This window comes from Nicotiana tabacum, chromosome 3 (assembly GCF_000715075.1).
Source record: "Nicotiana tabacum cultivar K326 chromosome 3, ASM71507v2, whole genome shotgun sequence".
In the NCBI taxonomy this organism is placed as follows: domain Eukaryota; kingdom Viridiplantae; phylum Streptophyta; class Magnoliopsida; order Solanales; family Solanaceae; genus Nicotiana; species Nicotiana tabacum.
In genome coordinates this window covers 150,128,950-150,201,038 of record NC_134082.1, presented here as the reverse complement: position 1 = coordinate 150,201,038, position 72,089 = coordinate 150,128,950, and the positions used below count along the sequence as shown (strand labels likewise).

At 37.4% G+C, this 72,089-nt stretch overlaps 4 protein-coding genes across 4 annotated transcripts in view; 1 reads left to right on the top strand and 3 right to left on the bottom strand.

The window, feature by feature from the left end:
- Window positions 1–2,930, top strand: part of LOC107760631 (choline-phosphate cytidylyltransferase 2-like) — a 7,200-nt gene extending 4,270 nt beyond the window's left edge. The window contains exons 5-8 of the mRNA XM_075250054.1: window positions 1–59; window positions 218–298; window positions 2,194–2,292; window positions 2,510–2,930. The exon at window positions 1–59 is cut by the window's left edge and continues 97 nt beyond it. Of these exons, the coding sequence (XP_075106155.1) occupies window positions 1–59; window positions 218–298; window positions 2,194–2,292; window positions 2,510–2,665 (395 nt within the window). The 3' untranslated portion in view covers window positions 2,666–2,930. The remainder of the gene's footprint in view (window positions 60–217; window positions 299–2,193; window positions 2,293–2,509) is intronic.
- Window positions 2,931–7,164: 4,234 nt separating this feature from the next.
- Window positions 7,165–7,668, bottom strand: LOC107785242 (putative E3 ubiquitin-protein ligase ATL44). Its single transcript, XM_016606496.2, has one exon. It carries the CDS (start codon window positions 7,666–7,668, stop codon window positions 7,165–7,167), a length of 504 nt encoding a protein of 167 aa, XP_016461982.2.
- Window positions 7,669–23,138: 15,470 nt separating this feature from the next.
- Window positions 23,139–28,990, bottom strand: LOC107820425 (polygalacturonase QRT3). The gene is made up of 3 exons (XM_016646712.2): window positions 28,724–28,990; window positions 28,184–28,411; window positions 23,139–24,254 (listed from the first exon to the last, which is right to left on the bottom strand). Exons 1-3 carry the CDS (start codon window positions 28,928–28,930, stop codon window positions 23,178–23,180), a joined length of 1,512 nt encoding a protein of 503 aa, XP_016502198.1. The 5' UTR covers window positions 28,931–28,990; the 3' UTR covers window positions 23,139–23,177.
- Window positions 28,991–41,620: 12,630 nt separating this feature from the next.
- LOC142177538 (uncharacterized) lies at window positions 41,621–68,046 on the bottom strand. The gene is made up of 7 exons (XM_075246616.1): window positions 67,803–68,046; window positions 67,141–67,644; window positions 66,676–66,756; window positions 66,415–66,483; window positions 66,052–66,321; window positions 65,218–65,445; window positions 41,621–42,225 (listed from the first exon to the last, which is right to left on the bottom strand). The coding sequence occupies exons 1-7, from the start codon at window positions 68,044–68,046 to the stop codon at window positions 41,621–41,623; spliced, it is 2,001 nt and encodes a 666-aa protein (XP_075102717.1).
- Between the last annotated feature and the right edge of the window lie 4,043 nt (window positions 68,047–72,089).

The following is a 72,089-nucleotide window of genomic DNA, read 5'->3' as shown; positions in this document are numbered from 1 at the left end:
TGATGCGCAATTTGGACCGAGGATATTCAAGGAAGGATCTTGGTCTAAGCTACGTGAAGGTATGCTCTTTACTGTTTTAATTGGGTGATTTAATACCTTGCCTTTCCCAGGAAAAAAGTGTTTTAATTGGATGATGTAGACTTTCTGCTAGCATTAGCTTTACATTTCGCTTTTTATTTGCTTTGCCACGTATTAACCTCATTATTGCTTCTTTTAGGAAAAAAGGCTGAGAGTGAACAGGGGGTTGAAAAAGTTGCATGAGAGAGTAAAGAAACAACAAGAAAAAGTGGAAGAGAAGGTATACTCTTCTTTATATGACTTACAAACTCTAATGATGCATTTCATTTCTTTAATTTCAAATGCGAGTTTGTGTTTGGGAATATAGTTGGCAATTACCTGGAAAAAACTGGGGAAAGGATATTAAGATCCCTGCCTGTCCTCCAGCCGCTAGATCTTGAGTGTCTATTTTTCAAATGGCACTTTGAGCAATGAAAGGGTAGTATTGGAAACAGTATGAGCACGCGTAAGGTAAAGTTGAGTTGGAGGATACAATTAATAAGATGTGAATAATATGAAGTGTTACATGGGTCGGTTTGGCACATCCTAACGGTATGAGCACGCGTAAGGTAAAGTTGAGTTGGAGGATACAATTAATAAGATGTGAATAATATGAAGTGTTACATGGGTCGGTTTGGCACATCCTAGACAAAGGCAGATCTAAGACTTCTAGAACATGGATGCACCATTAAAGAAAGGAGCACAAAGAAAGTATTAAGTGGGAATTGAACCCTATTCCTTTGGGTAAATAACTCAACATTTAATCAAGTCCACCATTCAACCTTATTGGAGCATGACTACCAGCAGATAATTTTAAATCAATTCTTGGAAATATGTACATAAAATGCCTAGTTTGGCGGAAAGACCATGGGTTCATGTGCACTGTATCATGGGGGTAAATTTGCCCCTGATCCTAGAATGGAATTCCAACATTATACCATCACTGAAAGTGAGGGAAAAGAAACATTGCTTTGTGTGTTAGGTGTTCAATTTTTTATCATCTCTGTACAACTCTCATTTCTCGCGTTATTAGATCCTTCATATTTTAAGCTGACAGCATTTCATTAGGTCAAGTTGTCACCCTAGGAGATGAAGCATTCACATTATGTCATGCATAGGTACTTGGATAAATAGAGTAGCGATCCGTATTTTCATAATAGCTATATTAGCATGGATCCATGCTTGTGCATGTGGTTGTATTTCCTTATGGGTGATATGTCCAACCACTTTTAGATGCAGCAGTATATTCCTTGGTGAAAATGGTTTGACTTTGTTGGGTCCGCATCGGTATGCTTTCCTTTGTTGTGAGAGTGCTGGAGTTTTAAAATTAGTGCTAGTAGTTCGCTCAACCTGTAATGAAGTGTTCATGAGCTTTTGGGTTTGCTTGCCTTATGATGTGGCTTGGTTGATAATACTCCCTCCGGTTCAAAATACTTATCCATTTGCACACCCCTTAAGAAAATAAAAATAGGTAATTTGACTAAACTATCCCTAATTAAAATTTCCTATTTAATGATATCATAGAAAATTAGAGTAATTTAAAAGACTTTCAAGGAATATGTAAATAAGGGCAATTATGGAAAAATAAGGTTAATTCTTTCTTGATTTGGTAAGTGGACACTTATTTTGAACCAACAAACAAAGGTTAAGGGGACACTCTTTTTGAACCGGAGGGAATATATATTTATTTTGTAAATGAGCTTGCATCCGATTATGGTTAATGTTGTGCTGCTCTGTGTATTACTACCTTCTCCGTAAATTTTCCTCTTACTATTCTACTGATTAGTCATAATAGTTTATCACCTAGTAGAATTTGGGTGGAGGCAGTGGGAGTTGCGATTTTCTGATGAATGAGCTATGATAGCAGATGCTACTTCTCATCTGAGATGCTAGGTTTCCGTGTGAAAAAAAAGCTCTCTGAATTGTTTGTATAAAAACGTAAAAAAAAATTCTTCTCCGTGATTCTTTTTACATCTTCTGTAACATGTTATCATAAATGAAGCAATACATAGTCGTTCTGATAGCTCTTATGTATGTTAATGAAATGAACATAAGAAGATTGCCTGTCATCATACTCTTTCAGTCTAAGCTATTTATAGTCTTCTAGCACAAAACATGAAAGACTATTTATTGCAGATACAAACAGTAGCAAAGCATCGGAATATTTGGGTGGAAAATGCTGATAGATTGGTTGCTGGTTTCCTTGAGATGTTTGAAGAGGGTTGCCACAAGATGGTGAGATCACTCTCCTGCTTTTCCCATCCCCCCATCCTTCCCACGCTCCTCTTCTCTTGTCTCTATCTTGTACTCAATCCCCTATAGTTGCTAGGCAAAAGAAAAATTTAGCACTAAGCACACACAAGTGATTTCACATTGGCAACCCAAAGTGCTGAATGTCCCTGTATGAGTGGTTTAACTTCGCTCGTCTGATCATGTCTTGGGATTTCAACAGGGCACTGTCATAAGAGACCGGATTCAAGAACAGATAAGGACCAAGAGTATAAAAGGGCTTCTATATGACAAAGAAGACGACGATGATGATTATGACTACTATTATGGGAGCACTGACGATGATGAAGAATACTACGATGGTGAAGATGAAGACTAGGGTTCCTCGCTTTTTCGAGTTATGAACAGTAAGGTACTTTCGTGGCGAGCTTCACTGTGTAAAGTGTAGCTAATGAATCAAGTTGGTTGAAGATGTATTACGTGTAACAGTTGGGTGCGCCTGCGATGTGCATGTTTTCTTTGGTTAGGATGTAGTTGCAATTAGTTTTGTTGTAAAACCATGATCAAGCATAGTCTTGTACTGTAGCGCTGTCAAACAGAGTGATTTGTCTAATATGAGATCAATAATTATATGTTTTCGAAAATGCAACTTTCTTGTGGCAAGTGCATATTAAGGACTCAGTTTCTTGACTTCATATTCAGGAGCGACCACTCTATACAGCTTCTGCAGAGCAATTTTAAGTCTGCATGCGGAGTATATATGCGCTTCATTTTTATTGATCAGGATTAAAAATCTCTTCGCAAATTGACTCAACTTTCTTTGTCAATCAAAACGTTGCATGATTAAGAAACATTAGAAAAAGATTAGAAAGAACAGAACCACAAGGATTAGCATAAAAATTTAGATCTTTCGAGCTATAGGATAGACAGCTGTTTCATTACCATGTTTAGCTAGTAGACAAGTTGAACAATCATACTTATCTCTATGTACTGGATACCTAATTAATAATCCAGATAAGCTAGAGAAATGGTTAGATTCAGCAATTAGTTTTGGTCCATTTGGAATCCATTATATCATTCGGCACGCCTAATTTCTACTTACAGCTATCTCTTACTCTTGGATGTATGAAATTTACGGCCATTTCATTTATGGCATTCCACGTTAGAAAGGTACGTACATGGTGGAAAGTGGAAACCTCATAATGGCCAATTAGAAAGAATTTAAGACTCTTTTAATTGATCCGTACGTTCTAGTATATTTGTCCAACTTGCCTGATTGTTTACTCAGTTTTTAAAGAAAAAACAAACATCAAGGATTAACCTAGCCGTCCACTTATTCGCTTAAATTTAAAATAACTGATTGATGTATAATATATAAATAATTCAGGTATAATATGTATATAGTTGTGTATAATCAGTATGTAATTCTTATACAACAACAATAACAACCGAGTAAAATCCCATAAATGAGATCTGAGGAAGGTAGTGTGTACGTAGACCTTAGCCCTACCCCGAGGAAGTAGAAAGACTATTTCTGATAGATTTCGGCTGAATAGGACGAAAAGAGATAATATATCAGTACCATCAACAGAAACCATAAAAATAGTAACAACATCATAAGAACCAGAAACTAGATAAAAAAACACTAACAATACCCGGTAAATAAGGCCTAACGCTATGCAAAACGAAGAATAGTGTGAACATAACATTAACCACTAGCAGTCTAAGACAAAACCCTATCAGACTAGCCTCACACCGGTATGAAGTAGAAAAATGCTCAACTACCTCCTAACCTACAACTCTAATACTCGACCTCCACACTTTCTTATCAAGGGCCATGTCCTCGAAAATCTGAAGCCACGCCATGTCCTACCTAATCACCACCCCAATACTTCTTAGGCCGCCCTCTACCTCTTTTCGTACCCGCTAAAACCAATCGCTCACACCTCCCTACTAAGGCATTTGGGCTTCTTCTCAGTACGTGCACGAACCATCTGAGCCTCGCTTCCCGCGTGTTCTCATCCACAGTAAAAGTAAATAATCAATATCCCTTTAAAAATTGAAAACTTCCCCATGATCTAATGTTGTCATCTTATTCAATGACTACAAATTGGACCAAAAACTTCACGTGTGATGATTGCAGATTGAAACTCCCCACCAAAATTTTCAGAGATTAAATTCAGTTCTTTTTGAAAGTATAGTTAATCATAAACATTTCCTCCATAGTGCGAATTTGTATCTTAATATTTTTTTTTAACTATTTTTTTTTAACTAACAACGGAAATTTTTTTAGGAGGTAAATTTTGGTTATTAATCTGGACAATGGGAAATTTGTTCGAACTTCAAATGCAACCAATTTGTATTTCCAGAAGAAGATAAAAAGGTTACAGCTAGAAAGCAAGAAAAAAAGTGTTTCCAATTAGTTCACATAATTTCAATTTTGATAGTATATATATCAGTGAGAAGAGACCCTATTATAAGATGTGCATGTTTAACTTCCGACTACATTTACCAGTATCTAAAAACGAAAAACTAAAGAAAAGAGAGAGAGAGTTTCCATTTGGTACTTGCATTTAGGGGCGGCAATCGGGCGGGTCGGATTGGACGGGTAAAAAACAAGTAATGCAAAAATGAATAAATTATTCGATCCGACCCATATTTAATACAGATAAAAAATAGGTTAACTGGCGGATAATATGCATATCCATATTATCCATGACTTCTTGAGTATGATCACTTTTAGAAAAATTTCTAGTCTCCCAAACTTGAGAAACCCCAATTTGAGGCTTTTCAAATGTAAAAGCTAAACCCATTGATTATCCATTTTCTAAGTGGATAATATGGTTCTTATCCATATTTGACCCGTTTTAAAAAAATTCATTATCCAACCTATTTTTTTAATAGATAATATGAGTGAATAATTATTTTTTTAAAAAATCATTTTGCCACCAATACTTGCATTATATAGTCCAAGATATCATGTTATATATGTCAGTAGTGGCGGAGCTACTCTTATGGATGGCGCGAAACTAGAAAATTCAATAAGGGTGTTAAAAATTTGAACATCCTTTGTTGGTGGGCTATGCATAGGTGTTCAAAATATATTTTCCAATTAATAACAAGTGATTAATATTTTACCCTATACACAATATAATTTTTTCGGCGAAAGATATTCAGTTGACCACCCTTGGCCACACATAACTTCCCCACAGATGGAAGGGACAATTGACACTCTTTTGCCAAAAAATTATATTGTGTAAATACGTTAATCTTTTAATTATACATATATATTATATAATGAATCTCCTAATTTTTATATGTATATTTACTTTCTTAGAGTTTAACACCCTTTGGGGAAGATTTTGGCTCCGCTACTGCATGTCAGTGTATCAACTTCTATTCTCACCTTTTAACTAGACAATGTGTGTGTGAGTTGACAACATAAACAAAGCGACGACAAATAGGGAAAAAAGAAAAGGGGAAGAAAACGATATACCAAAAGGCGATTTAACTACTTTATGTGAAATAAAAAAGACAAACAAAGTGAGAATACACTAAGAATGGGCTTCACTTTTGGAGAAAAATAAAATTTCCAAGCCAAATTTTGAGTTGCTAGTTTTGTCTACATATTAGGTTTTGTAGATATCATTTCCCTCTTGGTATGAAGTTGTTTAATCGCGAATTGTTGTTTTACTCGTATTTCTAAGGTTGCTTGGCCAAAATGCAACAAACACTTGCAAAAGCTATGGCCTATGTTGATGGTGAGAAGTGGTCATCTTTATACTAGTATTTCTTGGTTCACTTTGGCTTCTTTGGATTAACTAATGAAATAGACACATAACATTAAATTTAATAAATTAAAAATTAAGTCGTCAAAGGAATTCAAGATTTCCTAAAAGAATATTCTAAGTTCGTTTACACTTAGTTGGAGATTGTCTAATAAAAAAGTTAATCATGTGGTAGTCTTTCTTTCTATAGCTAGTATAGTAATTTAGTACTTTGATTTTTGTTGCGTCATTTGTAATAACTTTTCTTCTAACTAAAGTTACAATTTTCCTGGTATTTAATTGTTTCTACCTAACAATTCATATTGCTTTGCTCCAAATTCGGAAGAAGCTAAACTTTGATTCAAGACTTGAGTAGGAGTAATGATAGATTTGCTATCTTATATTCCAGCATTAAGAGATGCTAGCTAGCCCGATCCTCGATTGACGCAAAGGTGAAATTAAGATTTGAAGTTTATGCGTTCGGTGATGTAGAAAGGTTTTAATTGGCGGTTTTAATAATTTGTATATATTTAATAAAAAATTTAAGACAAATATAGAGTTTAAATTAGAAGCTACTAATTTCGTCGAACTAGCGAGCGCGGATAGTTTAGAATTATTTTAATTTATATGACACATAATAGATGTCCATAAATTGGTAGACAGATAACTAATTTTGGTGAAAAGACATTTCTCCCTCACACAATCACAACAACAACAACAATCCAGTATAATCCCACAAGTGGGGTCTGGGGAGGGTAATATGTACGCAGACCTTACCCTTACCCCGAAGGGTAGAGAGGCTGTTTCCAGGAGATCCTCGGCTCAAAAAAGCAACAAGAGCCAATATATTAGTACCATAAAAATGCATAATAAAATAACATCAATATAAGAGATATGAAATACAGAATACGAAATACGAAATAGATGGTTGGTATAGTAAAACTAGCAGGTAAAGCCCTGCATCAATAGACGACCAATGACATTCTTAGTCTTACTAGCACACAATCACAAAAGTGAAAAATTTAAATTACACTTGAGACGAAAACAATTACAAACAACAACTCTCATCATATATATAAGACATTTCAATTAAGAGATTTGACAATATATTCTACAAAAACGGCAAACAATTACCAGAATTGAGATGAAACCTACAAGTAGGGCAAGAAGAATGCGAGAGCAGCCATTTATCAATACAAGCAACATGGAAAGAATGATTACATTGAGGAAGAACCCTAATTCTCTCTCCATCCATGAAATCCAACAAGCAAATAGCACAGCTTGAAACTGATGATGATGAAGAAGAAGCACTAGAATTTGCATTATTATAAGTAGATGTTGGCAAAGCAACCATATCTTTTTTCTTAAGCCCTGTGTTCATTCTCTTTGAAGCTACCCATTCAACTGGCTCAGAAATAGTCCTATGAGTGCATTGAAGCACACATTGTAACATAGAGTTTAGGCCAAGAGCACAAAGCAAAGCACATATTAGGGCTGCAATTATCACTGCTAAGTTGAAGTTTAGTGCATTTTCAGTGTTATGGGGTTGATCAAGAAAAGGGGTTTTAGGTTCAAGAATGGTTGGGCTTTGTGTTGGAGGGAGGGGTTTAGCCATGATTGTCGCTTAGAAGATATGAAGAAGATATGAGGGAGTGAAAAATGAGACTTAATTCAATGGTATAAAAGAGATGGAAAAGAAAAGAAAAGAAGTGGTGGCATAGGATATTATAGGATGTGGCGAGTTGGTTATCCATTGTCTAGCCTTTTTAGTTTATGCTATCAAAAAGAAAGAAAAAGATCGATGTTTGGAACACCCTCTCTCCTCCCCTCTCCACTTCCCACAAAGAAGATAAAAGAAAAGAAATAATCAATTAAGAACATTTGTTCACATCCAAGAGATGATAATATATTTGATTTGATGGTATTGTTGGTGAAATATAGCCAAGTATATCAACAATATAAAAATATTAAAATTTTGGAAGCATATTCATTGATGTCCCACTAGAGATCTAATTAAAGGTAGTTCTTCTATACTTTTTTGGTTTAAGATGAAGATAGTATGCTTTGGTGGTACATAGTTGATTGGTGCAAGTAAATCCATGTGATGGATTGGTTATACTGAGCGGCAAAGTTAGAAACTTTTCATTAAGGATCAAATTATAAATAAGTAAATCAATGAAGAAGTCAAGAAATGTTAATAATTAGTAGTAATATACATTAAAAAAATTATCTAGCTATACAATAAAACTTTCCGACGAAGGAATATCACGTGACACTTCTTAAATACATGTGGCTACGTTTTGCTCTCAAACGCACATACAAGTATACGTGGTCGTACAAATAATAAAATGATAAGTCGAGTGTCGAACCCACAGAGACTTATATCAACTACTCACTAACACACCAATATTGTTATTCCGTCAAGCTAAGTTCGAGTTCAAGAGTTTAATTATACTAACTACAATTCTAAGTAATAACTAAATTATCAAGCAGAAGAATGATTGTTATGCATTCAATAGAGACAACTATTCCAGGGTTGTGATCGATTCACCAATCCTATTGTGTTCTAATTAACTCTCCCTTTCATATAATTCACTCATGGTTGCTAATTAATCGATAAATGCTCTCATAGCCTTCTCCCGAAGTACTACTCACCTATTCTCAATAGATTAACGCCTATATTCCTATGAAATCAATCTATTAAGAACGCATTAAGATCACGGATATTTAATTAAGCACGGTGACTAGGTATATTCCTATCCTAACCACAAATCCGCTCCCCCTAAGGGTTAAGATCATGCTCTCTTCAATTCTTCTCTAATCTAAACACGGCTTTCCCAAGCATAGCATAGATAGTAAATAGAACCTAACTACTGGCCAGACAATTAAGTAATTAAACACAGAATTGAAGAAACAACCATATATTGGTGAATTATAATCAAGGTCAAGTCAACGTTAAACAACAATATTCATGGCTAAATCACAACCCTAGAACAATGGGTGTTTAGCCACTCATGATGTAATCAAACAATTGCATAAGTTTAGAATAATTGAAAATACTAGAAAAGATGAAGAAATCTGAGATGTTCTTGTGTGTATTTTTTCTCCAAAGTGCGCCTCTCCAGGCTAAGCTCCGTCAAAAGTCCTCAAAATAACGTTTTTATATGTATTTATACCAAGTAGGGTTGGGCCCAGACGAAAACACCTTCTCCCACGCGAAATAGGACTCTGGCTCTATAAATTTTGTACTGCCGCGCCATGCGGCGCGCTAATGGAGTTTATCAGCAGCCTCAATTTTTCGCATCAGGCAGCATTTTACACTGTTGCGCCGCGCCTTGCGGTGTCCCATGCGGTGCGACAGTGTACTTTTCTCAGAGTGAACTTATTTCGTCCTCTTTTAACATCCAGACTTGGTACACGACCTTCGAACACGATTCCGACTTAATGTTTTGGGCTTTTACTCAGACTTCAAAGCTCCAAATCACTTGAATTCATTCCATAATGCCTACATCGATCGGAATCACTCCTACAAGGCATAAAACACATATTTAGTGCAAAACACTAGCGATTAAAGCTCAAACTCAATTAAAGTACAGTAACTTAAAGTGTAATAAGCGACTAAAATACACAATTATAGCCGATCATCAACACCCCACACTTAAACCATTGCTCGTCCTCGAGAATCAAACTACATTTTCTATAGACACAACTTTTTTAAGCAATTCTCCAAATTCATCACACCAAGAATATTTAAAATAGACTAAGCACAAGAGTGTAACATCTTAACCTCAAGATTTGACTCACAAGTACCACGCATTATTCACAACTCACTCACTTACTCTAACATCGAGGTCAATGACATTACCTTTCCTTCATGAATCAAGTGCCCCCACACAACAAAAGAGAGTAGTTCCACACAATAAAATTTAAGAACACTTAGGAACTCAAGATAGAAAGAATTCACTCACTCTCAAAATTAACATTCATATGCCACAAAAGATGCACCATAGGCTTGCCCATAGTGTACTACTCTACTAATCGAGCTCATTCAGTCTAAGATCAAGTAGGACTTTATTTGGCTATAATGTAGGCTGCGGGACGGGTAAGTTACATTTAGATATAAGAGTGACTACACCTCCCTAAGCACTTTAATACATATACTTTAACATCCAAAACCCCACACTTCTGTCAAACCATGACTCCATCTTCACATCAATATACATTAACTCCCCACTTCTTTAAGCACAATTATATCAAGAGTCACCATTGTCAAAGAATTCTTTTCACAGCAATACAACTATTTTTTTCTTTTCAATTCATGTGACTCTTACTTTTTCAAAACAGTGCACCTTTCTCCTTATTTCATTAGTTCCACTGAAAAGCCAAATCAACCACCCCACACTTTAACTTTTACAAAGTTCATAACAATTCAAGTGCTCATGAGAGGTGAAAAGGTTCAAATAGATGGTTAATTCAAATGAATGGGTAAGGCTTGTAATGTGGTTGCCAAAGAAACAGGATTACAGGCTCAAAGGGGTTAACTATGATACATAACAATTAGGTGGGTAAAATATTTATATGGCTCAACAAAGAAACGTCTATCTCACTTCCAAGACTGAACAAAACTACTATTTTGCTTTGCAAACACACGGGACAAGTTCTAGACATCAAAAGTAATGCACAGAATAACACAAAACCTTACACACACATGACACATAACTCACTCAGGATTGGACTCATCAAGACACTCTAGTCAAAGAAGTTAAGCAACGTCACGATCATAAAATTTAAGGTACTTATATTAGAGTCAAAAACTGAGCCTAAGCATCACAACTAAAGTACTCACTATTCTCAAGGCATGACAAGGTTAAAAAAGATTGCTTCAATTCAAAACAAAGCACAAGACTTCCTATTTCTAAAAAATAAAAACTAACTATACCCGGTTCAAACAAAAGCATTGGAAAAGAACCGCGGCATAACGAAAAATCAAGGGGAAATTGCTACACTACCTACAAAGAAAATCTTTTTTTTTTCTTTTTCCTCAGACTTAAATCCCTCAAGAAAACTGCCTAGGAGATCCATCGCCGGGAAAAGCCCAATTTTCTATTTTTTTATATTTTTTTTCTAGCTACTAAAATGCTACACAATCTACATCCTACTAATCATATAAAGAATTCTACCACCCCACACTTAAAAGAGTGCAGTGTCCTCAATGCACAAATAAAGTAAAACAATAATAAGGGTGGACAAGAAACTCCCTGAAAGGCCAAAGACCGAAGCAATAACGGCTCACAAGTACTCATACTTCCCCCAGGCATAGTCCTTCGTGTGGGCACCCCACACTTAGTCCTGAACCTCTAACTCGCTTTTGCACTCTTCCAATGATTTTGCCTCATATGTTTATAATCCTACAAAATAAAAACAAATCTAATAAGAACAAAAAAATAAAAAAAAATAAAAGGAATCAGTAAATATGGGTTGTCTCCCAACAAGTGCCTAATTTAACGTCGCGACACGACGCAGAGTCTCGCCTACTCATCAGCGAGTACAACCTTGGTCTTCTCACGATTAATCATTCCTCCCTAATAATGCTTGACTCTATGACCATTCACCAAGAATTTCCTCTCACCATTTAAAGCTCGTAGCTCGATTGCACCATAAAGCGTGACTCTCGCCACCTCAAAAGGACCTAACCATCTCGATTTTAGCTTTCCAGGGTATAGCCGTAGCCTAGAATTGAATAATAATACCTGTTGGCCTGGCTCGAAGTGACGTGGCTTGATATGCTTGTCATGCCATATTTTTGTCTTTTCTTTATATAGCTTAGCATTTTCATAAGAGTGCAGCCTGAATTCATCTAACTCATTTAACTGCATGAGTCTTTTCTCGCCTGCATCCTCAAGGTCCATGTTCAGCTTCTTAATGACCCAGTATTCTTTGTGTTCCAGTTCAACGGGAAAGTGACATGCCTTCCCGTAAACCATCTTGTAAGGGGACGCTCCAATTGCGTTTTATATGCAGTCCTATACGCCCATAAGGCATCATCCAACTTTGCAGCCCAATCCTTCCTATTCACACTCACCATAGTTTCTAATATTTGCTTTATTTCTCTATTTGACACCTCATCTTGCCCACTGGTTTGAGGATGATATGCTGTAGCAACTCTGTGGCGAACTCCATATTTAGCTAGAAGGTTATTCAGCAACCGATTGCAAAAATGAGTCCCCTCATCACTAATTAAGGCACGTGGAGTCCCAAATCTTAAGAATATATTCTTTTTCACAAACGCAGCTACCACCATGGCATCATTTGTTGGTAAGGCAATCGCCTCCACCCATTTTGACACATAGTCAACTGCTAGCAAAATGTATTTGTTTCCTCTGGACGGTGGAAATGGCCCCATAAAATCTATCCCCCATACATCAAAAAGCTCAACTTCTAGGATGTTATTCAAAGGCATCTCATGCCTCCTTGTGATTGTTCCCGTTCTCTAACATTGGTCACACTTCTTAAAGAATGCATGTGCATCCTTGAATAAAGTCAGCCAAAAGAGACCGGATTGTAGCACCTTTACATCTGTTCTATCTCCTCCATGATGCCCCCATAAGGTGATGCGTGACAATCATACAACACTAATTCCACCTCCTTTTCAGGAATGCATCTCCTCATCAACTGATCAACACATTGCTTGTACAAATAGGGCTCATCCTAGTAGTAAAAGTTCATATCATGTAAAAACCTCTTTCTAGCTTCAGATTCAATTTCAAGAGGAAGTACCACACTCACAAGATAATTCACATAGTCTGCGTACCATGGAGGAGGGTCTTGGGTTATAGCAAAAGGTTGCTCATCAGGAAGTACTTCTTTAATTTGGCCACCCTCCTCCACGTGATCGTGATTTTCCAACCTTGATAAATGGTCAGCTATTTGGTTCTTTGTCCCCTTTTAATCTCGTATTTCTACATCAAATTCCTACAGCAATAAAACCCAGCGCATCAATCTAGCCTTAGATTTTTTTTTTGTAAACAAATACCTGATGCTGCATGATCGGTATGGACTATGAATTTCGTTCCCACCAAGTATGCCTGAAATTTCTCAACGGCCCACACAACAGCTAACAACTCCTTCTCAGTGGTGGTGTAATTTAGCTGTGCATCATCAAGAGCCTTACTCGCATAGTAGATGGAATAAAACACCTTGTCTTTCCTCTAGCCTAGCACTGCCCCAATAGCAAGGTCCCTCGCATCACACATAAGTTCAAATGGTAAGGACCAATCAGGTGCCACAATAATGGGAGCAGTCACCAACTTCTTTTTAAGTTCTTCAAATGCCTTGAGGCAAGCATCATAAAAGTTGAAAGTTATATTTTTTTCAAGCAACCTGCACAAAGGAGTAGCAATTTTTGAAAAATCTTTAATAAAGCGCCGATAGAAACCCGTGTGTCCCAAAAAACTCTAGACACCCTTCACTGAAATAGGTGGAGGTAATTTTTCAACCGCCTCCACCTTCGTTTTATCAACATCAATATTGCTCCTAGATACTCTATGACCTAACAAGATTCCTTCTTGTACCATAAAATGGCACTTTTTCCAATTCAGTACCAGATTTGTTTCTTCACAACAGGCTATCACCTTGCTCAAATTCCTCAAGCAATCATCATAAAAAGACCCAAAAACTGAAAAATCATCCATAAACACTTCCACGAATTTTTCCACCATGTCGGTGAAAATAGCCATCATACACCTCTGGAAAGTGGCGGGTGCATTACAAAGACCAAACGACATTAGGTTGAAGGCAAAAGTGCCATAAGGACAAGTAAAAGTGGTCTTCTCCTGATCCTCTGGGCATATGACAATCTGATTGTATCCCGAATAGCCATCAAGAAAGCAATAATATTCATGCCCGGCTAACCTGTCTAGCATTTGGTCGATGAATGGAAGTGTGAAGTGGTCCTTACGAGTTGCTTTGATGAGCCTTCTATAATCAATGTAGACTTTCCATCCCATAACAGTGCAAGTAGGGATTAGCTCATTCTTCTCGTTCTCAACTACAGTCATTCCTCCCTTTTTGGGCACATATTGAACTGGGCTTACCCAGTTGCTATTAGAAATAGGAAAAATGATACCTGCATCGAGCAACTTGATTACTTCCTTTTTCACCACCTCTTTCATAATGGGGTTTAATATTTTTTGCTGCTCTATACTAGGGCGGTGTCCGTCCTCTAAAAAGATTTTATGCATGCAAAACGATGGACTAATACCCTTGATGTCAGCTATAGTCCACCTAATGGCCTTTTTATGCTCGCGGAGTACTCTGTGCAATTTTTCTTCTTGAGTGCTGGTCAAACTAGACGAAATAATCACGGGCAATGTCTTAGAGTTCCCCAAATAAGCATAGCGCAGATGCGCTGGAAGTGGCTTAAGTTCTAGCTTCGGAGCTTTTTCAATAGATGGCCTGGGAACGGTCAGAGTGACAGGCCTGTCCAACTCTTTGAATTTTTTTAAATCCCTGGACATTACTGCAGGACATATCCAATACTTGCTCAATTTCTCCCATCATTTCATCTTCACTATTTTCTACATCCCCAATCAATACGCGTTCAACAGGATGTACAGGGCTCATATAGGGCACTAACAATGTGGCATCACTCTCCACCACAGAGATCATGGATAACTCTTTATAGTGAGCTGGTAACTTGAGTGCTCTATAAACATTGAAGACCTCCACTCGATCACCCACTCTCATTGTCATCTTTCCTTCGCAAACACCAATAATAGCTCGGCCCGTGGCTAAGAATGGACGCCTCAAAATAAATGGGACTTCCTGATCGGGCTCATAGTCCAGGATAATGAAATTAGATGGGAATATGAAAGAACCCACTTGAACTAGCACATCTTCAATCACTCCCTCAGGATGAGCAAGGGAGCGATCAACTAATTGTAAGATAACTCTTGTTGGGCGTGGCTCACCCAACCCCAACTGTCTGAACACAGATAGCGGCATCAAGTTGATGCTTGCTCCAAGATCACATAAAGCTCGCCTAACATCATGTTTACCAATCGAGATTTGGATAGTGAAACTACCTGGATCCTTCAATTTTGAGGTAACTTGCCCTGAATTCTTGAACTGCACTCCTCAGTGAGTGCCACAGTCTCAAACTCGGTTAGCCTCCTTTTATTTGCCACAATGTCCTTGATGTACTTTGTATATTTGGGTACTTCTTGTAAGATGTCAACTAATGGAATATTAATGTGCACCTGGTTCAAGATATCAAGAAACTTTTTATATGCGACATTATCTCTTAATTTCTGCAATCTTTGAGGGAATGGAGGTGGTGGCCTTGCAACCAATTGTGGGGGTTGCTCAGCCACCACCTCTCCAGCTGGCTTCTCTGGATCCTTAGCTTTTTCTGATGTTGATTCAATAGTGGCTGGCCTCTCATCAAAAGTCACTTGTTTGCTATTTTTTGACTGAACATATTCTAATTGTCTCCCATTCCTCAACGACACGACATTAAGGGATGCCTTAGGATTAGCTTCAGTCTCACTTGGAAGAGCTCCAACTGGTCTAGTATTTTGAGCATTGGTAAGCTGTCCCATTTGGCACTCCAAATTTCTGAAATATGTCCTGAGCTGTTGATTGTCAAGCAACAACTGCTTCAACAAATCATTCCCTTTCTCTTCTACCTGTTAAGGTGGCTTCTGAGGTTGATTGACATTTCCTTGGGGTCTATAATGATTCTGATTCGGCTGATTTCCACCCCATGAGAAGTTGGGATGATTCTTCCAATTTGGGTTATAAGTGTTCCCATATTGTGCATTCTGATTCATTGGACCCCTGCTCTGTTGTCCCATATAGTATATAGATTCTGGATTCGTGGGGCATGTGTCACTCATATGGTTGTCACCACATAGTTCGCAGCAAAGAGACATCTGTTGTACATGTTGCATCTGTTGTGTCTGTTGCATTGTCATTCTATTCATCTGGTTTGCCAATTTTGCTATCTCAGCTCTCATGACCGAGAAGTCATCAAGCTCAATCAACCTGACTGCCTTCTGTTTACTTGCCTTGCGTGAATCCCCATCTCCTTGCCAGTTATGATCATTAGTAGTGAAGTTATTTAGCAAGAGTTGAATTTCACTATATGGTTTTGCCATGCAACTACCCCACAAGCTGAATCAAGATTCATCTTTGAGGCCTCATCTAGCCCATCAACAAAAGTGTGTCCCAATACCTCATCAGTCTGACAATGGTACGGGCAATCTCTGAGTAGCTTCTTGTATCTTTCCCAGGCTTGACGAAGTGTCTCTCCATCCCGTTGTTCGAACCCAAGAATTTGACTCCTCAATGACTTTGTCTTCTTGGTGGGGAAAAACCTGATTAAGAATTTCCTTGCTAGATTATCCCAAGTGTGGATTGAGTTCGCGGGCTCTTTCTGTAACCATTCCTTAGCTTCCCCCAGTAGTGAAAAGGGAAAAAGTGTCAGCCTGACATAGTCCTTGGAAACGTTCGGATAATTATAGGTGTCTGCAATTTTCAAGAAATTCTGAATGTGCTTCTGCGGATCTTCATGAGATAGACCCACATATTGCCCTATGGACTGAATCAGCTATACCATGTACTGTTTGAGTTCAAAATGTCTTATGATCTCAGGCTTCATAATAGCCTGAGTCATATTAGTAAGATTGGGCCTTGCGGCTTCTATCACCGCACGCTCTGCATTACCTGCCATCTCTATTGGTTGTGGTTGAACTATGATGTCCAACTCTCTTTCTATTTTAGTTCTAGCTTCGACCTCCCTCCTCACTCTGTGAAGTGTCCGTTCAATTTCAGGATCAAGAGGAAGGAGATTGTTTGCGCTTCTACTCCTCCGCATTCAAGAGAAGAGCATGTGTTAACACAAACAAGGTAAACTGAAAATTAAAACTTGAACAGATAACTATTAAAAGATTAAGTCAACAAAGTAGTTAATTTTTAAGTCCCCGGCAACGGCTCCAAAAACTTGTTGCTCCCAAACGCACACGCAAGTATACGTGGTCGTACAAGTAATAAAATGATAAGTCGAGTGTCGAACCCACAAAGACTTATATCAACTACTCACTAACACACCAATATTGTTATTCCGTCAAGCTAAGTTCGAGTTCAAGAGTTTAATTATGCTAACTACAATTCTAAGTAATAACTAAAGTATCAAGCAGTAGAATGATTGTTATGCATTCAATAGAGACAACTATTCCAAGGTTGTGATCGATTCACCAATCCTATTATGTTCTAATTAATTTTCTCAGAGTGAACTTATTTCGTCCTCCTTTAACATCCGGACTTGGTACACGACCTCCGAACACGATCCCGGCTTAATGTCTTGGGCTTTTACTCAGACTTCAAAGTTCCAAATCACTTGAATTCATTCCATAACGCCTACATAGATCGGAATCACTCCTACAAAGCATAAAACACATATTTAGTGCAAAATACTAGCGATTAAAGCTTAAACTCAATTAAAGTACAGTAACTTAGAGTGTAATAAGCGACTAAAATACACAATTATAGCCTATTATCACTCCGCCAATAGTTATAGCAAGAAAAGAATATGAAGCCAAAAAAAAGAAAGAAAAAACCGTCGAAAACGACCATGGTCAAGCGTATAAAGGATTAAGGATGTTTTTAAAAAGAATTTCATCAAGTAACGGCAGTGGCAATATTCACAAGCATGTCACTAACCATATTACTCTACGTTGACCCAAATTTTAATGACTTTAGGAAACCTGAAGGGTCAAAATTAATAAATGCCTGATGACACTTTTGGAATATGGGATCAAATTAAGCTCAAACCACATTATGTGGCTCTAGGAATGTCCTAGTTTTAAAATATTCGCAAGAATATTCTAACTTTTCCTAAACATTTTATCTACCAAAATTTTGAAAAAGAAGAAGAAAGAAAAGATAGTATCATCCCCACATGAATATTCAATACTTGGAAGAAAATTAACTTGATTTCTATTTTTTTTACGTTTAAAAACTTTTTGGGTGGGAGCGGACGTGAATAGTAGGAAGGAAAGGGTAAAAACTTATCCGCACCGGATGTTTATACCAAACCAATAGATATATGATATGTGTCTTGCATATTGACTTCAATCATTTAACCATAGTAAATTACATGCATTTTTATCTAATTAAATTAATTAACCATAATAAATTAATATAGTTTGGTGTAAACATCCGGTGTAGGTAAGTATTTACCGAAGGGAAGCGTGAAACAGGGGCGGACTCTGATGGAATTATAACCTTACGTATAACAACAAAGACGGTTCCAACATTTTAATTTAATAGGTTCAATCTTTATATTTTTACCACTAAATCAATTACACATTAAAAATTATGGAGTCAAAATGTAATACATATAATGATTTTGATGATCTTTTACATATATATATCTAAATTGCATATTAAAGTCATGGGTTTAGTTAAACTCGTAGCTCGTGAGCTACATTTGCCTATGTATAACAACATTACATATAAGTAGTATCGGAAAACAAGGATGGATCTACAATGTCACATGTCAATCCACGTGAACCTAAGTAATAATTTTATCCACATCTTATATATGTATCCAAAAAATCACTAAATATTAAAATATTTGACCGTGAACTCAGTTATTATTATATATTAACTTAAAATTCTTGTAGGATTTCACAAACTTCAAATCTTAGGCTCGTCTCTGCAGCAGAATGGAGTTGCAATTACTCCTGCTAAGTTGTAAGTTCAATCACTATATCATCAATGTTGTTTGACCATGTAACGACCCAATTGGTCGTTTTGAGCAATTGCATCTGGTTCAACAGTTTGAGGTCATGAGCAGCTTCATAATATGTGTATTGACTTGCGTGCATGATTGAATTCAGTCAACGAATGATTCAGAGTCAAATTGGAATAAGGAAACTAGTTTTGGAAGTTTAAACAATGAGAATTTGACCGGAATTGGACTTTTGAGTAAACGGTCCCAAAATGGGTCGTGGGTAATATCAACAGCTTCGTATGGTGATTTTGGACTTAGGCGCGCGTCTGGATTCGGATTTGGAGGTTCGTAGGGTAATTTGAGGTGTTTTGGGGAAAGTTGGAAAACTTGAAGTTTGGAAAATGGAGAGGTTTGACTCATAGTTGACTTTTATGATATCGGGGTCGGAATATGATTCTGAGAGTTAGAACATCTCCGTTATGTCATTTTGGACTTGTCTGCAAAATTTTGCATCATTTCGGGTTGATTTGATAGGTTTAGGCACGGGTTTTGGAAGTTGGAAGGTTTGAAAGTTCCTAAATTCGACTCTTGGTGTGATTCATTGTTTCGACATTGTTTGATGTGATTTGAGACCTCGAGCGAGTCCGTATTAGGTTATGTGACTTGTTTGTGTGTTTGGACGGGGTCCTGGGGGCCTCGGGTGTGTTCCGGGTGGGCTACGAGCCTTTTTCCTCCTATTTTGAACTGCCGATATCTGTCAGCTGGTTTCCTTCTTTGCGTTCGCGTATGCTCCTCCGTGTTCGCGAAGAGTAATCTTGGAGGAGGATTTTATTATTCTTCACGTTCGCGAAGGTTTGCCTTTCTCTTTCTTAGCGTTTGCATTCACTCCCTCGCGGTCGCATAGTAGAATTAGGAACTGGGGGGCTGGTGGCTATTTCTTCTTCGCGTTCGCGTCACCTCCTCCGTGTTCGCGTAAGCCTCTGTTCTTTACTCTCCACGTTCGCGTCCCTTAGCTCGCGTTCGCGATGGCTTTTCTTGGAAGCTCCAGTTTTCCTTCTTCGCGAACGCGATGCACAAAATCTGGGCGGACATAATATAATTTCCAAATCGAGAGTTACACCATTTTCACCATAACTTGACTTGTGGAGCTCGATTTTGAGCTATTCTTTGAAGGCTTTTCATACAAATCGATTGGGTAAGTGTTCTTCACCTAGAATCAAACATATTCCATGATTTTATCTTCTTTTTCATCATTTAATTTGTGTTTTGTGTTGGGAGAAATGTTGGTTTTTGAAGGAAATTCCTAAAATGAAAAATCACGATTTGAGGGGCCAATGGTATCGGAATTTAATAAATTTTATATGGTTGAACTCATATTGGAATGAGTGTTTGGGTTTTATAAAATTTGTCGGGCTCTGAGGTGCGGGCCCGGGGGTCAACTTTTGGACCCATTTTTGGTTTTTATTAAAGATTGAGACTTTATGATCCGGAATAGTTTCTTATGTGTTTTATTTGTGCTTGGAAGTTAATTTGGTTAGATTTGAGCCATTCAGAGGTCTTTTCACTCGAGGAATGCATTTTAGAGTATCGGTTTGTCGTTTTTGAGGTAAGTATCTTGCCTAACCTTGTGTGGGGGACTTCCTCTTAGGATTTGAGTCTTCTATGCTAATTGTAGTCCGTGCATGCGAGGTGACGAGTGTGTGCTCGAACTTATTTGTGGGAAATTTGCCTCTAGGGTTCTTAGGTCCTTATGTTCATTATGTGCAAAGTATTCTGTTACGATTGAGTTTCCTAATTGCTTAAATTACCTCTATATGCTCCATATGATGTTGCTAGCTTTCCTCTAATTCCTACATGTTACTTGACCCCTAATTGCCTTAATTGAAGTGATTGTCTTCCTTATTGTCTTGATACTTCTTAATTGTGAGTTCCTCTATGACATCGTGCAAATGTGTTACATGTTCAATTATTGTGGTTACCGGTGTAGTTATCACGTGCTTATTATGTCTTGTTGTTTTGTTAAGGTTAGTATGCTTCTTGGTTTTTCCGTGATCCTTGTTATTTACTATTCATGCTTGATTTGATGAGTATTCATGTTGGACCGGGCTTATGGTATTTCCTTGGTATTTGACCGTTGTTGAGTATTGACTCAAGTTGGGATTTATCTTGTGAAGTTAATTGTTAGAACGAGATTGGTTAATGTTGATTCCCTTGCCGAGATGTATTTGTTTCTATTGTTGATTTCCTTGCCGGGATGTTGTTGTTTCTACTATTTGGGTGAGGAAAGACTGATAAAGCACGAAGGGTGATGCCTTGCACATTTACATTTATATATTGCATATGGTGAGGAAGAGAGATAAAGCACGAAGGGTGATGCCGTGCACATTTATACTATTCATATGGTGAGGAAGAGTGATAAAGTACGAAGGGTGATGCCGTGCACATTTCTATTATTGATTGCATGGTGAGGATTGAGAGTTAAAGCACGAAGGGTGATGCCGTGCACTTTCTGTTTGCTGTGTTTATTTGTTGTTGTCAATTCAAGTGTTTTAACTGTTTAAATTCCTTACTGCTGTGATTCTTTGTGTTGGAACCTACAATGTTTTCAATACCTCGCCGTATTTATATATATATATATACCTACAGTGTTTTCCATACCTCTCCGTATTTATATATATACATTTCAATACTTCAAACTTCAATAATTGTTACATCTTTAATTCAATTAGTTTCTCAATTATATTCTCTTAAACCGTCTGATGTTGTATTTTACTTAAAAAGGGATTTCTACTAAGTTTAAAGTTATTAACTCCCATGTTAAAAGTAATAATTCATTCGATGTTGTATTTTAATTGAAAGGAGTACTTTCTTTACTCAAATGAATTCTTAAAACAACTTCATCTTTTCTCGCCGATTTTCCTAATTAGTTTAAAAATTATAATTTACTTTATATTATGTAAATGTGACTTCTTGAACATCTTGAGTGCTTTTGTGCGGACATTATGTATTGTATAACATGTGGATTTTGTTGTTAAAAGTAAGATGAAAAATATGTGGGCACAAGGTGCCATGTGTGTTGAAGGTTCGGAAGTTGAGATTATGATATGAGAAACTGAGGATTGAGATGGTCGGGATTGTGTATTAGACATGATGTGATTGATTGAGTTGGCATCGCCTTCTTTATTTGAATACATTCTTACTTGTCTATGCCCCTGTTATGTTAGTGTTGATTTACTTAGTTATCTGATTTACTTGATTATCTGATTTACTTCATTACCGTTCGTTACTACCTGTGTTCTCCCTTTATTGTCCCTACTGTTTGTTTTTCGATTTCTCTTCGCTGTTGATATTACCTCGTTATCTTTATCTTGATATTTTATTATCATATCCTGTTCATTTCATTTGACCAGTAGGTGTCTTGACTGTTCCTCGTCACTACTCCACCGAGGTTAGTCTTGATACTTATCGGGCACCGCCGTGGTGTACTCATACTACACTTTTGTACATTTTTGTGTACAGATCCAGGTATTGATCGATAGTAGTTGTGCGGGTCATCGCGGTGGAGATTCACGGTAACCTACTGCTGCGTTCGCAGGCCTCAAAGTCACCTTTGTTTGTATTTACGTTCCATTGATTCCTTCTCGTTCCGGAATAACATTGTATTTATTTTGTATAACTACTCTTAGAAAGGCTTATGACTTGTATCACCGGTTTTGGGAATTGTAATTTATTCAGAGTTATTTAATTTTAAGTTAGTAAATATCAATATTAATTCAGTTAATGTTAGACTTACATAGTTTAGAGACTATGTGCCATCACGACTCCTTTGGACGGATTTTGGCCGTGGCGCATAATAAGAAGGTGTACATTTGGAAGTGCTAAGTTGCAACTTCTTCTATTACCAAACCAAAAAAGAATTGCAACTTCTTCCAATCCACGGATTGTAAATTGCAGTACAATTAATGCCTTATCCAAAACTTTTTTCTTTTCTTTTGGATTCTTAGTGAGTTTTCTTTGGCTTAAACAGAAAAAAGTGAAGAGGAGGATGAGGAGGACTAGGAAAAGATGCATCACTAACTCCTTTTGCTTTAACAAAAGTCCCATTATTTCCACCAGTGTTTCGATGTCTTTAAAATTAGTTCCTAAACATATGAGCATAATTGCACTTAGCCTAATTAATTTATACATGACACAGCTTAATTATGTGTGACGGTTGTTTTAATGATAAAGTTCTTTCACTTCTATTCTTTAGGTTGAGAGTTTCAATCACCAAAAAGAGAAAAATAGTGGATAATCACTGTTTCAATTATAGGTCAACTAGCATTTCGTATAGAGAAGAAGGCATATAATAACAGCAACAAACAATATTTCCAATATAATTTATTTTTTTACATTAGAAAGTTCTTTTCACCCACAATATTATGTTGGTCGACAAAAACTGACACCACTCCATCAACTGGTTTTTCACTCTCAATAACCACAACATTACTTGATACATTTGTTACAGCATGTGCAGGAAATCCAGCAACCCCTCCTCTACAATAAAATGAGTATTGTACATGATTTATCTTGTTAGGAAAAACAAGAATTGAAGAAAAATCAGCTACCCAACTTGTCCCATTTCCAGCAACAGTCAATTTTCCAGCAGTTGACTTCAAGCTCATACCATTCACATTATTTTGGTCAATCACAACTTGATCAATATCAGTAAACTCTCCATCCAAATTCAACATTGGTGTCATTTTTGAAGGGTTTCCACTAAACATGTTGTTAATGACATTTAGTCCGAAAATTCGACCGTTAATCGCTTTCAAGACAACGTTACCCTCTCCAAGAAAATACCCATTTGAGATGTGAACTAAGAAAGGGTCCTCAATGACTATAGAGTTATAGTCAAGGTAACAATTATCTATCCTATTTTGGGATGCTTTAACTAAAATCCCAACCCCACCAAAATATGTTGCCTTATTGTAACAATGTACCCCTGTAACAATATTAGCCTCACCCCTAAGTACAATCCCAATTGCTGATGAAAAGATAGTAACATCAGTAATGGCATTGTCATTGCTAGCAAGATCAATAGCTATGCCTGAGAAATCCCTCTCACCTCTATCGCCGCCAATTGTAGGATGTTGCCCTAGGAAAGTGTCCGATATAAAAGTCTCGTGGCCTCTCTGAACGAGAACTCCTTCCGTACTAAAGTGAACGAAAAAGCAACTTGTTATACGAATTCTAGCTGAGTCAATGACATATAAACCTCCTCCTCGATAGCCCGAGTCGAAGAGGATGTCCCGGAACGTAATGCCCTCGTAGCGAATCGCGAAGTTTTGGTCCCACCTATCGAAAATGTTACCATGGTGAGAAATGTAGTCTTTTTCAAGCTTAGGAGAATCTTGTGACCATAGCTCAATTAGATGCCTATCGCCTGGAAATGTATCGGATGCTCTTATTGTTCCTCCTTTGACCTGAAATATTAAGGCAATTCACCAATAACTATGTGAACTTTTTGGTATTAAGAAACACAACCATGAAAATATAAATATATGGGGCAAGAAAGGGGGAAAAAGACAACATCATATGGTTTTTTAGGTTATTACAAGAGTAAAACAGGGGAAACAAAAGAAGAAGAAGAAGACTCTTATTGTTCCTCCTTTGACCTGAAATATTAAGGCAATTCACCAATGATTATGTCAACTTTTTGGTATTAAGAAACACAACTATGAAAATATAAATATATAGGGCAAGAAAGGGGGAAAAAGACAACATCGTATGGTTTTTCAGGTTATTGCAAGAGAAAACAGGGGAAACAAAAAAAAGAAAGAATTAACCATAGTTGTTTACCCAACCGTTTAAACTAAAAATAGCCAGAGATAATATATGTATAATTTATATATGATCGTGTATAATCTATGCATATCGGCTAAACAAGCAAACAATGAATCCATCCCGGTTATTTATGTAAAGAGCCCATGTAGGATTGTTACACAAATAGCCGTCCAGATTAAATATTTATGTTTTCTAGCCGGTATATATTGATTATACACAGTTATACATATATATATATATATATATATATATATATTCGTTGGCTACTTTTAATTTAAGAGAATAAGTGACGGCTATTTGGATTAATTCTTCTAAAATGTACGGGGAATACTAGCCCAATGGGCTTGGCAGCTAAGGTATTCGTTTGCGGGGAAACTACCAGCTATGTCCATTTATAAGTAGCTTATTACAAAAATTGGTCAATTCATTAAATATAACTAATATTGGCCAATTAGATATTTGTAGCCAAAAAAGGTTAAATTTTTGCTTCTTTTTGAGTGAGTGCTATGAGAATAGATTGGGTACATCTTAAGGAGTTTGAATCTCAGTTTTGAGATGATTTGACAGGGTTTTTAGGTGGTTAAAATTGAAAATTTGAAAAAGAAAATAATAATATATATATCACACCATGTATATTTTTGTATCACATATGTATCATATTTGTATCAAATGTGTATCACATATATATATCCATGTATACCCCTGTGTGTGATGCATATGTGATATATGTTTGATACATGTGCCGTTGAAAAAAATTTTGAACTCGATTTTAACTACAAATTTTGATACCAAATCAGTCCAAATCACCTCCAATCTTCCTCAAATTTGTATATTGACTCATATATATGTTTTCAATGAATTTCAACCATACCCATTGAAAAAAGTCCTTTTTTGCTTAGATTTTTGGAATCTTGTATATATATATATATATATTTTATCATTGTCTATATTGATGATGTTATATATATAACATGCTTAAATTTCCTTTCCGTCTTGCATCTAATATTGTTGATCATGCTTAAAAATATGAAGGAGATCTTTGTGTGATTCTTGAAGAGAAAGAACCTTATTTATTTGGGTTTTCAATTTTTATATGTGTTTGGCTAGTTTTGGTAAGTCTATGATTAATGGCTAGAGTTAGTAAGTTGTAACTTATTTGGGACATTTATGTAAGACACATCAATTGCATTATTACAAAAAAGAGTACGAGTAATAAAGTAAATATAAAAAGCATACCTGGAAAAGAGAATAATCCAACAAAATACAGAATAATTAAACAGGAAAAAAAGATCTAAAGGAGAAAAAAGCAAAAAAAATGGAAAGGAAAGACGCCCTGGTCTAACAAAGGGGAAAAACCTCCTTTTTTCTTTCTCCTTTTGCCAACCATTGCATCTTTTAAGAAAGAACATCTTTTAACTCCAAAAAATCAAAAGTTCTGTTCTCTTTAGCATATCTCATTAATAATAAACAGGTATCGGTTTATCAAAAGCTACTCGATCGTCTGGGACTTTTTTTTTTTCCTTTTAATTAATCATATATTAACTTAAAGGAGCAAAAGGAAGAGAGAAAAAGGAGTATGAAGTTTCTACAGGTGCAATGCCATTCAGAAAGCTATCCTAGCTGGCCATTTTTCACAACAGACACCCTATGGCTACGTCTTTTAAGAAGTCCGAAAGAATGTAGTAAAATAGTTTAATTAACAGAATAACCTTAATTAATATTACTTTCGAAATCTTGTTCATTCAAGTCACTAATTTGCCTTTCTTTTATCAAGCATAAACATATTAATTCAGTGGCGAAACTAGGAATTTTTCTAAGATATTCAAATTTGAAAAAAGTGAAAAAACATTCCCAACAAAGGGTGTTCAATATGTGTTATATACTTCTAAAACATAATATGTTACCTATATATACAATGCAGTTTTTCAACGAACAGTGATCAAGTGACTACACTTATGACTATGTGACTTCGCCATTGTATTAATCACATTCATCGAAAATACTTCTACAAAATCGTCATCGAATATGACAAAGAAAAAGAATATATCCAAATGTCACCCTACTAATAGTCTTGCTGCTGCCTACGTCTCTTTTAAACAAGCCATCTAAAAAGGTCAGGTAGAATTTAAACCATCTAAATAGGTCAGATACAATTTAAGTACATTTAACTTTAATTAATAATATTCAAGTAAATTTATGATTTATTAAAAAATTATTTTTTTTCATTTTTATTTTAACTTCGTAGCTTGGTACTCCTAGACATAGAGCCCGTTTGGATTAGCTGATTGTAAATAACTAATAAGCATGGTGAAAAATATTTTAAGTGCTAAAACTGATTTTTTAAATAAGCATTTACGTATTTGGATAGGCGTGCTGAAATTTATAATAAGTAAGTGATATGCTTGGTAGAAAAGTGACGATAAACTATTTTTTGTTAGAATGACTAAAATACCGTCAAAACTTTACAAAAGATTATAAATTAAAAATTTTCTTAGTAAAGAAAAAGATGAAAAATGAATATGGAATAAAGAAAAAGTTAGAAAATTTATTTTGAAAAAACTAGTAAAAGTATAGCTCAAACTAAAAATGCTTATGAGCTGAAAAACGATAAGTAGGGGATGACCAACTTATGACTGATTTTAACTTATAAACACTTGGCTTATAAATACTTTAAATATTTACCAATCATATAAATAAGTCAAAAAATACTTATAAATCATTTGATCAATTTATATGCTTAGCCAAACACAATTCACATAGCTACGCCACTTGTCATAAAGCTAGATAAAAGCGGAGAGTTAAAGTTGGACATAACATGCATTTTCCAATAAAGGTCGACACATGTCAAGGACTCAAGGAGTAGATAACTTGCACTCATGTTCACGACAACTACCCACGAGCAAATCTAATTACTAGTCTTGGTCCCTATTCATACTTACTTTTCCAGCTTCAACACTGCCCAATCCAATCCGAAGTTACTATTAAGAAAATAATACTATTAAGCTTCCAATCCTGTTAACTTAATTTTAAATTTAGTTTCTCATTTGAAAGTTGAATAGCCATCACATGAGAAGTGAAGCGTCGTTACAAAGTAAGTATATCGTGTGATTGTACAAATAATGTCTTGTACTTGGAAAAGCATGCGCTATAAACTGGTGTCATATATGATTACCAACTATTGAAGGAGAGTGACAGAACTTCCCTAATATGGATTCATTTGTCATGGACCACAATTATGTCCAACAAATCATTCACATTCAGCCATGATTCACTCTTCAGATGAATACTATTAGAAATTTTTTACGCTATCAGCTTTTATTAAATATAACAGCTTTTAAGAATTGTTTTTAAGGAATAAAGAAGTGAAGGAAGTAGCACACCACTGCCTCCGCGGATTGAGCTGCTCTTTCCTTAATATTCGCGCCTTGCGTATGGAAAAATCCTTGATAGGGAGCGCTTCACCCAAATGGGCCCTACGCGACGCGAATCCGGATATAGTCGGGCTCCATCCAATACGGACACCAAACACCGGTGGGAAACCAAAAAAAGAAAAGGAAGTAGCACATACCACAATATTGCCAACGCCAGGAGGAAATACTATAGGATTGTTGATTCTGTAATTACCACCTTGGAAATCAATAATGGCACCACCCAAATCACTAATACCAGGCAGCAAACCAAGTCCATTTTGCAATTTCAAAGCATCACCAATAGCCTCTTTTATGGCTTCACTGCTATCACTTGTCCCTGTTGGATCAGCACCATACCCTATTGGATAAATTACCCTTCCTTCACTCTGAAGCCAAAACAAAAAAAAAGGAAGTCAAGATATCAAAGTTAAAATAATTCAGCTCTAGATTAGGTAAGAAATAGAGGACGAGAAAACAATTTTTATGAAGGATAAAAAACATTGTTTTCTTTCAAAATGTAAAAGGAAATGACATGAAATTATAATAGACACAACAATGATACGAAGTACGAAAAATTCATTTCTCTGTTGTTAAGGAGAAAAAGGGACAAATACGAGTTAAAACAGTAGGGAGAATAATTAATTAAAAAAGAGAAAAAAAGATAGTGTAAGATGATGGAGCATTATTATTATTATTACCTTTTTGGCATTCGAGTAATTGGGAACAGAAGCTTCTGGAGATGGTGAAGGTGATGAGGTATAGATGAAAGAGGAATAAGAAGGGAATTTCTCTTCAAGTCCTTTTTGAAATTCATAAAGCTTCAACTGTCTAAGAGACCCATTGGCCACTTCTACAACCAAATTAAGTAGTAAAAACAAGAATGCTAAACAAAAAAATGGCTGCATCTTTTTTTCGAAGAATTTACTGCACAAATTCAGGGCTCCATGTAAAGATGACCATTAGGGGGGGGGGGGGGGTGAAGGAGAATTAGAAGAAGAAAGATTTATGGGATTTTGGCAAGCATCTAGTTATCTGTACAAATGGACTTTAAGGACTAAAGGGTAATTATTCGGTAATGAAAGTATATAACTTACTCCCTCCATTCACTTTTACTGCTTGTTTGGATGGTTGTTACGCCTCGTTTCATAATGTATCATATCGTGCTGTATTATATTGTCTGTATCGTTTAATAAATACAATATTTGGATAGATTGTGTCGTTTGTCATCGTTTCATGATATCATGCACCAGGATTATGAAGAATAAACTTGCAATATTCTAAAGAAAAATTATGATGAAAGGTAAAATTACTATATAAAAAGATAGGGTAAATGATAAAATAAAATAATTTAATAATAATAAAGGGTGAGATTGAGAGAAAAAGACAAGGTAACGACGCGACCACACCAAATCGGTCATTACATAAAGTGGCACATTTCGTCGTTATGTAACGACGGATTTAACGATACGATACAATAAAATTTAAGTAGCAATCAAAACAAACATTGTATTTAAAATAATAATACGATATGATACAATGTGTAACAATCATCCAAACAAGCTGTTACACATCCACAATAAACTTTACACTTCTGTTACTAAGAAATAATAAATGAAATATACATTTTATCATAATATTCATAATAATGATATTTTTCAAAAAATCTTGAAAAAAATACTCAGTAGTTAATGATAACGGTAAAATAAGAATTTTTTTTATCTTTCTTTTGATTTGTTAAAATAGACAACTAAAAGTAAAATATATTTTTAGTATACTATTAGTATACAATTAAAAGCGAACGAAGAGAGTAAATTGTTGTAGCAATTTTTAGCACTGGAAAAGAGAAGATACTGTTAGAGAGGTCATTGGTTGGGTTAAATGCAGCATTTATTTATGCTTTGACTTTGAAGACTGTGAAATGAATTGGCAAAATAGAATTAGAATTCTAATTTAAGGCAATAAATTGCAATGTCATTAAATGGGGTGGTTTTGACAGCGTCATATAATAGCTCATGTGGTATAAAAATGGGAATTTCGATCGATGAGATATCACTCTAGTACTATGGAGTATATGGTAAGATAAGAACTTTTGCTTTTCAATTGTCAAATGAAGCGAGCAAAGAGTTTTTGAACATCTTGTTTTATAGTTCTAAGAATAAATAGGATTTTAACTATTGCCTTGTTGGATCTTTTTGTTCACTTATATGAAAGAATTTATGTCTCATACTTTTAATTGAAAATGTAGAAAAAGTGAAATAACTCCATTTTCTTTCTCAAACATAAAACATCCCAAAATTAGAAAAGACCCATGTATACAATATCTTGAAATATGCCTCAAATTACATTTACACATTTTTTGTTCTTATGGAGAGGTGTATACGATAAAATATGCTACGCCAGGTAGCCGCTTAAAAGAATGACACGTGGGACATAAGGTAGGGATAGTCAGAACGGAAGGTAATTATCTCGTTTGTTACCAGAAGGAATGACACTCATAAAGAGGTAATAAATACCCTCCACCCGGTAGCATTTGATGGAGAATATTTCACAACATTTAGTATACTGTCCGTTACAAAAGTATATGGCATTCATGCCTGTCATTACACACTCTTCAATGACACTCATAATTGGCATTGAAGAGGGGCTTGATCCTCGGTCCTTATTTCCTAGATATAACTATAAATAGTAAGTTCTTCTACCATTGTAGAGAGACGACTTTTCTGGCAAACTTATGCTATAATATATTCAAAGCTTTATATAATTTTACTTTCTTGTTCTTTAGTCTCATTATTGTTGGGCTCAGAAGTTCTGTCCCCGGAATTACTGTTTTATGTGATTTCATCTGCATTTCAAGGCTAAGTATTGCACATTTCGTTAATTCTTTCATTATTACAGGATCAAATTAATTCACTTGTCTAGAACATACGTATAAATTCAATTATACTGTTTTACGGGTAAATAGTTTGGCGCCCATCGTGGAGCCTAGACAACCGGGTAATTAAGTTGATCCTTGCTCTTTTGCTAACGTATTTTGATTATTTGTCTTAGAAAAAATCATAAGAAATGGCAGAAAACGGTGTTAACAACACACACAATCCTGAGTTCGAAAAGACCAGCCTCATTTCGAGGATTTAATCAGTGATACCCACAATGAGGGGAATAATGCCACGCCGATCCACGACAGGCAATACCCGCGACATGTTCGGGAGGCAACTTCCGATGATGGTGAAGAGGAGCATGTTGTTGATGCTGTAAGGGTCTTACAAGAGCAACAAACGATCATTCTAGGCCACCTCACACGGTATGATAAGGTAACGAAGGGGTTGAAACAGGCATTATCGGGGGCTTCCAATAATGCAAATAGACGAGACCTAGTTTCTCCCGGCGCTCCCGCTAATCAAATAATGCAGAAGGTCAACAACAACATCTCGAGGGGCAAGGTTGGTTTTGATGGAGCTGGGGGAGTGGATCCAGTCACAATAACGAAAATGATCCCTTCAAGAATGAACTTTTACGGTTTATGAGAGAGGTAAACGTCCACATGGACCAAATCCCAGGCGCACCACTAGTACTGAAAGGACCGGACTCAAAGAAGTATACTCAGTTGTCGTATAAACCAAGCATGACACCATAATTGATCCCGAAGCAGTTTATAATGGCCGACATGCCAAAGTATGATGGAACTACAGGCCCTCAGGAGCATATTACCACCTATACAATGGAGGTGAAGGGGAATAATTTAGCTCCTCACGAGATTGAATATGTTTTACTGGAGAAATTTGGAAAGACTCTTACGAGGGGAACCTTGACTTGGTATTCACTGTTACCCGAGCATTCCATAGATTCCTTTGAGATGCTTGCGAATTCTTTTATTAAGGCTCATGCTGGGGCCAAAAAGGTGCAGGCCTGAAAGGCCGACATATTCAAAATCGCACAAGGAGAATCTGATTGTTGTGAGAGTTCATTACCTGATTTCAAAAGGAGAGGATATTGCTCCCAACTGTTCCAGATGAATGGGCGACTGAAGCTATCAAGGACTGAATATCAAAAGTTTGGACGCTTCCTCGAAACTGAAGGAAAGTGTACTTGAGTTCCAATCAACGACTCAGATGGATGTACATAACCGATACGAGTCAAAGATAAGGATCGAAGATGATCAGGTTTGTTTCTCGTCATCAGCAAAGGGATGGGAGAAGAATAACGAAAAATCAAAAGACAATTTCGACACGGACAGACGGTCTTCAAGGGGTCGATTTTTGCCCTACAAATAGACCGAGGGCCGCGGAAGAGGTTGCCGATTAGTAGACAGGTTCGCTACCGATAGAATGACTGATCGCGGTCGGAACAATAAATCATTGCAGCATAAATAAGCTTTAGGTAAGCGAGTTTCTTCCTACCCCAGACTATTAGAATAAAATTTCAACGTCAGTGTAGTAGATTTGGTATCCATTATGAGAAACATCAAAGAAGCACGATCCCCGAGGCTAATGAGATTTGATCCAAGCTAGAGGGATCCCAACCTGTAGTGTGAATACCAAGGGACGAATGGCCATTGTACCCAAGACTGCCGACATCTCTGGGACAAGTAGCAACACTATTGAAGAATGGTCATCTCATAGAATTTTTAAGTGATATGGCCAAGAACAACTACGGTCGCAACCGGGATAACACAGAACCCTCGAAAGTAGGAGAAGGTCCCCCGCGCCAGACAATCAACATGATCTTCAGGGGAACGAGAGCAACTTCGTCACCTTCTTGGCATCAAGAAAGAAGAAAGTATCAATAACCCATAGCAAAATACTCCGGGAAGTTGCCAAAGATGATATCACTTTCACGGAAAAGAATGCAGATGGACTACTGCTACCGCACTGGTGATTTCTTTAAATGTGCTAGACTTTAAAATTAAACGTTCTAGTGGATCCAGGGAGTTCGGCCAATATCGTACAATGGAGAGTATTGGATCAAGCTAACTCATCATAAGCATCATTCTGACCACAAAACTCTTCGCCAAATTCAACCTCTCGAGCGTGACAACTTTAGGAGAGATTCTATTGCCCACAAACATCGAAGGAGTGATGAAAACGACTCTTTTTGAAGTGGTAGATGGTGATATGAGATATAATATTATTCTAGGACGACCATGGTTGCACAAGATTAAAGCTGTAACATCAATGTATCATCAGTTACTGAAATTTCCGACGCTCGAAGGAATTAAACATAAAAGGGGCGACCAACTGGCAACAAGGGAGATGAATGCAATTTTGGTCTCCAATAACAAAGGAAAGGAGCACGTGGCATAGCAATTACAGGAACCGATGCCCACTCCCGAATCAAATATAGTTAGCCTGGGGTAGAAGCGTCAGAATCTTATCAGGTGCCAAGGTATTTCCAAGTACCAGAAGAGACGGATGCAACAAAATCCATGGCGGAAGAGCTCGAGAAAGTTGCATTGTTCTAAGAGTTCTTAGAAAGGAAATTCCACTTGGGGATATGACTACACCCTGAGCTCAAGGCTTGCTTTATTGAACTTCTTAAATATAATGTCGATTGTTTTGCGTAGTCTCATGCGGACATGACAGGCATCCCAACAGAGGTGGCCGTACAAAAGTTAAGTTTGGATCCAAACATACCTCCGATGAACAAAAGAAACGCCCTATAGCGGAGGCCATGAATAAATTCGTCAAAGAAGAGGTAACTCTCTTACTTGATATCGGATCGATCCGAGAGATAAAGTATTCAGACTTGCTAGCTAATGTAGTAGTAGTTCCTAAGAAGAACAATAAATTTTGCATGTATGTAGATTATAAGGACTTGAATAAGGCGTACTGAAAGACTCGTTCCCACTACCAAACATCGATCAAATGATCGATGCGACAGCCGGACACGAGTTAATGTGTTTCCTTGATGCTTATTTCGGGTACAACCAAATTAATATGAACTTGGAGGATCAGGAAACTACTTCGTTCATAATGAATTTTGGCACATATTTCTATAATGTGATGCCCTTCGGGTTGAAGAACGACGGAACCACTTATCATCGGCTCGTAAACAAGATGTTTGAAAAACAAATAGAGAAAACTATGGAAATTTGTATAGACGATATAGTCATTAAATCTTTGAATGCAGGACACCACCTTAAGCATCTGCAAGAAACCTTTGACGTCCTAAAGAAGCATAATATGAAGCTTAACCCCGAGAAATGCGCTTTTGGGGTCAACTCTGGCAAGTTCCTAGGATTTTTGGTATCACAAAGGGGGATTGAAGTAAATCCTGATAAGATCAAGGCCATCAAAGACATCCCGAACCAGCTGTCAAGCATGAAAGAAGTCTAAAGGCTTACGGGAAGATTGGCCGCCTTGAGCAGGTTCAGTTCTTGGTCGTCAGAGAAATGCCATCGTTTCTTCGCACTGCTCAAAAAGAAAAACAACTTTGAATGGACCCCGAGGTGCCAACAGGCTTTGAGAGATTTGAAAAAGGTATTTGTCAAGCCCTCCGTTACTTTCGAAACCAAAGGAAGGTGAAACACTATTGGTCTACCATGCAGTCTTGGAAGTAGCAGTAAAATGCAGTTTTAGTCCGTGAGGACGAAGGTATGCAATCTCCTATTTATTACGTTTGTAATTAACGGAAGCAGAAACTCGATACCCACTAATCTCGCCCAAACTCACACCACAATTAGGTAGTGAGGCAGTCGAAGCAATAATAAATCCCAATACAGGCCGGGGTCGATTCCTCAGGGAGTTAGATATGGGATTAAGTATATAACTAGAGTAGGTGTATGATAAGAGGCGGACCTAGGATTTAAGTGCAACGGGGGCACACTGTCTTTAAATATGTCAATTATTGGTAAAATATTTCGGCGTGCAACTCTTTAAAAACTTAACAATTATGATAACTTATGACAAAGAAAAATTCTCAGTCGCCGTTTGCCGAAATCAATAGATATTGCTACCTTGTTGAAGAGAGAGAAAAACGTTTGTAATTTTTTGTTTTTAGAGTGTATACGGTCAAAATTAGGTGTGCCCGATTTTGTAGGTTCGAGGGGTCGCGCCGAGAACAAGTTCAATGTGGATCGGGCTCGAGCCCGATGGCAGAATACAAGACTCGAAGATCGAAGTGCTCAATGAACACCGAGGCCGAGTACGATCAACCTCGAGATAATATTGTTATGGTTTTATAACAGAAAGAGCGAGATTCCCGCGATGGCCCTAAGATAACATCGTAAATTCTGGAACGGGTTTGTACTAGGCGGTTAGACAGTTGTATAAAAAGACTCCCTACTGTAATTAGAAGTGTACCTTATTTAGGATTTCCCTACTATATAAAGAGGATCCAAATCATTTGTAACACACGAATCATTTACAAGAGAATATACATACATCACTTTCTTGCTTACTGTTCATTTGAAACGCCTTATTAACATTTTATTGTTCTTATTCACTTACCTCAAGGTTGCCTTAGCTCGAGGTCGAGACTTGCTTACACACTGGTTTGACTTACCTTACACTTTAATTTATACACTTGATTCCTTGTTTATCAGTTGGTATTGGATTAAATCACATATCTTTAAAACCACAATACAATTTTAATTGTTACTCGGACTTTAGGGTAAACACAGAGATAGGAGTTTGAAGTTTTTGGTTTGAGGGAGGGACTTGAAAAAAAATAACATTAATTAAGTTGATTATTATGTACAAGTATTAAATGATAATTGAATTTTAAAAAGATGAAATTAAAAAAAGAAAACAATTGACTATGAAGTAAAAACAATCATTGAATCAGTTACGGAAAGGAAAACCTACTAAAATGTTGAAGATGGTTTCGATTCCAAGCCAACAGGGGCGGGTAGGCAGCTTCAACACTAAACTTAACCAACTTTGCCATGGGGACATATTGTGATTTTTGAAGCACCAGTAAAATATTTAAGGGGTCCTTGATGTATACACCTATATACAGAAAATATATATATATACTGATTTTTTCGACGTCAACGGGTTTCGGTGATCCCGGTATCCCTAACGTAGGTCCGCCCCGTGTATGATGTGGCTCAATTTGTACTTCCACATATTCATTAGTTTTTTCTATTTCTACTTTTAGCTAATATTTGCAAATAATAAACTATAAGATAATGGTTTTGGTTGTTTTTCAAATGATAAAGGAATCTAGGGCGTGACTTCCACCTAGGTGGCTACCTAACGGGTTATAAACTATAGGGCTAGTTTGATTAATCGGGATCGTGGTATAGCAATCACACGCAATGGCTCACTCAATACCTCTCGGTAGTTTGAGTGATTTTGCCCAATTTGGCTTTCTTAAGCCCAAATGGGTATTGTACATATCAAGTGATATATGCTCAAGTCGAGTCTTACTATCTCTAGATTTGACCCTTTAATTGGGGCTATCAATTTCATGAATTCACCCAATTCCTTGTTAGCCAAGTTTTCCTAAACCTAATCTCTCTTTCTCAAGCAAAGACTAGGTCAAATAGGCATGAATCAATGTTTGCAACCATTAATTCTAGAATTTAAGCACGAGCAAGGCTAAATATCACTAACCCAATCCCAAACAAGCCCTAAAATTAAATACCCATTAAGTACCCACACTAGGGTTGAACCACAACCCTAGCTAGAGATTTAGCTACTCATGAAAAATGAAAAAATGCAAGAAGAAATTAAGATAGAACCCATAATCATTCATTAAACAAAGAAAATATAATGTTAAGAAGTCTTCTAGTACAAATTTACTCAAAGAAGTAAAGAAAACCGCTCAGGTGCACCTCTGCAAAACTAAACTTAACCTAAAAATGACAAAAACTATTTACATTAAGCTGAAAATATCTGACAAAAATGCCCCTGCGAAGGTTGAGCGGCCGCATTATTCTGGTGCGGTCCACACAATGATCTACTGTGGCTGCACAATTTTCGTGCGGTCTGCATTCTTGGAAACTTGTTCTTGGAACTTGGGATCTTCTACGGTCCGCATAAAAATGGGTGCGGCGATACTTAGGATTATGCGATCGCACAAAAGTGATACGGTCTGCACTCCTTTACCTTATTGCTCTCTGAATGTCAATCCTGCGGTTCGCATAATAATGGATGCAGCTGCACTTGACCTCCTACAGACGCACAATTTCAGTGCGGTCCTCACTTCCTAAGCTGGCCAAAACATACTCTCTGAATTTCCTTCTGCGGCCGCACTGCTAGCCCTTTTTGCCCTGTTTTGGTTCTTGTTCACTTAAGTCAACACAAGAGTCAAAAAGGTCATAACTAGAGCTATTATCTGCCAACAACTTATTTTTAACCATATGATCATAGGTAAATATGTCGGTACCAAGTGAAGCATGCTTGCGACCCCTTTTATTCATTACTACTATATTTACCAAAACATAAAAGTAAACGGACTCAATCCCTTAAGTTGTCATGCCATCCATCATTGGGAAGAGCCACCTGGTTCACACATAATCCACCTTTGGAAAGAACCTTGGTATTAAGAAAATCAAAGGCTTATTGTTCACTCAAAACGTAAAAAATTAAAGAAGCTAGCAAATTAAAAAGAAGCTATTAAAGTAAATAAGAAGTTATACTACTAAGGAAAAGCAAACTAAAGAAGCTATAAAATAAACTATAGAATGCGAGATAAATGAATATACAACCCGAAGTCAAATGAATATATACATAAGGGAAATGAATATGTACATCAAATGGGAAGAATATATACATACCAAAAGGAAAATATAGATGAAAGGAAAATAGTATCAGAGTTATTACAACCCAAATGTCAAATACTCAGAATAGACCACCCCCTAAATGAAAAATAAGCATTGTCCCCAATGCTTAATAAAAATAAGAACAAGGAAAGGGTAGAGAGTTAAGATAATTCCCTATGTGGTCTCAGTCTGCATATGATCATTAGCAACCTCAGCCTCAAGCTGTATCTCATCACCACCCGGTTGAGGGATAACTAACCGGCTCCTCAGACTAGTCGGCTGCTGCCTCTGGTGCCATCTGTGCTGCTGGGACTGACTTGCTATTGGGGTGCTGTCTCCATGAACAGGTCCAATGGTAGATCACCGGCGGATGTAATCTTCTGAATCTCTTTTCTCAGCTTATCCACTGATTTCTTTGATGCATGAGATCTCCGCATCTTCTTGACCTGTTTGCCCAAATCCTCAATAACTTTCCCCTGTGCCTCCACTTTATCCATGATAGTCTTCTGGTCATCCATAATCTTCTTCAAGGCTTCCTCCACTAACGGAGGTACCCGTGGCTCTGCTGGGCCTGCTGGGCCTGAGGACGGTGCTGCAATAACATATGATATATCAGTAAGCTTTGTAATAGCTCCCTTAATCCAGTTGTTGAGACTCGCCAATGTCTGGGAGACTCGCAGTGCAGTCTGAGGATAGGTAGAGGAATGTCATGACCCAATTTAGGATTGTGACCGGCGCTTAGGAGCAAGTGCTCCCAAGTAAATCACATCGGTAATTTTATAGAAAATCGGACAGAGTTTCCCCTATTTTTGGACCATCCCAAAAATTTTCTTGTCTCAAATCAACAACCAAACATCCTAATATCATACCAAACAATTGACAACTTGTCAAATAACCAATACAAGTCTCCACCATAACTAAACCACCAACTAACAACTAGAAATACTAATTTATCTCCAACTTTGATAAATGAGAACGATACTCAATATAAGACTATAATAACAAAAGAATACTCATGACACTAAAATAATAACTATGGAGCGACTCTAAGAGTTCAAAGAAAAGAGTATAACAATAAATAAAATCTCCGCCCACGCGAACAAGTGCGAGGCTCACCAAGAACTATCAACTTGTGCGCTTTAATTAATGAAATCCTCGCCCGCGTCAACTACTGTCTCTGTAAAAAAATTAGCGGGGAATGAGTCGCTAGCTCAATGAGTAATAACACTTAACCACAACCATTTTTATTTGGACACAAGTCATAAAACATGCTTGTATCTCAAACAGAAAATAACATAAAAATTCCCTTTCAGAAACAATAAATAATTTTTAGTCTCATCATGACTTTCTTGTTGTATAATACAATTAACAATTCAGTAATAAGCTCGATAACTACTGTATAATATCAATATTCAAATTTGGGAGGTTTCATTAAACGGATCATGTAACCAGTATAGCTATGGACTTCTTCGCAAGAAGTCAAATATAACGGTAGTCCCTACTCGAGGGAAATCGGTAACGGTATGCTAATTCTACCTTCCCACTAGCGAGGGCTATAACGGTAATCGGTAATTACAAGGTGCATCAGGTCTAACAAACCCGCCTTTAGCTACGGGATCCTTTAATGTCTACTCATATTTATACTTGTCTTTGTAATCCATATATATACTCGTCAAAAATATTTTAAAATAATACAGGGCATTTCGGTTCTTATCAAATCATAAAATTTCATTTCGATAATAGTAAATTCAAGTAACAATAAAATAAATCTAGTGACAACGGAAATATTTAAAACCACGGTAACCATTCAAATAACTATTTCGGTATCATATTGAGTAAAAGACTTGTCCCACATGCAACTCAAAATAATCAGTAACATATTCATTTTAAAAATCATGTGTAAATCATGCAAGTTATGAAAACACAAATTGTGGTAAGACTACTACTCACAGTACTCGTGCCAAAATACCAAATGCTTCACTTCGAGCAATTCGTACAAATTCCTCCAATCAATCTATAATTACATAATATCGATCTCATGTTAGTTGCCTCATTTAGGCTAAATCTATCACTAATTAAGAATACTAAATCCTTCGAGTTTTATATTTTATCATCAATTCGCCGACTTATATTTACCCATGCTATGAGTAATTTAAATTAGTCCAAAATCTTTTAAGTAAAAAGGTATTTATATGGTTTATTCTCTTTATTGTTCAATTTCCTTAGTCATGTGCATAAATTGAAACTGAAATAACTTTACTGTCTATAATATTCCTTCTTAATTGGTACCTATATTTTGTACTCAATACTAGACTTACCACATTCAAACCCAAATCCTATATTGTCATTGTAATATAGTTAAACACCAAAACTCAATCCTTCCACCCTAACTTAATTTACGCCTAACAAAAATCATATATAATGAAACTAGTTTAAGTACAAATACATCAATACCCTTCTTTTTCCAAGTGAATCTATCCTACAGTAATATTGACTAACTTCCAATTGCATAATTTACCCAGAATAACTCTTATTGGTATTATATTTTTTATACCTTGTGAAACCCTTCAAATATATGAACTGAGATAAAAAGAATTACTAGAAGAAAAGAATCCAGATGAGAAATTTGAGTATTACCCGCAAGAACCAGTGCGTATTTAAAATTCCTCAAGGTTTGGTTCTAGCCTCTTTCTTCTTCTCCCTTTATTTCCTTCTCTATTTTTTTGTTTCGTTTCTGAAGCTTCTGCTTCGTCGTAATCGACAGCCCTCTTTTTACCCTTTCTTTTCTTTTGGCAAATGGGCTTCGGCCCTTTTGCCTTACTTATCTCTCTCTCTTTTTTTTTTAAAAGTTATTTTCTTATAATTATTGTTGTTATTATTATTATTATGACCAATACACCCTTATTTCAAAATATAGGGTATTGTATCCTCCCTACCTTATGAAATTCGGTCCCCGAATTTAACTCAAGTACATACCTGTAGACTGAAACAAATGGGGGTACTTGACTCGCATAGTGTCTTCTATTTCTCAAGTAGCTTCTTCAACTGTATGATTTCTCCATAAGACTTTCACGAACACGATTATTTTTTACCGTAGTTTTCTTATTTATCTATCAACTATAGCCATTGACTCATCCTCGTAAGACAACTTCTCATCGAGTGGTATAGTCGGTGCTTCAATCTCCTGAGATGAGTCTGATATACATTTTCTTAGCATTGAGACGTGAAACACTGGATGAATAAAGGAAAACTCAGGAGGAAGTGCTAAACTATAAGCCACCGCTCTTGCTCGGTCTAATATCTCATACGGTCCTATAAACCTGGGGCTCAACTTGCCTCTTTTCCCAAACCGCATCACACCTTTCATAGGGGAGACTCGTAGGAACATTTTGTCCCCAATTGTGAATACTAAATCTCTTCTTCTCTTATTAGCGTAAGACTTTTATCTACTTTGAGCTGCAAGCAATCTCTGTCTGATCAACTGGACCTTGTCCACAACTTCTTGCACTAGGTCGGGTCCCAATAAGTTAGTCTCACCAGCTTCAAACCATCCAATAGGAGAACGAAATCTTCTACCATACAATGCTTCGTATGGTGCTATTTGAATATTGGAGTGGAAGGTATTATTGTAAGCAAATTTCGCTAAAGGTAGATAAGTATCCCAACTACCTCCAAACTCAAGAATGCAAGCTCTCAACATATCCTCCAAGATCTGAATAGTACGTTCAGACTGCCCGTCTGTCTGTGGATGAAATGTAGTACTAAGATCTACTCGTGTACCCAATGCTTCTTTAAAAGATTTCCAAAAGCGTGAAGTGAACTGTGATCCTCTATCAGAGATGATGGATACTGGAACTCCATGAAGTCGGACAATTTCATTCATAAATATCTATGCATACCTGACTCCACCATATATAGTCTTCACCGGCAAAACGTGTGCTGATTTCATCAGTCGATCTACAATCACCCATACCGAGTCATAATCTCTAAGGGTTCGTGGTAGACCGGTGACAAAATCCATAGTAATTCTTTCCAATTTCCACTCTAGAATCTCAATTTGTTTTACTAGTCTTGCGGGTCGCTGATGCTCAGCCTTGACCTGCTGACAAGTCAAACAACTAGAAACAAAGTTAGCAATATCTTTCTTTATACCTTCCCACCAATAAAATTGCTTCAAGTCATGGTACATTTTTGTGGATCCAGGATGTATAGTGTATTTAGAGTTGTGGGCTTCTTCAAGAATAGCATGTCTCAACCCATCTACGTCTGCTACACATAGCCTGTCACCCATTCGAAGAACACCATCACTTTCAACAATCATATCCTTGATTTTACCAGCTAAGGCCTCATCTCTATATTTGCATAATCGTTCAGCCTCATATTGGGTGGCCTTAATGCGCTCAACTAATGAAGACTTGGCCTGAGCACAAGCCAACAATGCCTCTGAATTTCCGACACTAAATCTAATACCTGTATCTTCTAGTCTCTGAATATCTTTGGCCAAAAGTCTCTTTGTAAGAGCTATATGTGCCAAAATCCCTGTCGCACCTCCTTTTTCCGCCCCCGCGAGGGTGCAAGGGGAGTTTTCTCCAATTGAAGGACAGTCGAAACGGGATTTGTTTATTTGTTTTAGAGTCGCCACTTGGGAATTTTAAGGCGTCCCAAGTCACCAATTATAATCCCTGAATCGAGGAGAATATGACTCTGTTTATTATTCTGCGAACCAGAAATCCTGAGTAAGGAATTCTGTTAATTCGGAAGAAGGTGTTAGGCATTTCCGAATTCCGTGGTTCTAGCACGGTCGCTTAACTGTTTTTATTATTGGCTTAATTATCTTGATTTTTATTAAATACTTTTATTTACATGATTTTTCTACCGCTTTTACTTATTGTGGTTAAGAACCCTTCTTTGAATCGAATTACGCGTACGTATATTCGTGTTATAAATTTAAAAATGCGGAATTGTGTCACGCGTACGTGTACACAATAACTTCGGATAATATATTTATTGAGCAATCATTTTTCGAAATTGTGTCGAATCAAGAATATTTGTTTTTCTGAATAGTGAACCGTACATCTCGGTTTTTTTTTTTATGAAATTGATTTAACGCCTTTGGGAAAAATCCTTTTATTAAACATTCGTTCGAAATTGCGCGTACGCATAATCCGAATTTTTGCTTTTAAAAATATAATCATGGTACGCGAACGTATCCCTAATCGCGCGACATATTTATAATGATATTATGGAATTTCCACATATAACATGTTTATCCAAGACTATTCAAGTTCAAAGAACAGAATAAAAACATGATTAATACTATTTTTAAACATATATGACATATATATATATATATATATATATATATATATATATATATATATATATATATATATATATATATATATATATATATATATATATATATATATATGCCAAAGAATAAATTGCATATGAAACTGAAAATAAATGATTCATAAAGGAAGGAAATATTTTCCGAGAATTTTTATTATTTATTTAATGCAAATTCTACTTCTAATTATCATTGATATGAAGTGTGGCAATTTATGCTTATACATCTCTTTTCATTCTTATATGCTTGCTTTTAATCTAATAGGCCTAATTACTTGGTTAATTTATTTTAAGAAGGTAGATAGGCATTCGAGTTTATAAGAAAGGAATTATTATACAAGCCAATTCAATAAAATTACCTTATATGCAACTTAGTTATATGTTGTAAACCTTCATAATATTTTAAACATCGTAACAAGCTATACCATGTCACCTTTCACCAAAGTTTATACACACATCTATTATCTTATCGACATCATCATCTTAACCTTATGTAACAAAAAATATCACTACTATAGTTATCTTGGCCCTTCTACATCACTTCTTACTTAACCAACAACAAAATTTAAATAATGACCAACATTCATACCATATTCCCTACTTCGACAATTTAATATGATTAAAATAATGAGATAATGAGCTAATGTTATTACAAATCTTTATACGAACTTTCAAAGTAAGACAATTAGCTCATAGCTATCAAATTGAATTCACTACTAATTAACTAACATAAAATAAAAAACAAAATTTAAATTGATGAACTTGGACAGATAAAAACAGAATTTCAATTCAATCTTCATTTATCCACCATATTGAATCTCTTTCCAACATAGAATTTAAAAGGATATATATACCTGAAAATGAAGGTAGAAGAAATAAGTTTCAGCAGTTGCACAGTAACAAAAACAGCGAAATACCAGTATTCCCTCAAATTTGAGCAATAAGAGGATCCGAAGAAAATAGATACACAGTACAGCTATTTTTAAAACTGGACGCTTCAAATATTAATTGAATCAATGGAACCAAGTAAGGTTGAACAAATTCAACAAAAGAAACAATATTTCAAATTTCAATTCCTTTTCAGTTTCAAAATCCCATTTTTTCTGATTTTTATTTTTCTGTTGCTGTATATGTGTGTGAATGCTCTTTTGTTCCTTTTCTGTTTCTTTTTCCTCTTTTAAAATCTCTCAAACTCTCCTCTTCTGAAAACTGATCCTAAAATCTGAAACTCCCTCTCAATTTTCCTAAAATTTCTTCAAAAGGAACTCTTAAACTTTCTTCCAGTTTTTCTGAAAATTCCTCAAAGACTCTCCTAAATTCTGCATGCAAAACTCTCTCCCTTAACTGTCTGTCCAGCTCCTGTATTTATACAGGGCTGGTCTTAGGCAATTTAAGTGCTTCTTGGACCCCTTATCTTTTAAAAACAGAAAAATTCTATAAAAATCTGCTTTTACTACTTTAAATCCCATTAAGTGAACCTTTTTTCCTGATTTCCAGCCTTCCACTACCCCTTGTTCCCCATTAGTATCATTAACTAATAGTCACTAACATTACATTATAATACACTAGCATTAATACCCTGTTTTTTACTGTTTCATTCCCAGAAGTGCCCCTGAAATCCTAATGTTATTACTGAAAAAAAAAAATCAGAACCTACAGCAAAACAGATTCTAAAATCTGTACAAACTTAGTTATCTTTCTGATTTACAGCTAAAACCAATCCTATTAACCTCCTAACACAATTGTATCTAACCAATATTTGTAAACTTGAATCCAAACTTGACATTACAGCAATATTTCACTGAATTCAGAACTAACAACATATTACTGAAATTATCAAAACCATTTAGACTGGACCTAACACTGAACTAGAATCAAACACACACAGGATCATTGTCAATACTGACAAGGTCCTGAGACTTTAATGTTCAGACAATAACATATATACAACCTTTATTTTGACAGATTCATATAAACCAGGATGTTTTAACTAACGAGTATTAGTTAAAAAATGATTATCTACAATATCTGTCAACAAACAGTGCATAATAATAGAAACAGATAATTTCAATCAGTATTATGAGAATTCGTAATATAATTAATCGACGAACTTAATCGAGTCGATTACACACATTGTAACTAAACACAATCAACAGAAACCATTCACATTTAAAATCAGGTAGACGGGTAGGAGACAGTATGATAATAAAAGATGGGAAAATTACACAGACTAAAACAAACACAAAAATACATGTATAATACACAAAATAAATAGAAAAAATACCTTTGAATCTTCAATTTTATTCCGACTCGAACTCAACTTGGATTTCGGATTTTTTTGTTTGAAATCAAACTGACCTTAGTCGAAGTATTTTCCACTGAAAATACTTCGACTAAGGTCGATTAAACCTCAATCTTTTACTTGAAATCGGAAAAATTCCAAGATTGGAAATTTTTAGGGTTTCAGGTTCTTGGATCTTAAATCCGAACATTTCTAGGCAGATTTGCAGGGAACCAAACATGATACGAGGGTGTGGGTAGCCTAGGGGTTATTTGGTGTTAGTTTGAAACGGATCTGAGTCTGTTTTTTGTTTGGTCCGAATCTTCAAAAGAAGATTCGAGGAGTTCCGAACTGATTCGAACCAAACAAATGATAGATCCATATTCAGGGTGACTAGGGGGAGCTGTGGTGTCGATTTGGGACTGTTAGGTCTAGATCTGAACTTGGCTCGAATCTTCAAATGATGATTCGAGAATCTCTAGGGAGATTCGAACCAAGCTGGTAACATATTCGGATAGAGGATGTTCATGGGGTCCTAGGGTGTTAAGTTGGTGACCGGCGACGTTGATGCCGCCGGGTTTCAGGCGGTGGAATCCTAGGGCGGCTAGGGTTAAGAGTGGGGGTTTGGGACGATGATGAACAGGAGCGGAGAGGGGGGGTGTTTAGTTAGGGGGCCGGGTAAAGGGTTACGGGTTTATATAGGGGAATGGTGGGTGGATATGGACCGTTGGATTAGGAAGGATGGATGGCTGAGATTAATTCATTAAATCAAACGACGTCGTTTGGTTTAAAGTTGGGGTCGGACTGAATCAGGTTAATGGATCGGGTAACGGGTTACGGGTAAGGGTAATGTATCTTGTCCGTTGATTGGATTTGATCGAACGGTTTCTTGATGAGAGGTGACCAAACGACGTCGTTTGGTCTTAGCTTGGGACTGGACCGGACAGGTTGTTTGGATTGGGCTGAGGAAGTGTAATTTGTTTTGGGCCTGGATTTAAATCCAGGTCCAATTTTCTTATTTCCTTTTCAATTATTTTCTAATTTTATTAGTAAAAAAAAAAATCCTAATAAAATTATAAACAATTTTTTAACCTTACACAAAAAATATTAATTACTCTATAATAATTATTTAACACATAGACAAAAACATCAATCACACAGTGAAACATTTAAAATAAAACCAATGCATATTTTTGTGATTTTATTTTAAATTATCTCTTAAATGCATAATTAAATCCTATATTCATGCAAATATGTATTTTATTTTATTTTTGTTTAATTATGACAAAGCAAACATTTTACGGACATAAACAAATTTTTAACATCACGCAAATTCAGAAATTACACAGTAAAAGAAATTTATTTTGATTTATTTTGGAGTAGTTTTTCGTAAGGCAAAAATCACGTGCTCACAGCTGCCCCTCTTTGTGCGGAAACTCGAATAGTTTTCGTACAAAGATAAAGTGAGCGGACAAGAGCGATTTCTGCCCGTTCGAATACTCCGTGGGAAGCATTTTTGGAAATATTTGACCGAACCTCTGCTTCAAAGGTTTCCTACATATCCTTGGCTATAAAGGAATCAGGTCAATGTAGTTCGGGAATTTTGGGTAGCTGGGACTACCGCGGGACTGTGATGTTACTGCTACTTCGTGCTGCTTTTACTGCTTGCTGACCTCCTTATTACACCTTACTTTAAAGGAAATACAAAAATTTAAACTAGATTATGGTACAGGAATTGTAAAAAATCTTATCTAGATCATGCCCTTGCGTTTCTTGTTGTCTTGATATCTTGGTGACTCTTGGGCATTTGGCTTATTCCGTATTCTTTTTCATTATGTCCCGTATTTTCTTTTGGGACTCTTATTGTTTCTTGCTGGGGATTCTGTTGGACTCCTCTGCTTTATTGATTCTAAGTGTGCTCCTTTTTCATATGAGCGGGCTTTTGATTTCAACATTTCGATTTCATTCCCTCGTTCTTCAGGTGGGTGCCTTGACTGCTTCTTTCTTTCTTCATCCTTATTCTCCAGGTGGACGCCTGACTTCTTCAATTTCTTTGTCCTCATTCTCCAGCTGGACGCCTGATTTCTTCTCTTCTCATCATCATTTTCCAGGTGGACGCCTGACTTCTTTAATTCTCTGTCCTCATTCTCCAGGTGGACGCCTGACTTCTTCAATTTCTTCATCCTTATTCTCCAGGTGGATGCCTGACTTCTTCAATTCTTTATCCTCATTCTCCGGGTGGACGCCTGACTTCTTCTTTTTCTCATCCTCATTCTCTAGGTGGACGCCTGACTTCTTCTTTTCTTTCATCCTCATTCTCCAGGTGGACGCCTGACTTCTTCTTTTTCTCATCCTCATTCTCCAGGTGGACGCCTGACTTCTTCTTTTTCTCATCCTCATTCTCCAGGTGGACGCCTGATTTCTTCTTTTCTTTCATCCTCATTCTCCAGGTGGACGCCTGACTTCTTCTTTTTCTCATCCTCATTCTCCAGGTGGACGCCTGACTTCTTCTTTTCTTTGTCCTCATTCTCCAGGTGGACGCCTGATTTCTTCTCTTCTCATCCTCATTTTCCAGGTGGACGCCTGACTTCTTTAATTCTCTGTCCTCATTCTCCAGGTGGACGCCTGACTTCTTCAATTTCTTCATCCTTATTCTCCAGGTGGATGCCTGACTTCTTCTTTTTCTCATCCTCATTCTCCAGGTGGACGCCTGACTTCTTCTTTTCTTTGTCCTCATTCTCCAGGTGGACGCCTGATTTCTTCTCTTCTCATCCTCATTTTCCAGGTGGACGCCTGACTTCTTTAATTCTCTGTCCTCATTCTCCAGGTGGACGCCTGACTTCTTCAATTTCTTCATCCTTATTCTCCAGGTGGATGCCTGACTTCTTCAATTCTTTATCCTCATTCTCCGGGTGGACGCCTGACTTCTTCTTTTTCTCATCCTCATTCTCTAGGTGGACGCCTGACTTCTTCTTTTCCTTCATCCTCATTCTCCAGGTGGACGCCTGACTTCTTCTTTTTCTCATCCTCATTCTCCAGGTGGACGCCTGACTTCTTTAATTCTCTGTCCTCATTCTCCAGGTGGACGCCTGACTTCTTTAATTTCTTATCCTCGTTCTCCAGGTGGACGCCTGACTTCTTTAATTTTTCATCCTCATTCTCCAGGTGGACGCCTGACTTCTTTAATTCTTTACCAGGTATTTCCTGACATAAATATTGTATTTGCCCCTGTTTTAAATCAAAGAAAACTTCATTAGTTTAAAGCATGGTGGTTGACTGGGGTATTCTTGCCGATGGTGATGCTTCTCTTCGTCTCTCTTTATTGCCTTGGAATGGTTGAAAAGACTGTTTTGTCCTTGTGATTGATCCTTGACTATAGGATTCCCCTCTGTACGTTTTCCTTCAAACCCTTTTAACTGTAATCATATGTCCCTTCTGACTTTGCTGATCCACTTTTGATTTCTCCTTTCTTGCACCCATATCTTTTATCTCCCACCTTTCGTGGCCGTATTTTATAATCTCGAATCTTGGTAGTATACCTTGACATTCCTTCTTATTTGTTTGGAATAAAACTTATCTCAAGGCTTTTAGAAAAGTAAGATTATTAGTGACGAAACACGCTGATTTCGACAATTATAGAATGAAAAGAAAAATCCAAGTTTGGATGACTGTTGGAGAAAGCATAAAACTTATCTAATTGGAGTTACTGGCACCAATGATCAGGGTATGCATTTCGGATTAATCAACCCAGTCTTTTAATCAATCTCCTTTCAATTGTCTCATTTTTGTTTTCGCCAAAATTTCCATAATCCAACTTCATTTTTCATTTCACAGACCTGTTGGACTTGCAATATTTCAAAGAGTTTTCACCGATAAACCTTCCTCATTTGTTCATTTCTCACTTCCTTTTCGCCTTATGGTGCCTACGAAGGTTTTCACCAATAAGACTCTCTCATTTTTACTTTTCTCTCAACTTCCGTCGCCTTATGGTGCCCGTGTGGGTTTTCACCTATAAGACTCTCTCATTTTTACTTTCTTTTCTTGTTTGTACCAGAGTGTTATGAACCATCTTCATTTGCCTGTCTCAGCATTTTTCTAAGATTGATCGAAAAGTCTTTTTGGTATGGGGTTAGAAATGGAAAAGGTATTAAACGCTAAACAGTTCTTGGTATGGGTTAAAAATTATAACTCTTGGAATCTTTCTCTTATTTGCAATACAGTTTCTTTGCCCCAGTTTTTTTGATTGGGGTCGTTTGACATAACCTTTTGTGCACATTATGTATATGGTGCACCCTATGACCGAGCCGTGAGGCGCCTACGTATCCTTCTTTGAGGAATCAGGTCAAACGTAGTTCACTTCATAATAATGATGATTTTTTTTTATGTAATACTTGATTTTTTATTGACTCCAAGAGAGGGTAGGAAAGAAACAAGTTGGCTCAAAGGGGAAGCAAATGGTGTAGTGTTTGGATAGCAGAATAAATTGCCTTTGTCATTCCAATCTTTGAAATAATGCTAAATATAAACACTCAAAAGTTATGCATAATATCTCTTTACTGCATCAGAATTGATCGCCATATCTATGCATTTGCCTTCAATGTCTGTTAAGCATAGTGCACCATTTGATAATACTCTGGTCATAATGAATGGTCCTTGCCAATTCGGGGCAAATTTGCCTCTTGCTTCAACCTGATGTGGAAGAATACGCTTCAGCACATGCTGACCCACTTCAAACTTTCGGGGACGCACCTTTTTGTTGTATGCTCTTTCTATTCTTCTTTGATATAATTGACCATGGCATACTGCGGTCAATCGTTTTTCGTCAATCAAGTTCAACTGTTCCAGACGGGTTTTGACCCATTCATCATCATCAATCTTTGCTTCGGCGATGATCCGAAGGGAAGGAATCTCAATTTCTGCAGGAATTACTGCTTCGGTGCCATATACCAACAAATAAGGAGTGGCTCCTACTGAAGTGCGAACAGTAGTGCGGTATCCCAATAATGCAAATGGTAATTTTTCATGCCATTGTTTTGAACCTTCTACCATTTTCCGAAGTATCTTCTTTATGTTTTTGTTGGCTGCTTCTACTGCTCCATTCGCCTTGGGCCGATATGGGGTAGAGTTACGATGTGTAATCTTAAACTGTTGACATATTTCTTTCATTAAGTTGCTGTTAAGATTAGCACCATTATCTGTGATGATCACCTTCGGGATTCCGAATCGACATATGATATTTGAGTGGACAAAATCGACCACAGCTTTCTTGGTCACTGATTTGAATGTCTTGGCCTCAACCCATTTGGTAAAATAATCAATAGCTACCAGAATGAACCTGTGCCCATTGGATGCTGCTGGCTCAATTGGTCCAATTACATCCATGCCCCAGGCAACGAATGGCCATGGTGCCGACATCGTGTGCAACTCGGATGGTGGAGAATGAATCAAATCTCCGTGTATTTGGCATTGATGACACTTGCGTACAAAACTGATACAATATCGCTCCATGGTAAGCCAATAGTAACCGGCTCGAATGATTTTCTTTGCCAACACATATCCACTCATGTGGGGTCCGCAAACTCCTGAATGTACTTCAGACATGACAGTTGTAGCTTGCCTGGCATCTATGCATCTTAATAATCCAAGATCTGGTGTTCTTTTATACAAAATTCCTTCGCTTAAGAAGAATCCATTTGCCAATCGCCTAATGGTCCTCTTTTGATCTCCTGTGGCTTGTGCGGGATATATACCCATCCTGATATACTCTTTGATGTCGTGGAACCATGGTTCTCCATCAAATTCTTCTTCCACCATATTGCAATAAGCGTGCTGATTGTGGACTTGAATATATATTGGATCTACATAAGCTTTATCCGGATGGTGCAACATTGATGCCAGGGTAGCCAATGCATCGGCCACCTCATTATGGATTCTTGGAATATGTTGGAATTCCACTGATTGAAACCGCTGACAAAGATCATGTAGACATTGCCGGTACGGGATGAGCTTTAAGTCTCGGGTCTCCCATTCTCCTTGAATTTGATGTACCAAAAGATCTGAATCTCCCATGACTAAGATTTCTCGGATACTCATGTCTGCAGCTAGCCTTAACCCCAAAATGCAAGCTTCGTATTCAGCCATATTATTGGTGTAATAAAATCGTAATTGAGCCGTAACAGGATAGTGACGCCCTGTTTCAGAAATGATTACAGCTCCTATTCCGACTCCTTTCATGTTGGCGGCTCCATCAAAGAAAAGTTTCCAGCCAGGTTTTTCGATTTGTTCCACCTCGTCAATATGCATTGTTTCTTCATCAGGAAAATAAGTCTTCAACGGCTCATATTCCTCATCGACCGGGTTTTCGGCTAAATGATCGGCCAGTGCTTGAGCCTTCATTGCAGTTCTAGTCACATAGATGATGTCGAATTCCGTGAGCATTATCTGCCACTTTGCAAGTCTTCCCGTTGGCATAGGCTTTTGAAAAATGTATTTCAAGGGATCCAACCGAGAAATGAGGTAAGTAGTGTAGGATGACAAATAGTGTTTCAATTTTTGAGCTACCCATGTTAGGGCGCAACATGTCTTTTTCAGATGAGTATACTTAACCTCATAAGCTGTGAACTTCTTGCTAAGGTAGTAGATGGCCTGTTCTTTTCTGCCAGTGAGGTCATGCTGCCCCAATACACAACCAAATGAATTTTCCAAAATCGTCAAGTAAAGAATCAAAGGTCTTCCTGGCTCTGGCGGTACCAACACGGGTGGGTTTGATAAATACCCTTTTATTTTATCGAACGCTTCCTGACACTCATCGGTCCATTTGACTGCAGCATCCTTTTTTAACAATTTGAAAATTGGCTCGCAGGTTGTTGTGAGCTGAGCAATAAACCTGCTGATATAATTTAACCTTCCCAACAAACTCATTACTTCAGTTTTGTTTCTTGGGGGTGGCAGTTCTTGGATGGCTTTGATCTTTGACGGATCTAGCTCAATGCCTCGTCGACTGACTATGAATCCCAGCAACTTTCCGGATGGAACTCCAAATGCGCACTTGGCAGGGTTAAGCTTGAGGTTGTACCTGCGAAGTCTTAAGAAGAACTTCCTCAAATCCTCAACGTGGTCGGCCTGATGCTTTGATTTTATGATCACATCGTCCACGTATACCTCAGTCTCCTTGTGTATCATATCATGAAACACTGTGGTCATTGCTCTCATATAGGTTGCTCCGGCGTTTTTTAAACCGAATGGCATTACCCGGTAGCAATAAGTTCCCCATGGTGTGATGAATGCCGTCTTTTCTGCATCTTCTTCATCCATTAGAATTTGATGATATCCGGCATAACAATCCACGAAAGACCCTATATCATGCTTGGCACAATTGTCGATCAAAATATGGATATTGGGTAATGGGAAATTATCCTTTGGACTTGCTTTGTTGAGATTGCGATAGTCGACGCATACTCTAATTTTGCCATCTTTCTTTGGTACAGGAACGATATTAGCCAACCAAACAGGATATCGAGTGACTCGAATGACCTTTGCTTCCAATTGTTTGGTGATTTCTTCCTTAATTCTCATACTCATCTCAGGCTTGAATTTTCTCAGCCTCTGCTTGACAGGAGGCACTGTTGGATCGATGGGTAATTTGTGGACCACTAAATCAGTGCTCAAGCCCGGCATGTCGTCATACGACCATGCAAAAACATCTTTGAATTCTATGAGTGCTTTAATTAACTCCTCTCGGATCTTTGGCTCCAGATGGACACTTATTTTAGTTTCTCGGATATTACTCGTGTCCCCTATATTGATGTCCTCGGTATCACTCAAGTTAGGTTTGATTTTTTCCTCAAAGTGAATTAACTCTTTACTAATCTCTTCAAAAACCTCATCTTTATCATATTCTGATTCATAATCACAATATATTTCTTGAATTATTATTTCGGAACCAGATTGATTTTTAAGACTGGGCTGAGGATTCCTCATGCATGCCATATCACTAGAGCCAGCGTAAAAGGAACTGTATAGGAAAGAAGAAAAAGAAAAGAAAACTATCAGGAACGATAATAAAAAGGAAACTGCTTTTTATTGGATGATGAAAGATAACAAGGTTTGCACACTTCAAACAAACTGTAAGATAAACTTTGGGATTACAACCTTGAAATAACCCAAACAAACTGAAAGAAAATCAAAATAAACTACCAAGACTCCTTTCGAATTGGGAGAGGAGTGGCTTTCCAATTATTGAGCTTTGTTTCTGGTCCAACGAATTGAACTTCTGCGTTGCTACACCCTTCTCCGCCTTCCAACATATTCACATCACTAAACAATTTCTCGAACCTTTCAATTAATTCTTCCTCAGGATTGACCTGGGATTTAGGAATTGTTGTTATCGGGCGATTTTTAGCACCGGTCTTGACAAAAGACTTCGACAGCTGTGGTACTGGTTTTGGAAGAAACCATGCTTGGTGTTTCAACTTCCTGGCCCTTATCACGTCATTGGCGGTAGGTGTGAACCCTAATCCGAATGTTCCCCAGTTCTCGGGGAGAGATACTGGTTGTACAATTCCTTGCAGAGATAAGCCCAGACCTTTGCCGGGTATAAAGCCATTCTTCAGCATTTCATGAGCTACCATGACTGATGCAGAGGATATCTTTGGATTCGAAAGGTGTTTCCCCTCTGGAATTTTCTCTACCGACACCGTGTCAGACACTTGGTATACCCATGGTCCTTGGTCAATTTCTGTTCTCTCGACCGGTACAATGGTGCTGTTGTGAGCATTTAAACTTTCTTCTCCATACACGACTACTTCTTGATGATCCCATTCAAACTTGACAGCCTGATGTAGTGTTGACGGGACTGCTTTAGCAGCATGGATCCATGGTCGACCCAACAACAAGTTGTAAGAAACAGTCATGTCCAACACTTGAAATTCCATGGTGAATTCAACTGGCCCTATAGTTAGTTCCAATACTATATCGCCAAATGAATCTCTGCTTCCACCGTCAAATCCTCGTACGCAGATACTATTCTTTTGGATCCTCTCCTCTTTAATTTTTAATTTGTTTAAAGTGGAGAGAGGGCATATGTTTGCACTGGACCCATTGTCAACCAATACCCGGGTTACTACGGAGTTTTCACATTTCACGGTGAGGTAAAGAGCTCTATTATGCTCGGTACCTTCCGCAGGCAATTCATCATCGGCAAATGTAATTCTGTTTGTCTCAAAGATTCTGTTGGCTATTTTTCCCAAATGATTTACAGAGATCTTTTCAGGAACATGAGCTTCATTCAGGAGTTTCATCAACGCCAGACGGTGTTCCTCTGAATGGATCAGTAAGGACAATAATGAAATTTGAGCGGGGGTCTTCTTTAATTGATCCACCACAGAATAATCATGGAGTTTCATTTTTCTTAAAAACTCCTCCGCCTCTTCTTCCGTCACAGCTCTCTTTGTTGGCATTGGATTGTTTTTAGTTTTTCTAAGCTCTTCGGGAGTAAAACATCTTCCCGAACGAGTCAAGCCTTGCACCTCACACACTTCTTCCTTGATTTCTTTGCCCTTGTACATTACGGTCATCCGTTCATAGTTCCATGGGATGGTTTTGTTGTTGATGATCGGCAGCTGGATTACAGGTGCAATAATAACCCGATCTGTATGTGCTCCTTCCACGAATACAACGGGTTTGTTAGCAACCCCTGGTACTATCACTTTTGGCCTTTCTTGTTTTGCGGCAACTTTGCTCGATGATCCCTCATCAACTATCATAGACGGTTCATCACCATTTTTGTTCTGCTTAGACACCGGCTTCTCCTCCATTAACTGCTTATCTGGCTTGGTTTCATGAGACTTGATCATCATGACAGTTTGTGACGGCTTCTTTGTCTCCCCATTAGCTTGTATGATTTCTATCATGTTAGCCTCTTGATGGGATGGCATTGGATTTCTATTGATATTTGGAGCTTCGGGGTTTTGAACCTCGATTTTATTAGTATCAATCAGCTCTTGTATTGCATTTTTCAAATGCCAACATTTCTCCGTATCATGGCCTGGTGCACCGGAGCAATATTCACAGCTAATGGTGTAATCCAGATTCTTTGGAGGAGGATTGGGTAGTTTGGATTGTATTGGTCTCAGCATGTCTAGCTGTCTCAGCCTGTGGAACAGACTAGTGTAAGACTCTCCCAATGGAGTGTAAGTTTTCTTTTTCTGTTCCCTTTCTCCCCTGAATGCTGGCCTAGGCCTGAAACCTGGTCCGGGATAGGCTCGTGGGTAAGTATTTGGTGTGACAGGAGCACGCCAATTGGTGTGAACAGGTGGCTGATTGTATGTTTGAGCATGGTTAATGGCAAAATGAGGCTCTGAAGAGTGATAGTAGTGTTGGGATGAATCATGGTGGTAAGCTGATTGGCGAGGTCGTTGTTGATTATAGTAAAGCGGTGAACCTCTGGGTCCCGGCCAAATTCCTGAATCAACTACGGTTGCCTCCTCCCTCTTCTTTCTTCCGATTCCTCCTACCCCGCCTTGAATAGCTTGAGTAGTTGCCTTAATTGCTGAATAGCTCATGATTTTATTTGTCTTGAGGCCTTCTTCCACCATACCTCCCAGCTTCACTACCTCGTTGAATGATTTTCCAACCGCTGAAACCAAGTGGGCATAGTAAGTTGGTTCCAAGGCTTGGAGGAAGTAGTCTACCATTTCGCTCTCCTTCATAGGAGGATCCACTCTTGCTGCCTGTTCTCTCCACCGAAAACCATACTCTCTGAAACTTTCATTGTGTTTCTTCTCAAATTTGGTCAAAGATAATCGATCTGGGATTATTTCCAGATTGTATTGGAAATGGTATGCGAATGCCTGTGCCAGGTCATCCCAGGTGTACCATCTTCCATGGTCCTGGCGTGTATACCACTCCAAAGCTGATCCACTTAGACTTTGACTGAAGTAAGCCATCAATAATTCATCCTTTCCCCCAGCTCCTCGCATCTTGCTACAGAAACCCCTTAAGTGGGCTACTGGGTCGCCGTGCCCGCTGTATAGGTCAAATTTGGGCATCTTGAAGCCAACTGGCAATTGTACATTAGGGAATAAGCATAAATCTTTGTATGCTACACTGACTTGCCCACCTAATCCCCGCATGTCTCGGAACGACTGTTCTAGACTTTTGACCTTCCTGAACATCTCTTCTTGTTCAGCATTTTTGGCTGGCTTGTCAATTTCGGTTAGGAGATCAAATCGAGGAGCAGTTGAATTGATTTCGGAGGCTTTGAAGGTGGGCTCCGGGGGGTAATATTGGTTGTCTTGGGCCTGAAATGTAGGCTCACTAGGAGATTTGTGAAATGTAGCAGGGGGAGGTGCTACGAAAACAGGAGTCATAGGTGGAGGAAGGTACGGAACTGGTTTTGGAGGTGGAGACTGTGGTGTCTGAGAGGTGGTGCCTCGGTAGTGCTGATAAATGGGGAAACTTGGGGATAATTCAGTGGTGATATTATCCTGAGTTTGGATCATTGATGGAGCAGGGTTATTTGGGTAAGATGGGGGTAACTGTCCTGTAGACCAATCTTGGTACATTTCAGCCATTTGCTGCTTGAGCTTAAGCATCTCTTCTTTCATTTTCCCGACATCCATCTCTTCTATCTCCATACCTGTGTCAACAACTGGGATAGACATACTTTCGGGTATTGGTCCTTTGGATCTTGTGTGATAGTGATAATATGCCAGTATACTCTTTAGAGAAACTAACTGGTTGAATTCTGAATTCTGAAAATGAACAAACTTGTTAGTTTGGAGAGTTTAACACATATATAATCACACGTTGAGATGCAATGCTCCTAAATAATCCCTTTCTATTATGCATTCGCTCGGTTGCTTGTGTCGTCCCAGCTTTCTTGAAATTGAGAAATTGTCATTCGCTTTTATTTACTATATATATCTTTATCGTGGTGGTCGAATCTTAGAGATTGCCTACGTATCATGCCAAACATGAATCAGACCTTGCGTAGTTCGGACCAAAGTCAATCATGTTTATTTATTACCCAAAGATGGAATTACATTTGAAAACTTTAAGGAAATAGCTTGAAACACACATCAAAATAAAGATACAATTCATAACATCTCACAATATGCCCTACTTTCCACTAATATTGGATTATCTGCTCAATGTGGGGCTTGACCTGGATGGCCTCCCAGCGTACGATACATCCTTTCCAACTCCATTGCTAGATGACGAGCAAAAGTGGGCGCATGCTCTGTAAACGCTTCATAATCCATTCCTTGGCAGTTTACATAACTTTGAGATGTGAAGACTGCCAGGTCGTGGATTTGTGCCCTGAAACCTTGGAGACGTTGGTCTTGGTCTTGTAATTGCTGCTGACGAGTGGTGGCTATATCTCTGACACGGTTTTCACGATCTAAAGCTGATTCTAATAGAGCTCGGAGTCTGGCCTGCTCTAATTTTGCTTGCGATCTTTCCCTGTCGAGGTCTGCTTGTTGATATTCTCTGCTGCATCTTCTTGCCTCTTCTAGTTGTGCACGAAGCTGGTCTTCTGATCGCATCCAATAGTCTTTTTCTATCTTGAATTGAGCCTTGTCTTTTTCGGATTGCCTATCTTGGCGTTCCTTGTTAGATCTGGCTTCTTCGTTTAATTGTTGGATCCTTTCTTTTGCTTTGCTCAATGCCCTTTCGTTTTCCGCAAGCATGGAATCATAATCTTGCATTTTTTCGAAGAGGTTGGCGATGGTTTTTTGATCCTTCCAGCTCCTCTTTGGCGTTTCAGAGACTCTTTTCATTTTTTGGAACCGAGCATGAAGATTTTCATTCTCACAAGCTAGACTCTTTTTCTCGCCTTTGGCTTCTTGTTCTTGCTAATCTTTCTCCAAACTGAGGCTTCTTAGATTTTCTTTTAGGGCATGGATAGTGGCTTTGTACCCTTTTTCTTTTTCTCCCCAAATCAACCGCTCTTGGATTTTATCATTGAAGTTTTGAACATGGGGTCTTTTTGTTGGCCTTTTTAGCTCGGGTTCTGGTATATCATCCACGCGAGACCGCTTTTCGAACCACCTTGCATATCCAGGATTTATCTCACCCTTGGTAGTGTCTAGGACTTGAGTATCACTTTTCAAGTATCGACACCCATTCCACATTTGCTGAAGTAAAGCTTCGGGAATAGTGGCTTCTGGGTGTAATTCGATTACTTGCGTACTCAAATCTTCCTCATCAGGAACTATTTGATATCTCCCTAGTTGCCTTAAAACTCTTAGTGGTGCATACGGCTGAATGCTTCTCAATCCCAATAGTAGTAAATAACTATTTGAGGTTGACATATGTATTACTTCTCTCATCGGGAGCCATCCCAGAGTCCATTCAATTTGATTTGCCGTTAAAGCCTTTAGATGAGATACCCATGCTTCTATCCCTTCTGGAGCTTGATAATTTTTTGTTCTTTCCTCATAGCTCTCGATGCAATTAGCTTTGTTTGACCCATACTGTATGATCTTGGGCTGTTGTTGGAGATGTTCAATCACCCACATTTGCAACAAAATTTTGCATCCTTCGAAAACTTTCGCTCCTGATTTGCATAAAGTCAAAGCCCGATAAATATCTGATAGAATGATGGGGACAAGGGTGTGATTTTCTTTAGTGGTGAGGATTTGCACAACTTTTGCGGTGCGAATATCAATTGTTCGCTCTTTATTTGGGAAGACCATGACTCCTAGAAAAGCCACCATGAAAGCAAATCGACGGTGCATCTGCCAAGTGTCTTTGTTTTGCTTATTAGTAAGGCCTTTCTCATGAATTTCGAACCCATCTGATTTTCCAAACCTGGAATACAAAAAATTGAAGGAACAACATCCATTGATGACATTGCTTTTCCTGATTTGACTGCTGATGTTCAGAAGACCGAAGAATCGATGTATTGAAGGAGCCTTTGTGAATATCAAGTTTTGATTTCTTAAACTTCCGTCAAAACCAACATAGCCAGCTATCTCCTCTAGTGTAGGAGTAAGCTCGAAGTCAGAGAAACGAAAAACATTGTGAACAGGATCCCAGAACGTTACTAATGCCGTAATCAGATCATCCCGAGGCTCAACTTTCATAATGTCCGTAAGATTTCCCAAATGCTTGACGACCCATTTTTGACCGTCTTCACCTAAATCATACCACCACATTTGAAGCTGACATAGAAATTCCTCCGTACTTGTGGATGAGGGGCTTTGTGTAGTGCTCATTTTGTATCTGAAATTTAATTTTAATAAAGTCAAAATTTATACTAAAAATCATTTTCGAAATTTTTTCTTTTATTTAAAAAAAAATTTAAAACTATATTTTTTCGAAATTTTTAAAGCAACCCATTTTATTCCTTGCTTCTCACCATGATTTTTTTTAAGCTGGTCAACAAGCATGTTCGAGGCGAATGAATGCACAAATAACAAGTAGGATGCCTCATGATGGTCTTTTAATTTTTTGGTTTACCTGTCCTAGACAGACCCAACCCCTGTGTTGAGTCTCCAAGGCCAAATGCATATGATGCAAATATTCGTTCCTACTAGGGATCCGGTACATGGCTGAGTTATTCTAAGTGTAAAACCTTAGGTTGATTGTTCTAAACCTGGCTTACCCAAACGGACAGTTTGAGCCGAAGCGGGGGTAATGTACCGGGAGCACGAAAGTCTGCCCGGCCTAGTTACTTGTCCCAACTCCGTCTTATTTGGTATGACTTTAACAGAAAGGTGGGTCACGCGCACGTGTACACCATAAATTCAGAAGACTCAGAAAGAAGGGGGTTTCGTAGCAGTTGTATATATTCACAATTCAAATAATATTAAAGCGGTAAAAAAACATTTAGCATATTAGCATATAAACAGTTGAAAATTATATAGTAAGTAAAAAAAACAGATATATTAAGCTCGAATTCTTTAAACCCTGAACCAATGGTTCTGGGTTCGGTCCCCAGCAGAGTCGCCAGAGCTGTCGCACCTCCTTTTTCCGCCCCCGCGAGGGTGCAAGGGGAGTTTTCTCCAATTGAAGGACAGTCGAAACGGGATTTGTTTATTTGTTTTAGAGTCGCCACTTGGGAATTTTAAGGCGTCCCAAGTCACCAATTATAATCCCTGAATCGAGAAGAATATGACTCTGTTTATTATTCTGCGAACCAGAAATCCTGAGTAAGGAATTCTGTTAATTCGGAAGAAGGTGTTAGGCATTTCCGAATTCCGTGGTTCTAGCACGGTCGCTTAACTGTTTTTATTATTGGCTTAATTATCTTGATTTTTATTAAATACTTTTATTTACATGATTTTTCTACCGCTTTTACTTATTGTGGTTAAGAACCCTTCTTTGAATCGAATTACGCGTACGTATATTCGTGTTATAAATTTAAAAATGCGGAATTGTGTCACGCGTACGTGTACACAATAACTTCGGATAATATATTTATTGAGCAATCATTTTTCGAAAATTGTGTCGAATCAAGAATATTTGTTTTTCTGAATAGTGAACCGTACATCTCGGTTTTTTTATGAAATTGATTTAACGCCTTTGGGAAAAATCCTTTTATTAAATATTCGTTCGAAATTGCGCGTACGCATAATCCGAATTTTTGCTTTTAAAAATATAATCAGGGTACACGAACGTATCCCTAATCGCGCGACATATTTGTAATGATATTATGGAATTTCCACATATAACATGTTTATCCAAGACTATTCAAGTTCAAAGAACAGAATAAAAACATGATTAATACTATTTTTAAACATATATGACATATATATATGACATATATGACATATATATATATATATATATGCCAAAGAATAAATTGCATATGAAACTGAAAATAAATGATTCATAAAGGAAGGAAATATTTTCCGAGAATTTTCATTATTTATTTAATGCAAATTCTACTTCTAATTATCATTGATATGAAGTGTGGCAATTTATGCTTATACATCTCTTTTCATTCTTATATGCTTGCTTTTAATCTAATAGGCCTAATTACTTGGTTAATTTATTTTAAGAAGGTAGATAGGCATTCGAGTTTATAAGAAAGGAATTATTATACAAGCCAATTCAATAAAATTACCTTATATGCAACTTAGTTATATGTTGTAAACCTTCATAATATTTTAAACATCGTAACAAGCTATACCATGTCACCTTTCACCAAAGTTTTATACACACATCTATTATCTTATCGACATCATCATCTTAACCTTATGTAACAAAAATATCACTACTATAGTTATCTTGGCCCTTCTACATCACTTCTTACTTAACCAACAATAAAATTTAAATAATGACCAACATTCATACCATATTCCCTACTTCGACAATTTAATATGATTAAACTAATGAGATAATGAGCTAATGTTATTACAAATCTTTATACGAACTTTCAAAGTAAGACAATTAGCTCATAGCTATCAAATTGAATTCACTACTAATTAACTAACATAAAATAAAAAACGAAATTTAAATTGATGAATTTGGACAGATAAAAACAGAATTTCAATTCAATCTTCATTTATCCACCATATTGAATCTCTTTCCAACATAGAATTTAAAAGGATATATATACCTGAAAATGAAGGTAGAAGAAATAAGTTTCAGCAGTTGCAGCAGTAACAAAAACAGCGAAATACCAGTATTCCCTCAAATTTGAGCAATAAGAGGATCCGAAGAAAACAGATACACAGTACAGCTATTTTTAAAACTGGACACTTCAAATATTAATTGAATCAATGGAACCAAGTAAGGTTGAACAAATTCAACAAAAGAAACAATATTTCAAATTTCAATTCCTTTTCAGTTTCAAAATCCCATTTTTTCTGATTTTTGTTTTTCTGTTGCTGTATATCTGTGTGTGTGTGTGTGAATGCTCTTTTGTTCCTTTTCTGTTTCTTTTTCCTCTTTTAAAATCTCTCAAACTCTCCTCTTCTGAAAACTGATCCTAAAATCTGAAACTCCCTCTCAATTTTCCTAAAATTTCTTCAAAAGGAACTCTTAAACTTTCTTCCAGTTTTTCTGAAAATTCCTCAAAGACTCTCCTAAATTCTGCATGCAAAACTCTCTCCCTTAACTGTCTGTCCAGCTCCTGTATTTATACAGGGCTGGTCTTAGGCAATTTAAGTGCTTCTTGGACCCCTTATCTTTTAAAAACAGAAAAATTCTATAAAAATCTGCTTTTACTACTTTAAATCCCATTAAGTGAACCTTTTTTCCTGATTTCCAGCCTTCCACTACCCCTTGTTCCCCATTAGTATCAACTAATAGTCACTAACATTACATTATAATACACTAGCATTAATACCCTGTTTTTTACTGTTTCATTCCCAGAAGTGCCCCTGAAATCCTAATGTTATTACTGAAAAAAAAAATCAGAACCTACAGCAAAACAGATTCTAAAATCTGTACAAACTTAGTTATCTTTCTGATTTACAGCTAAAACCAATCCTATTAACCTCCTAACACAATTGTATCTAACCAACATTTGTAAACTTGAATCCAAACTTGACATTACAGCAATATTTCACTGAATTCAGAACTAACAACATATTACTGAAATTATCAAAACCATTTAGACTGGACCTAACACTGAACTAGAATCAAACACACACAGGATCATTGTCAATACTGACAAGGTCCTGAGACTTTAATGTTCAGACAATAACATATATACAACCTTTATTTTGACAGATTCATATAAACCAGGATGTTTTAACTAACGAGTATTAGTTAAAAAATGATTATCTACAATATCTGTCAACAAACAGTGCATAATAATAGAAACAGATAATTTCAATCAGTATTATGAGAATTCGTAATATAATTAATCGACGAACTTAATCGAGTCGATTACACACATTGTAACTAAACACAATCAACAGAAACCATTCACATTTAAAATCAGGTAGACGGGTAGGAGACAATATGATAATAAAAGATGGGAAAATTACACAGACTAAAACAAACACAAAAATACATGTATAATACACAAAATAAATAGAAAAAATACCTTTGAATCTTCAATTTTATTCCGACTCGAACTCAACTTGGATTTCGGATTTTTTTGTTTGAAATCAAACTGACCTTAGTCGAAGTATTTTCCACTGAAAATACTTCGACTAAGGTCGATTAAACCTCAATCTTTTACTTGAAATCGGAAAAATTCCAAGATTGGAAATTTTTAGGGTTTCAGGTTCTTGGATCTTAAATCCGAACATTTCTAGGCAGATTTGCAGGGAACCAAACATGATACGAGGGTGTGGGTAGCCTAGGGGTTATTTGGTGTTAGTTTGAAACGGATCTGAGTCTGTTTTTGTTTGGTCCGAATCTTCAAAAGAAGATTCGAGGAGTTCCGAACTGATTCGAACCAAACAAATGATAGATCCATATTCAGGGTGACTAGGGGGAGCTGTGGTGTCGATTTGGGACTGTTAGGTCTAGATCTGAACTTGGCTCGAATCTTCAAATGAAGATTCGAGAATCTCTAGGGAGATTCGAACCAAGCTGGTAACATATTCGGATAGAGGATGTTCATGGGGTCCTAGGGTGTTAAGTTGGTGACCGGCGGCGTTGATGCCGCCGGGTTTCAGGCGGTGGAATCCTAGGGCGGCTAGGGTTAAGAGTGGGGGTTTGGGACGATGATGAACAGGAGCGGAGAGGGGGGGGGTGTTTAGTTAGGGGGCCGGGTAAAGGGTTACGGGTTTATATAGGGGAATGGTGGGTGGATATGGACCGTTGGATTAGGAAGGATGGATGGCTGAGATTAATTCATTAAATCAAACGACGTCGTTTGGTTTAAAGTTGGGGTCGGACTGAATCGGGTTAATGGATCGGGTAACGGGTTACGGGTAAGGGTAATGTATCTTGTCCGTTGATTGGATTTGATCGAACGGTTTCTTGATGAGAGGTGACCAAACGACGTCGTTTGGTCTTAGCTTGGGACTGGACCGGACAGGTTGTTTGGATTGGGCTGAGGAAAGTGTAATTTGTTTTGGGCCTGGATTTAAATCCAGGTCCAATTTTCTTATTTCCTTTTCAATTATTTTCTAATTTTATTAGTAAATAAAAAAAATCCTAATAAAATTATAAACAATTTTTTAACCTTACACAAAAAATATTAATTACTCTATAATAATTATTTAACACATAGACAAAAACATCAATCACACAGTGAAACATTTAAAATAAAACCAATGCATATTTTTGTGATTTTATTTTAAATTATCTCTTAAATGCATAATTAAATCCTATATTCATGCAAATATGTATTTTATTTTATTTTTGTTTAATTATGACAAAGCAAACATTTTACGGACATAAACAAATTTTTAACATCACGCAAATTCAGAAATTACACAGTAAAAGAAATTTATTTTGATTTATTTTGGAGTAGTTTTTCGTAAGGCAAAAATCACGTGCTCACACTCCCCATAGATTTTCTACTCAATGCATCAGCCACCACATTGGCTTTTTCAGGATGATACAAAATAAAATAATCATAGTCTTTGAGTAGTTCCATCCAATGACGCTGCCGAAGATTTAGATCTCTCTACTGAAAGATATACTTCAGACTTTTATGGTCAGTATAAATCTCACAAGTTCATTGCATAGATAATGTCTCCAAATTTTTAGAGCAAATACCACTGCAGCCATCTCCAAATCATGTGTAGGATAGTTTTGCTCGTGCCTTTTCAACTTTCTCTAAGCATAAGCAATAACACGACCATTTTGCATGAGAACATATCCTAATCCCACCCTAAAGGCATCATAGAATACTGAAAATCCTCCATAACCTAATGGTAAGGCTAATATTGGTGCAGTTGTCAACCATGTTTTGAGTTTTTGAAAGCTCTACTCACATTCCTCCGTCCACCGAAACTTTGCATTTTTCTGTGTTAGCTTGGTCAGTGGCGCTGCTATTCTGGAGAAATCCTGCATAAAACACCTGTAATAGCCTGCTAAGCCTAAAAAGCTGCGAATCTCTGTAGGAGTAGTAGGTGTGGGCCATTTCTGCATAGCTTCGGTCTTCTTAGGATATACCATAATTCCATCTTTGGACACAACATGCCCCAAAAATGCTACCGAGTCTAGACAGAATTCACACTTCAAGAACTTAGCATAAAGTCAATGTTCTCGCAATGTCTGCAACACAATCCTGAGATGATTCTCATGTTCTCCTTGGCTACGACAATATATCAGGATATAATCAATAAATACTATTACAAATCTATCCAGAAACGGATTGAACACCCTATTTATTAAATCCATGAATGCAGCTGGAGCATTTGCCAGTCCGAAAGGCATCACAAGAAACTCATAGTGCCCGTATCGAGTTCTAAAAACAGTCTTAGAAATATCTTCATCTTTGATTCTAAGTTGATGATAACCAGAACGGAGGTCAATCTTTGAAAAGTGTGCAGCTCCTTGTAAGATCAAACATTTCATCTATACGAGGCAAAGGATATTTATTGCATTTTGTTATCTTGTTCAACTGCCTATAGTCAATGCACATTCTCAGGGATCCGTCTTTCTTCTTTACAAATAGTACTGGTGCACCCCGTGGTGATACACTAGGTCTAATAAAACCCTTATCTAACAAATCTTGTAACTGTTGCTTTAGCTCCCTCAACTCTGCTGGTTCCATTCGATATGGGGGTATCGATATGGCTGTGTGTCAGGTAGAAAATCAATACCAAAGTCTATTTCTCGTACTGGAGGCAATCCTGGTAAATCCTCAGGAAATACATCAGAAAATTCTCTCACTACTGGTACATTTTCTATACTAACTGTTTCCTTTCTTATGTCATTTACAATAGCTAAGAGACCCAAGCAACCTTTCTTTGGAAGTCGTTGAGCCTTCATAAAAGATACAATTTTGCAAGTCTCTGGAACCTGACTTCCTTTTAGAATAAAACTGGGTTCATTTGGTATCTCAAACTTTACTATCTTTGCATGACAATCGACTATAGCATAGCAAGAAGATAACCAATCCATTCCCATCAGCATGTCAAAGTCAATCATATCAAGTACAATAAGGTCAGCTAGAGTATCTCTACCCTCAACCCGAATCTGACAAGCACGATACACGTATTCAGATAATAGAGACTCTCCAACAGGAGTAGCAACTAGAAAAGGATCATTCAATAGCTCAGGTTCTCTACTAAATCTCAAAGCAAAGTACGAGGACACATAGCAGTGAGTAGATCCCGGATCAATCAACACAAGTGTATCAAATGAACAGACAGAAAGAATACTTGTAACCACCGCATTCGAGGCCTGAGCATCTAGTCTAGTAAATGCAAAAACTCTCCCCTAACCTCTACAAGCATTCCCTTGTCCTTGATTCACAGTAGCACGGTCTCCAGCACCCCGACCTCTATTTCCTGTACCTGTAGTACCTGAAGTATTACGAGTAGTCTAAGTTGGTGCAACTGACTGAATAGAAGCCTGGTTGAAATTTCTCGGAGGCTGAGGGTAATCCCTCAAGTGATGTCCCAACTGGTCACACCGAAAGCACTCTCTAGTTAGAACACGACATTGGCCCAAATATGATCTACCACGGGTCTGGCAGATTGGAGTAGTGGCATATATCTGCCGAGAATTATGATGTCCAGATGCTGACGGTCCCCTAGTACCCTATCTGTAATGTGGTTTGTATGTGGACTGTGGAGATAGGTGTGTCCCTGTCCGAGAACCCTATTGTTGTTGTTATCCCTGATTTCCTGTTCTTCTATTTTCACTAAAACCGCCACTGAAAGCCCCTCATGTCTTGGCCTTCTTACGTAAATCACTAGCTGCACGCTCCTCACGTCCCTTGTTTTCAATCTTTCTAGCAAGGTCGACTTCATCAGAGTAGGATAAAGTCTTCATCTGTGGGGCTACTACAGTGTATAGACGACCAACCAATCCATCAACAAACCTCTGAACTCGAGCTTCTTCGGTAGGCACTAAGTAGGGAGCATATATCGCCAACTTACAAAACTTAGTATTGTATGTTGACACATCCATATCTAGAGTCTGAACCAATCTCTCAAAGTCTCTAGCATATTGTTGCATCAGGGTGTCTGGAAGAAAATGATTCTTGAACAACTTAGTAAACTCGTCCCATGTTAGTGGTGGTACTCCTACTGGCCTTCCTAGCAATACCGTTTCATACCATGTGTTGGCCATATCCTCTAGTTTGTATGTTGCGAGCTCCACGGCTCTCTCACTAGAACATTTAAAAGCACGTAATGCCTTGAGTGTCCTATCTAAGAAACATTGAAGATTTGCTGAATTATCGGAACCTGTGTATTTTGGTGATTTCAATTTCAAAAACTCTTGTAAGGATACTTCCTTATTTCCGAAAGTCTGAGTCTGTGTAGGTGCTTGTGTCTGTAAAGTAGCCTGATGAGCTGAACTTCCTCCCTGAGTAGGCACCAATGCCTCCAACACATTCAATAACCTTGCCACTGCGTTTGCAGGTAAGGCAAAATAGGTACAATAGTTGGCACTGGTGGTGGAGTGTCCTGAACTCCCTGCCCTTGCACTTGATCTGGCATAACAGCTTGAGGTTGACACATGTTTCCAACTTCGGGTTGAGGAGAAGTTTGTCTTCTAGTTTGATGAACCCCAACTTTGCCGCCACCCCGAGTAGTACCACGTCCAGCACCATGTTCAGCAGATGAGGGTGTGCATGTCCTAGCCATCTGCGAAAGAAATATTCCAAAGTCAATCTCAAGTTATCTCAATGCACGATCAAAGAATGAAAGAAGGAAAACCATTCCTAAATGTTCAGTAGCCCCAAGTTCATAAGTATGGGCGCCTACATACCCATGAACAAGACTCTACTAAATATTGCTCCATGACTCGGGACTTAAAGCCTAAGCTCTGATACCAACTTTATCACGACCCAATTTAGGATTGTGACCGGTGCTTAGGAGCAAGTGCTCCCAAGTAAGCCTCATCGGTAATTTTACAGAAAATCGGACAGATTCCCTATTTTTGGACCATCCAAAAACTTTTCTTGTCTCAAATCAACAACCAAACATCCTAATATCATACCATCCAATTGACAACTTGTCAATTAACCAATACAAGTCTCCACCATACCTAAATCACCAGCTAACCACTAAAAATACTAATTTATCTCCAACTTTGATAAATGAGAACGATACTCAACATAAGACTATAATAACAAAAAAAAATACTCATGACACTAAAATAATGACTATGGAGCGACTCTAAGAGTTCAAAGAAAAGAGTATAACAATAAATAAAATCTCTGCCCACGCGAACAAGTGTGAGGCTCACCAAGAAATATCAACCTGTGCGCTCTAATTAACGAAATCCTTGCCCGCATCAACTGTTGTCTCTGTAAAAAACGGGGAATGAGTCGCTAGCTTAGTGAGTAATAACACTTAACCACAACCATTTTTTATTTGGGGACAAGTCAGAAAACATGCTAGTATCTCAAATAGAAAATAACATAAAAATGCCCTTTCAGAAATAATAAATAATTTTCAGTCTCATCATGCTTTTCTTGTAGTATAATACAATTAACAATTCAGTAATAAGCTCGGTAACCACTATATAATGTCAATATTCAAATTTGAGAGGTTTCAATGAATAGATCATGTAATCGGTATAACTGTGGACTTCTTTTCAAGAAGTCAAATATAACAGTAGTCCCTACTCGAGGAAAATCGGTAACGGTATGCTAGTTCTACCTTCTCACTAGCGAGGGCTATAAGGGTAATCGGTAATTACAAGGTGCATCGAGTCTAAAGAACCCACCGTTAGCTACGAGATCCTTCACTGTCTACTCCCATTTATACTTGTCTCTGTAATCTGTATATATACTCGTAGAAAATATTTTAAAACAATACAGGGCATTTCGGTTCTTATCAAATCATAAAATTTCATTTCTAACAGTGAATTCAAGTAATAGTAAAACAAATATAGTGTCAACGAAAATATCTAAAACCACGGTAACCATCTCAAATAACTATTTCGGTATCATATTGAGTAAAAGACTTGTCCCACATGCAACTCAAAATAATCGGTAACATATTCATTTTAAAAATCATGTCTAAATCATGCAAGTTATGAAAACACAAATTGTGGTAAGATTACTACTTACAGTACTCGTGCCGAAATACCAAATGCTTCACTTCGAGCAATTGGTACAAATTCCTCCAATCAATCTATAATTACATAATATCGATCTCATGTTAATTGCCTCATTTAGGCTAAATCTATCACTAATTTAGAATACCAAATTCTTCGAGTTTTATATTTTATCATCAATTCACCGAATTATATTTACCCATGCTATGAGTAATTTAAATTAGTCCAAAATCTTTTAAGTAAAAAGGTATTTATATGGTTTATTCCTTTTACTATTCAATTTTCTTGATCGTGAGTATAAATTGAAACTGAAATAACTTTACTGTCCATAATATTCCTTTTTAATTGGTACTTATCTTTTGTACTCAATACTAGACTTATCACATTCAAACCCAAATCTGATATTGTCATTGCAATATAGTTAAACACCAAAACTCAATCCTTGCACCCTAACTTAATTTACACCTAAAAAAAATCATATATACTGAGACTAGTTTAACTACAAATATATCAATACCTTTCTTTTTCCAAGTGAATCTATCCTACAGTAATATTGACTAACTTCCAATTGCATAATTTGCCCAGAATAACTCTTTTTGGTATTAAATTTCTTATACCTTGTGAAACCCTTCAAATATATGAATTAAGATAAAAAGAATTATCAAAAGAAAAGAATCCAGATGAGAAATTCGAGTATTACCCGTAAGAACCAGTGTGAATTTAAAATTCTTCAAAGTTTGGTTCTAGACTCTTTCTTCTTCTCCCTTTCTTTCCTTCTCTATTTTTTTGGTTTCGTTTCTGAAGCTTCTACTTCGTCATAATCGGCAGCCCTCTTTTTGTCCTTTCTTTTGGCAAATGGGCTTTGGCCCTTTTGCCTTACTTGTCTCTTTTTCTTTTTCTTTTTTTAAAGTTATTTTTTTCTTCTTATTCTTCTTCTTCTTCTTCTTCTTATTATTATTATTATTATTATTATTATTATTATTATTATTATTATTATTATTATTATTATTATTATTATTATTATGACCAATACACCCTTATTTAAAAATATATGGTATTACAAGAAAGCTAGCATTGATAATGGAACTGCTAATCGAGCAGAAGCTGGTGGACCGGAGGATGAAGATGGTGGCATGGTTGCTATCTCGGTAGAAGTATCGGCTGCTGTGGAAGGCTCCACAATTGAATCAGTAACCACTGTCGCTAGCTCTTTAGACTGGCCAGTGGAGGTAGTAACGTTCCCTTGAATTTAGGATTGTCAGCTCCCTGAAGGTGGTACCAGGAGAAAGGCTTCTTGTCCTTTACCTTGGTGTCATAATGATTCAGCTCCACCCCCTGATCCTTGAAGTATTTGGTGAGGAAGTTTGGGTACAAATAGGATCTCTCACCCTTCTAGACAGATAAAGTGATATTAGTGGACAGGATGGCACCAACATTTATTGGATACCATGCCAAAATTGAAGCCACCAAGACTGCACAAGGAAGTGGGAGCATGTTTTCATTGAGGCATGGGTCAATGCGGCTACGCACAAACGTTTACCACCCTTTTGCTTCAAAGTTTGGGGTGGCCCGGATAATTGGAACCCCTGTTGTGAGCCTTAGAGGTGTTGATCCTGGGATTGCCAGAATCTCAGCCAACCACGGACGAGCTGCATCACCCATGGTTAGCTTCTCCAAATACTGCACAACCTCTACTTCTTCAAGCCCCACATATTTGTTCAGTGCACATGTGTCAAAATAGATTTTCAGATTACGCACTTTTGTCACCTTAATTCCCTGCTTGATGTGAGCAACATTTGCGTAGAATTCCTTGACCAAGTACTCATTTGCATATAGGACACTGGTGGTGAACCATTTCCAGCCTTTCCTCTCTTGGAATTATCTAAGTACATTGGGATTGTGCTTGTTCAGGTCTTTCATTAAGAACTGTCGCTCAAGAGTGAGCGACCTCTGTGGCCACCATTCCCTAAACTTGGCAAAGGCATTGGCACTAACAAATCTGTCCTCCCATATCTTCGGCCTCCTTGATCTTTCCAACCCTGCACAGCAATATCACGCTCTCTCCCATCATCTGGAACATCATCATCTAAGTTTATTGGAGCACGATGGGCAGGTGAGGAAGAGGGCTCAAAGTCTTAGCTGCCCTCTTCCAAACCTTCAGATGAACTGCCAGCTAAAGAAGACTCATTGACCAAACAAAATTTTCGAGGGAATTGTTGTGATTGGGCTTTATATTGTGATTGGGCTTTCGGCTGTGCTTGCATGGAGTTACCCTCAGAAGTTTCCCCGGAGGGGACATACTCACTGGTTTCCGAGGTGTCAGGGGCTCTATTGACAGTTGCTTTCTTACTAATCCTTTTGGATTACTATAGGTAGATTGCTTTTGCCTTGACCTCGGACTCGGGAGAGTTCTGCCCTCTCTTGCAATGTATCTCCTCTACCACATGAACGAACCATTGTCTGCAACACATAAGAACTAGAAATCAGCTACAATTGAAGCTCATAATGTATGCATAAACATGATAGGTAGTTGCAGAAAAATAATTCTCAGAAGGCCAGTGCGGACCTCACAAAACTGAGTGAGGCCACAGATTGCCCATTGCGGACCGCACACAAATGAGTG

What these genes read in the sequence shown, in the direction of transcription:
- LOC107820425 (XM_016646712.2), bottom strand. Translation starts at nt 28,930, where the DNA reads ATGCAGCCATTTTTTTGTTTAGCATTCTTGTTTTTACTACTTAATTTG. An exon ending in ATTACTCGAATGCCAAAAAG is followed by an intron (nt 28,412 to 28,723) that starts GTAATAATAATA and finishes TTTTGGCTTCAG; the next exon opens with AGTGAAGGAAGGGTAATTTA. An exon ending in CTGGCGTTGGCAATATTGTG is followed by an intron (nt 24,255 to 28,183) that starts GTATGTGCTACT and finishes TTAATATTTCAG; the next exon opens with GTCAAAGGAGGAACAATAAG.
- LOC107785242 (XM_016606496.2), bottom strand. Translation starts at nt 7,668, where the DNA reads ATGGCTAAACCCCTCCCTCCAACACAAAGCCCAACCATTCTTGAACCT.
- LOC142177538 (XM_075246616.1), bottom strand. Translation starts at nt 68,046, where the DNA reads ATGGCTAGGACATGCACACCCTCATCTGCTGAACATGGTGCTGGACGT. An exon ending in GCGTGCAGCTAGTGATTTAC is followed by an intron (nt 66,757 to 67,140) that starts GTAAGAAGGCCA and finishes GTAATACTTCAG; the next exon opens with GTACTACAGGTACAGGAAAT. An exon ending in AGTACGAGAAATAGACTTTG is followed by an intron (nt 65,446 to 66,051) that starts GTATTGATTTTC and finishes AATTCTGTCTAG; the next exon opens with ACTCGGTAGCATTTTTGGGG.